At 40.3% G+C, this 72,089-nt stretch overlaps 2 protein-coding genes, 1 long non-coding RNA gene and 1 pseudogene across 3 annotated transcripts in view; 1 reads left to right on the forward strand and 3 right to left on the reverse strand.

The window, feature by feature from the left end:
- Nucleotides 1-9,322: 9,322 nt before the first annotated feature.
- Nucleotides 9,323-10,538, reverse strand: LOC116810492 (uncharacterized). The gene is given in 4 exon segments (XM_032755057.2): nt 9,323-9,497; nt 9,832-9,953; nt 10,264-10,457; nt 10,460-10,538. Coding segments are annotated over 4 exon segments (570 nt in total).
- An 8,581-nt stretch (nt 10,539-19,119) lies between these two features.
- On the reverse strand, nt 19,120-60,605 carry LOC116463898 (zinc finger protein 273). Its single transcript, XM_032757717.2, has 5 exons — nt 60,480-60,605; nt 46,156-46,282; nt 45,569-45,667; nt 28,764-30,134; nt 19,120-20,572 (listed from the first exon to the last, which is right to left on the reverse strand). The coding sequence occupies exons 1-5, from the start codon at nt 60,480-60,482 to the stop codon at nt 20,490-20,492; spliced, it is 1,683 nt and encodes a 560-aa protein (XP_032613608.1). The 5' UTR covers nt 60,483-60,605; the 3' UTR covers nt 19,120-20,489.
- On the forward strand, nt 32,085-32,215 carry LOC116810006 (U2 spliceosomal RNA; annotated as a pseudogene).
- A 5,042-nt stretch (nt 60,606-65,647) lies between the features above and the next one.
- LOC131384314 (uncharacterized) overlaps nt 65,648-72,089 on the reverse strand; it is a 6,616-nt gene continuing 174 nt past the window's right edge. The window contains exon 2 of the long non-coding RNA XR_009215037.1: nt 65,648-66,514. This is a non-coding gene — a long non-coding RNA (uncharacterized LOC131384314). The remainder of the gene's footprint in view (nt 66,515-72,089) is intronic.

Raw genomic sequence — 72,089 nt, forward strand, 5'->3', positions numbered from 1 at the left:
AAAGGTGCCCAAAGTTTGCCCAGCACATAACAAATGTACGGGAAATTTATCAACTCTTATTTGTTGATTCTGTTAGATCATGATCAATATTAAGCCTGAAAACAAGGTGGCCACATCAGTGATTTGTAACTCATGTTTATTCTAGTCAGTCTGGGGCTGTAATAGTAGTCGAATGTTTATGATACTATCTTTTTTTAAAAAAACTATTAATATTTTTATTGGCAAATAAGAGTTGTATACATTATGAGGTACAATGTGATGTTTGAATATATGTACATAATATGAAATGATTATGTTGAGTGAAATAACACATCAACTCACCTATCATTTTTTGCGGTGAGACACTTGAAATTTACTCTTAGTTATTTTTAAATATACAGTAATTATTGTTTACTGTAGTCACCCTGCTTTGCAATAGATATCAAAACGTATTTACCCTGTCTATGTGAAACTTTGTATTCTTTGATCAACAACTCTCTGTTTTCTTCCCACCACACCCAGCCTCTGGTAAAGATTATTCCACTTTCTACTTTTTTGAGTTAAACTTTATTCTTGCAGTATTTGTCTTTCTGTGCCACGGTAATTCCATCTAGCATAATGTCTTCTAAATTCATCTATATTGTTTAAAATGATGGGATTTACCCCTTTTTAAAGGCTGAACAATATTCCATTGTGTATCCAATATTTTTTTTAAAAAATTAATGTAAAAGGCCAGGCGTGGTGGCTCACATCTGTAATCCCAGCACTTTGGGAGGCCAAGGGGGGTGCATCACATGAAGTCAGGAGTTCGAGACCAGTATGGCCAACAGGCAAAACCCTATCTCTACTAAAAATAACAAAAATTAGCTGGGTGTGGTGGTGGGTGCCCATAACCCCAGCGACTTGGGAGTCTGAGGCAGAAGAATCACTTGAACCCAGGAGGTGGAGGTTGCAGTGAGCCGAGATGGTGCCATTGCACTCCAGCCTGGGCAACAAGAGTGAAACTCCATCTCAAAAAAAAAAAAAAATTAAATATATTTATTGATTGAAAAACTCATGTTATGGAAGGATATTTCTGTGTTAAAGAACATATTAATGTAATTCAGCATATACATATCTTAATAGCTAATTTGTACAGAGCACTAACCATAATACTACTTATGTGTTAATAAATTTAATTCTCACAGTAACTGAATAACATAGGTATTACACTTATCCTCATTTTGCAGAGAAAGAACCAGAGCCACGGATAGAAATGACTTGCTCATAATAGTAGAATATTAAAACACAGGCAAATATGTCTCCAGAGATAACACTCCTGAGTACAACAATAAAAACCCTCTTTAACCAAAAAAGAAACAATTAACACTCACTTTTAATAAAAATTAACAAAAATTGAATAATTAGATACATTTTCATTGTTCTGCGTGTTTGTGAATGTATCAAATGGTACATAAGATATAAGCCAGAAAAAATGTTAGTTAATATTTTAATGAATAAAATTGGAAAGTAGTTAATTATTATTTGCAGATGATATCTTTGTTTGCTTTGCTAACAAAAGCAACTAAAAGACGATTTTAAAGGTCTATTCAGGTGGGTAGGCAAAATTTTAAGATATTCCCCAGGATTGCCAGTCTGTTGCACACCTGCTGTGGAATCCTTTTTCCTTGATTGTAAAAGAACGTGTGACTATGTTGGAAAATCATTCATAAAATTAGGTTGTTAATGTGTTGCTTTTGGGTTCATCAAAAGAGAGATTATCCTGATTGGGCTAAACTGAATCAGAGATGCTTTTAAGAGAAAGGGACACATGATAGTAAAACATCCCAGGTGGCCTGGAAATAAGTGACTTCTACGTGGGCCATGCTGTAAGTTGCTTATGGAGGCCACATGGCAGGAAACATATTTGTATATTGTCATCATTTCTGCCTCCCACATGTTGTTTCCAGTAGGGAGGACAGGAGAATCCCATTGCAGAGGAAAAAAAGGGGGGTCTTAGTCATGCAATAATCACCTTATCTGAGATAGCTTAAGATAAACAGAGGAGACCACAACACAACCACATCAATTAGAAGAAAAAGGCAGTCTGGTTGAAAGAGCCCACTGGCATTGAAACGGGAAAGGTTCCCATGTCCCCCTCACAGAGTGTGTGATGCGGGTGTGGTTCACTTCTTCGGTGCTCCACTGCTCTAGGGAAGCATACAGACAGGCAGACCGACCCCACGGCAGTGTCTAGGGGTAAATGTTTACAGTTCCTGAAGCCCCAGTGGGCATGTGTTAGAGGGCGCTCTCTTAGTTTGCCGTCTATAGGCAGCTTATATTAACCAGCTCAATTAGACCCCCTTCCTTATCACCAGGACAGGGTGATTTCTGTATCCTGGGGTTTCTTGCCTTGCTGTACCAGAATAATCGGATCACACGTGGGCTTGGAGAATGAGTGTAAAGTTTTATTGAGTGGCAGTAGCTCTCAGCCAATGGGGGAGGCAGAAGGGAGATGTTCTTTCCCTGGAGTTGGGCCGCTTGGTGGCCCTGGCTCTCCTCCGACTGCCTGGACCAAACTCAGCCTAGTCCTACCAGTTGATGGCCTGCTGGTGTGCTGGAGCCTGCGGGTGTGCTCTTCTGCCAGCGTGCTCCTCTCGACGTTGTCGTGATGACCAGCCACTTGCATCTTCTTCTACCGATGTGCTCCTCTCCAAGTCTGGTCACTTGTGTCTCTGCCTTGCTAGAGTCCCGGGTTTTTATAGACCCAGGATGGGGGCATGGTGGGCCAGGGTGGTCCTGGAAAATACATTTGGGCACAAGGGCAGAAGTGCCTGTCCTCACTTAGGTACGTGGGGGTGGAGTACTGGCCAGTGACTGCGCCCTCCTCTACCCAGCAGTTCCCTTCCCCACTTCCATATTATTTAAAGGGACCATGCTCTTCCCTTCCCAGCACTCCTGTATCAGCCTTATGAGGCAACATTTAGTAAGCTGTAGTGAATGGTCAGCCTCTTGGATACCAATAGTCTACCAAAAAGGCTGAACTCATTCTAATTAAATCAGCATGTCTGCATCATTCTGGTGACCCTGTTTTATATTATCCTAGGTACCCTCCTAGAATTAAAATTATCATGAAAAAGCATACCTAACTTTTCATTTTCACAATTGAAAAATTTTGAAAACAATAAATTTAATAATGAACTTCTGCTGATTTTAGAGGGTTCTACTATACTGTAATCCAACATATATATTTCTCTTTTTTTTGGAGACAGAGTCTCACTCCGTCACCCAGACTGAAGTGCAGTGGTGTGATCTCAGCTCACTGCAACCTCAACTTCCCAGATTCAAGCCCTTCTCCTCCCTCAGCCTCCAGAGTAGCTGGGACTACAGGCATGCACCACCACACCTGGTTAATTTTTGTATTTTTACTAGAGATGAGGTTTCAGCATGTTTGCCAGGCTGGTCTCGAACTCCTGACCTCAAGTAATCCACCCACCTTAGTCTCCCAAGGCTGGTCTCGAACTCCTGACCTCAAGTAATCCACCCACCTCAGCCTCCCAAAGTGCTGGGATTACAGATATAAGCCACTGCATCTGTCCATAATGTTAGTATTTCTTGAAAGCATGAACAGTTATGTGGATATTTGCTCTTAGATTAACATAATAAAAGTAACAAAACATTTAAAATTGGATAAAATTAGTCGAAACCACATCTTTTCAATGGCTTAGCATAATTGCCCTGCTTTTTGAAATGGCCAGATTACTAACAAGAAGCAAAGACCAGATTTAGGATTTGCTCCCTTATTAAGTTCTTCATATTTCAGGGCAGTACAAGAATTTCGATAGGTAGGAAAATGCATACAATACACACACATGGCTTTTCTCTGATTTGCTTTAACATTAAAAAATTGAAGATTGCAAATCTAATCTCTTAATTTACAGTAAATTTAAAAAGGATTTATTTTTCCACCAAGAAAATAATTATATAAAATTAATGGGTAACAGATGCCTTTAGCTGCCAGAAAATAGCATGACTAGATTCAGTAAGTATGTAGCCATGCAAATAACAGTCCATTAAATTAAGACCCTAATAGGTGCATGTGGAAAACATTTGTGTGCAATGTTGTGCACCTTCACTCTGCACTTTGTTCTGCCTGTTTACAGAGATACCAGTTTCCTCTGAGTGACTCAGGGTGAATACTGGGAATTGAGAATGCTGTATTCAGAGGGATTACTAGAAACATCGTTAACACATTTTTCCATATTATAAAGACATTTTGTAAATCTTACTCTGCCTCACAAAGGCTTTTAGTAAAAAAAAGTTTCTTTACAGTGCTCAAATTGAATTCATGAAAAATTTCAATATTCTAGGTAAGTCAGAGACACTTGTGTCAACAAAATTTCATAATACATACTTGAATGAGATAAACTCTTCTTAACTAAGAATTTTATTTTATTTTATCACTACATTTAGAGAAGTATAAAAAACCAGTACTTTGAGCCAAATAACAGTGTTTGGCACGTGAGTACCACCCAAATAAGTGCTCTTCATCATCATCATTAAAATGGCAATCCACGTGCTTTCCTGGCACCAGGTGGCCTGTTTTCCACTGATATAAAGTGGAGAAGGCATTGAAATAAGGAGGGTGATATAAATTGAATACCTGTGTGAAATACAACTTATAATAAAAAGTAGAAAGAAATCTTACCACTAATGCATCTCCTATAAAATATCACCAGAAATTAACTGGTTATTATCCTCAGTTTTCCTTCCATGAAAAATGGCAGGGATGCATTGTAAGGAACATCAAAAGAGAATAGATGAAGTAGCCAAAGGAAACAGGTTATCTGATCAGACAGCTAAGTCAAAGGTGAGGAAGCCTCAAAGAATTAACACACTTCAAGCCCTTCGAATATAGGAAGGGTCTATAAGAGAAATTAAACCTCAGTATTTCTCTGCGGAAATAGAATGGGCCGCTTCTTGAGGGTATATTTTCATCTCTCAGGATGGCTACAGTCAGAGGACAGAGGATGGCAAACTCCATTTGCCAGCCTCAAACCAATGGAAAGTCCTTAAAATCCTTCAACAAGCTTTTCACTTAGGAAAGGATAAATCTTATCATTGTGTTCAGAGATTCTTTTCAGGAAGAAAACCTCTAAGTTGGTTAAGTATGTAACCTCTCTAGCTCACTTCCAACAGGAATTGACACAACTGGCAGAAGCCCAACCCCAGGAAATAGGAACACCTCTGTTTAACTCAAGAGATTTGGTATTAGTGAAAACTCTCTCCTTCCCTAAACTCCAACTGGGAAGGGCCCTACACTGATTTTCTTTCAAGTCCCTTGGCAGTAAAAGTTACAGGTATCAAATTCTGAATGCATCCCACTCAAGTCAAAGCCTGAAGAGCTGAGGGAGCAACCTCTGACAGCCCAGAGGAATGTCCTGAATATCAATGTGGAGAAATAGGAGATCTTAACCTGAAAATCATAAAAGATAAGAAGTAACTGAGTGAGAGCTACTCATCTTAATCCCATCTACCTCACCAGATACTTTAAAAAAATATACATTTCCTCTCAAAATTCACCGCCAAATATTAGAACTTCTTTTTAATGCATATTTGCCGGAAATTTCAATTATACATAGAATTGCATTTGTAACTTCATAAATTCCCAAAGGAAAATGTTATAGCTCGGCAAGTAAAGTTTTAAACAGAAACCATTTACCACATCAATTTTGCAGGAATTGTTATATTCACGCTATTACTTGCAATAGAACTGTACAGTGTGGCACCCACAATGTGGAATTCCGGTTGTAAAATTCGAATTGCTGAAATAATTTGCCTAATTATTATCTTTGTAAAAGGATTAGCAGTTGCAGGAAATATTTGGTCAAGGTTGTTTTGCTTATAGCAGGAGTAATAGTTATGGATAGGAAGTAAGCATGAAAGTTTTACTATTGTTAAGTTTGATAGGACTTTGTATTAAAGATTAGTAATATGGTGCACTCTAAGCTATGGAAAGAAGGTTATAAAAAGATTTTATATAAGAAAATATCTTGTATGGTAAATTCTTGTCCTGAAAGGAAATGACTGGTTGTTTAAAGGAAGGATGTTTAGGACAAGTCAGAAATTTTAAGAATCTTGTAAGAGGGCCTGTCATGAAAGAATTTAATAATTAAAGGAAAGAAATTGCTAAGATTAACACTAAAGTTATCTTAGCCACCCAATAACGTATTCTCCCAATGATATCGTAAGTTATAAAAGATGGCCTAAACCTAATATTATTCCCTAATGTCAAGTCATGGGGGAAATGTATGTTTTCTCAAAAGAAATGTTACTTTTATATTAACATTTCTGGCAATATACAGCAACATCTAGTGGAGGCAAACTGGTATTACACTCCATTGGTGTAGCTAACAGCTAACAAACTCTGCTGTCACAGTTATGGTCTATAGGACCTCTACTAACAATGGTAAGCTAAATACTCATATTTTAACCCTATATTTCAAGCCTTCTTGAAAAATTTATCTCTTTTCACCTAGAAACAATTAAACTTCAAATGGTGCTATGAACAGAGCCACACATGGACACACCATTCTTTTGAGAACACTTAGATCAACTTCAGAAGGAGCCCCAACTGCTGTCCCCCTGCCACAGCACTCCTTTTCTTTCTTTTCCTTTTTTCTCTTCTTTTTTTTTTTTTTTTGAGATGTAGTCTCGCTCTGTCACACAGGCTGGAGTGCAATGGCGTGATCTCAGCTCACTGCAACCTCTGCCTCCCAGGTTCAAGCGAGTCTCCTGCCTCAGCTTCTTGAGTAGCTGGGAATACAGGCGGATGCCACCACGCCTGGCTAATTTTTGTATTTTTAGTAGAGATTGGGTTTCACCATGTTGGCTGGTCTTGAACTCCAGACCTCATTATCCACCCACCTTAGCCTCCTAAAGTGCTGAAATTACAGTTGTGAGCCACTGCGCCTGGCCCACAGCACTCCTTTCCAACAGGAAGTACCCAGAGTTATGTTTGCCAAGACCAGCTCAGTCATGGTGACCCTAACCCAGCAGCACTAGAGGAATTAAAGACACACACACAGAAATATAGCATGTGGAGTGGGAAATCAGGGGACTCACAGCCTTCAGAGCTGAGAGCCAAGAGCAGAGATTTACCCACGTATTTATTGACAGCAAGCCAGTGACAAGTATTGTTTCTATAGATTATAGATTAACTAAAAGCACTCCTTACAGGAAACAAAAGCATGGGCCAAAACAAAGGGATGGGCTCTGGCTAGTTATCTGCAGCAGGAACTTGTCCTTAAGGCACAGGTTGCTCATACTATTGTTTGTGGTTTAGAAATGCCTGTAAGTGGTTTTCCACCCTGGATGGGCCAGGTGTTCCTTGCCCTCATTCCAGTAAGCCAATAATCTTCAGTGTGGGCATCATGGCCATCATGAACATGTCACAGTGCTGCAGAGATTTTGTTTATGGCCAGTTTTGGGGCCAGTTTATGTCCAGATTTGGGGGCCTATTCCCTAGCATGTCCCCCTTATTGTTTTTGCAGGGCAATAAAAGAAAAGGCAGCTTTATCACGGTGAGCTACTTCTCGCAAGAGTCAGGATCTGCATCTGCAGACTACACAAAGACAAACAACACAGATTAATAACACAATCATCATTGAAATCACAGAGCTTCCAAGCGTTTTCATCCATTTTAATGGGTCACTGGCTGCTAATCCATCTGCAGCTCCTTCAAGCACTCCAGTTCCTGGTATTAAGGCCAGGGTGCCTGGGATGCTTTAAATATTTGTTCTTTTAACTTTGCAATATCCAAAGACCAGTTTGTAGAGTGTCCTTCTAGATGCTTTTTTATTCATTCCCAAATTATGATCTTATTAAGAGCCATTAATAGTTTCCACAAATCCTTATGTTAAGCTCCTACAGCGGGCCACATCATTTGAGGTTGAGGTGCCACTATACTGCCAAGTTTCCAGATAATAGGAACTCTTGCCATACTTCTTACCATTTCTACCATCTGACTGTTTTGTTCAGACCAGCTGAACATAGTGTGGCCGTGGCACACAGACTCAGAGGTGCAATTCAAGCTCAACATCCCCTTAGGAGACCAATCAATAATGATTCCATAGGAATCATTGTGCAGCACCTCTGCCTGTTCTACAATGCAGTCTTCCCAAACAAGTACATTGATTTTTTCTGGCCAGGTCCAATTCTGTTTACAAATAGGTTTTTGAGGGTGGTATGCCTTAATTATAGGAGCAGATTCATTATGGTAAATACTGAGATCAGAAAGCATGTGTAGCTGTGTCATAGAGTGATTACATCCAGGCATTATTGCCAGCCAAGATTGATAGATACACCCAATAAGTATAATTGTTCTCTGTGTCAGCCCTTGCTGAAGGATGAGTATTCACAGCAATGGTGATCACCGCTGTCATAGCTATCATTAAATTACTCATTGTGACTGGTTGTCCCGCTTTCCTCAGGTTTTCTTCCACCATCTGTGACAGCTTCTTGATCTTTCCCCAAGTAGGTGGCTGTGTTGGACAGGTGTTGCTCGTGACAGTTGGGGTCCTCCTCAGCGTCAGTCTTGACATGGCTGCAGCCGGGGGGTCCTCAGGATTCTCCCAGAATCTCTTCCTCAGTATCTGGCTCATGATAAGGTTTTAGGTGTCTTGATGGTATCCGAATCGGCTGCTGGTTCTGGCCTGAAGAAACACAAGCATAACCTCTACCCCAAGTTATTATTTTACCTATTTCCCAACTTTTTGTTATCAGATCTCTCCACCAAGCAAGTTGTTCTGCTTCTGTCTTTGCAGCTGGTTTCTGTAGACGCTGTTCAGCTGCTGATAGCATCTGGCCTTTAGGCAGGCTCAAAAAATTTAAAGTCAATAATGCTAGATTCAAATGTATATGCAGTGTCCCATAGTCCCTGTTTCCCCCCGCCCCCTCTGTTTTTGCAACTGCTGTTTCAGGGAGAGATTCATTCTTTCCACTATGGCTTGTCCTTGAGAATTATATGGGATAGCAGCAATGTGTTTAATATTCCACATAGAGAAAAATGTAGCTAGAGCTTGGCTAGTATAGCCTGGGGCGTTATCTGTTTTAATTGAAGCTGGAATGCCCATCACCTCAAAACATTGCAAAAGGTGACATTTAATACAGGCAGAAGACTCTCCTGTTTGGCATGTAGCCCAGACAAAGTGAGAAAAGGTGTCCACACATACATGTACATAAGCTAGTCTCCCAAACGAGGGAACATGTGTGACATCCATTTGCTAAAGAGAATTAGGTTCAATCCTCGAGGATTAACTCCTCTTGTAAAAGATGAAGAATGCACCATTTGTCAAGTTGGGCATCACTGGATAATAGCTTTAGCTTCTTTCCAGGTAATGCTGTATCTGCGTTTCAGACCAGAGGCATTAACATGGGTTAAATTGTGAAAGTGTCTAGCATTCGATATTGCAGTAGCAACTAGGCGATCAGCCATTTGATTCCCTTCAGTCAAAGGTCCTGGAAGAGGTGTATGCACCCTAATGTGAGTGATGTAAAAAGGGTGCATTCTACTTCTAACTGCTGTTTGCAATTGGGTAAAGTCATCAGCCGTTCATCTGTATGAAATCATAACTGAGCATTTTCAATTAATTGTGTGGAATGAACCACGTATGAAGAATCAGGAATCACATTAATAGGCATATTAAAAGCAGTCAACACCTCAATTACAGCTATGAGCTCTGCTTTTTGAGCTGAAGTATAGGGCATCTGAAAAACTTTACCTTTCCAGCCAGAATAAGAAGCTTTACCATTACTAGACCCTACAAGGAGCCCAGAAACCCCAAAGCAGGGAGCAAAGGATGTTTCTCCCACCTGGAGCGCAGCCCTGTTGCAGAAGGCACAGTCCCAGCTCGGGGAGCCGGGCAGGGATCCAGGCCTGGTGGCGGAGGGGACGCCCGGGCTGAGCTCACCTGCCGCAGTGGGTCCCAGGGTCCCTGGCTTGTGGAGAGAGGCTGGCGCTGTTCCTTGGCTCCGCTCCCCAACCGACAAAGCGCCAGGAAGTCGGGCTCCCGGCGTCTCCAGGCTCTAGCCCACCCGCGCCCAGGATGCACCCACCGCGTCCCCTCTGCCCCCCCACACGGTGCGGAGTGTCCCGACCCCGCGTCAGCCAGCGGGCCCTGCAGCTCCTGCGGACGCCCAGAAGCGCGGAGCCCCTTCCCACTCCGGCCTGGAGACCACTCCAAACTGGCTCAGCGGCCCTGGGACTCGGGCTCCGGCTCGCATGGTCTAACCCCTCCTGGAGACTGTGTCCTCGCGGGACGCCAGGTCGCTGGAGACCTCTGGGTCGCCCTGGCTCCTGGCGGCTCCTGCTGCCACGCGGTCCGGAACTGGCTTGTCTGACCTGAGAGCGACAGAGCGATGCGGCTGGCGGGGCTGGGGGTCCCCGCTCGGTGGGAGAGCGGCGGGGCTGCTGCTGACTGGAGCAGCCTGGGTCTGTTCGGAACCGTCGCCCTGAGGCCCCTCCGCCCCGCAAACCCTCTAGGTGCGGTTTGGGAGTGAAGCCGGACACCAAACACCATCCACGCTCAGCCCCACGGGGGTCCAGGAGTCCCGAGCCCAAGCCCCTGCACCTGTATTTTAATTTTTTTAAAAAAACCTGAGGGTTAAAGTCAGGCAAGTCAGCTGACTCAGTGTTTGCCTCCTGCTGCCTAGATGTGACCAGCGTCTTTTGCTGGCAGTCAGAGACCAAGCCCCCCCGGGCCCTCCAAGACCCCCTGATTGGTGAGGACATCCTCTGCAATTATGAGCAGCACTGAGGTGCTCCCTACCCAGGGTTACTGCCTAAGCCGGCTAGAGGCCCAGCAGGGGGCACTGGAGCTGTGAGACCCAACCTCCCAGAACCTGCCTCCTCCTGCCCAACGAGGCTGCGCATCCTCACTCAGGGCTGTGAGGGGGAATCAGGGCAGCTCACAGGCTAAGGGACCACTGAAGGCAGTTTTTGTGGACAGGTGACTTTGGAGCCTGGAGGAAGAGTTAGGGGGTGTGTGTGTGTGTGTGTGTGTGTGTGTGTGTGTGTGTGTGAATTATTTCACTTGAAGACATCTACGTGTCTCAGTAGAGTAGGAGTGAACAGCAGCATCCCTGCAGAGGAGCAGCATGTGGACAGAGTCACAGGCTGGTTGGATCACAACAAATCCTTGTGGGTCAAGGAGAGCGGGTTCCTTGGTCAGCTGCGGTCTGGGTTTTGTGTTTGCCTTTTCCTGCTGTTCCAATAAGCCAGGGCACTGGGGCCAGATTGCCCTCAGCCATGGCCAAGTATTCCCTGACAAGCTGGGGAGGACGAATTCCCTTCCCGGCCCAGGGGCACAGGTCACAGCAGCCTCTTCAGTGTGGATCTGAGCTCAGAGAGGGGAAGCAACTGCCTCAGAGTCACAGAGCAGGTCAGTGGCAGGGCCCGTGTCCCTGACCCCCAAGCTCTCTGTCTGAGGAAATATTCCACCCAAGATTATGAGAGTTCTCTGAGCATGGACTCCCTGGGAGGTGAGATCATTTTACCCGTTATCTCTTGTCATCCTCATTGTGTGTGTGGTTTGTATCAATGTCCCCATTGTATGGCAGGAAACTTAGGCACAGTGAGGAGCAAAAGCTTGTGCAAAGCTACAGAGCTCAGAAGTGGCTGAGCTGATCAGACAGGCTTCCTTCACCATTGCTCTGCTCCATTTGGAGGTTGGACAATATGCCTTGGGACCAACAGCCACAGCTTGTGTGGGCTCAGGGGAGATATTCATAAAAAACTAGAATCCATGAAGCTTCCAGCCCCACTCATCTCTGCAGGGACAGGTGGCTGTGCTTGGCACGGGCTCCTTCTTGCTCAAAATAGAGCCTCCTCTTCCAGATAGAGCCTGTTGTCCCGAAGGTGAATGAGGTTGCAGCCCAACCTGGGCAGGGCGATATCTTCCGGGCTAGACTGGAAACTCAAGCCTTGCAGCTGGACAAGTTATGACTTCTGTCCTGCCTCAGTCACTCCTAGGCTGAACGACTCTGGCCACATCGCTCTCTAAGCTGCTGTTTCCTTATCTTTAAGATGGTGACGATGACATCTCTTTCCCACCGTAGCTATTGGTGTTTAATAAGACGTCAGCCTTAGGAGTTGCCCTGCATACTCTCTGGCATTACCCAATGGCTGTATTTGTGAGTCTTCCCTGGTCTATGGGGACCTTCCTGAGGGCAGAGGGCAGGGACCAGGTGTCACTTGACTCAGGACCCAGGCAGACACAGCACAGCCAGAACCAGAGCGGGCAGGGCCTGAGTACGGTTTGGAATCCAGGCATCTGGCCCAGTTTTTCTGGCTCTGTCTTCTTCCCCACCTTTTCCAAACTGATCTGAGGATCAGATCTGCCATGCTGCCCAGACATCATGGTGGCCCCGTCTGAAGAAGCAACCTCAGAATTTCTCTGGTGCCAGCTGGACGACTCAGAGGGAAAAACTGGTCACCAATTTCTGCTTCAAGTGGGTAGGGAAGAAAGCTACCACTTGCAGCTACTTATTATGTATCACCAGCCGGCACTTTTCCTATTTAGTGGTCACCTCAGCTAAGTCATAAAGACACAGAAAGGAGTGCCTCGCCCCAGGTTCACAGCTGATAAGTGGGGTGTGGGAGAGGAGGTGCTGAAATCCACATTTATCTAAACCTTTCAGACTCATGTGCATTTCTCCATTTTTACCACATTGTCCCCTCCTTGGTGACAGCCTGGGCTGCTGCTCCTGCCTCTCACTGGCCTCTCTGCCTCCAAGCTGCCTGTGCCTTAGGAAGCTCCATGTTGTGCTTTCAAACCAGCAGCCCAATCCATCCCTCACCTACTTGTGCCTTTCGATGACTCTCATTGTCCTCAGAAAATGACCCTGGCTCCTAGGTGTCCACACCTTAGTGGCCCTGGGCACAGTGGCTCACACCTGTAATCCCAACACTTTAGGAGGCCGAGGTGGGTGGATCACCTGAGGTCAGGAGTTCAAGGCCAACCTGACTAACATGGCAAAGCCCAGTCTCTACTAAATATACAAAAATCAGCCAGGCATAGTGGCGAGCACCTGTAATCCCAGTTACTCGGGAGGCTGAGACATGAGAATAGCTTGAACCCGGGAGGCAGAGGTTGCAGTGAGCAGAGGTCACGCCATTGCACTCCAGTCTGGGCGACAGGGCAAGAGTCCATCTCAAAAAAAGAAAAAGCATAGAAAAATGAAAAAATGAAATAAGGTGATCTAAACCCCTTCTTTCAGAATCCTGAACCTGATAATCCTGTTGCTATTTGGTGTTAAAAAATGTGCTTCGAGATGTTTCTTTTTCGGGGAGGGGCGGGGGGATGGAGTCTCACTCTGTCACCCAGGCTGGAGTGCAGTGTCACAATTCAGAGATTTTTCTTTAGTGATAATCTCAGCCTCTTTAATGATAATTCACCGGCCTTTGCTGCACTGCCAGGAAACCTTGAGATGTCCCCCTTCCCTCTTTATGAAAATGTGTTATATTTCTAGACAACATGGAAAAATAGAAAAGTACAATTATAAATAAAAAAGCAAGTCACAGATGAAAACTTATGGTAGACTTTAAACCCCCAAAATAGGCAACACTCAAATGTGTATTGTTTATAGATAAAATTGCATAAAGTAAATGATAATACAAAATTCAGATAGTGGTTACATTGGAATAGGAGGTTAATAGGAGACTTCGGAGGTATCCACTTCTCAGGAGTGTGTGAGGGTTTTATGTAGCCAGACTGAAAGTTTCATGAGAGTAGAGACCAATATTTTCTTTTCTTCATTTTATTTCCTAAGCCTAGCAAAAAGGATGGCACATCGTGTCTGCTAACACACACTTTTCAGTTAAATGAATAAATACACGCCCTTGTAAACGGTCAAGCTATGCAGATCAAGACTTTATTATTATTAGTTACTATAGCTAATTAATAGATTCAAATAGAAGGTAATAAACCATAGGATTCAGAAAGTAAATTAAAACTCTTAGTTTCTAAATTTGTGACCATTATAATTACATTTAAATTGCCACGAGTATGAAACATGAAATCTGACTGAAGGCAAGCATAATTTAGAGGAAAAGGCAAAAAAAAAGAAAAAAAAATGAAAACTGACCAGGTCAGATCTGCAAGTTCTACTCTGTGCTGTTTTTTTGTTTTTTTTTTTTTTTTAAAGACAGAGTCTTGCTCTGTCATCCAGGCTGGAGTGCAGTGGTGCGATCTCGGCTTTGCCTCCTGGGTTTAAGCAATTCTCTGCCTGAGCCTCCCGAGCAGCAGGGATTACAGGCGCCCACCATGTCCGGCTAACTTTTGTATTATTAGTAGAGACGGGATTTCACCATCTTGGCCAGACTGGTCTCGAACTCCTGACCTCGTGATCCACCCGCCTCAGCCTCCCAGAGTGCTGGGATTATAGGCATGAGCCACCGCGCGGCCTCCGTGCTATTTATTTTATTTATTTATTTTTGTATTTTTAGTAGAGACAGGGTTTCACCATGTTAGTCAGGCTGGTCTCGAACTCCTGACCTCGTGATCCGCCCGCCTCGGCCTCCCAAAGTGCTGGGATTACAGGCGTGAGCCACCGCGCCCGGCCCTCTGTGCTTCTTTTAAGGAAATAGTTCTCTCTTCTCCTGGTGGAGAGGGAGGCTGGCTGGAGGACCCTGGGCCCCTCTGTCCTCCTAGAGGTGGCAGTCGCTGATGTGTGAGGGGCGCCGCGATGCCCTGGGCCTGAGGCTGCCAGGCCCCGCTCCTCCTCACTCCCCTGGACTCTTCCACGGTGGATGTCTCTGTGCCCCTGCGTCTTCCCGTGCGTCCCTCTGATGAAAGGGGCGGTGGCAGCATGAAGCTGGTGGGAGGAACTGGCCGCAGGCTGAGGAGGGCTCGCCCAGCTGCGGGAAATGCTCTGATTGACCTTGGCTTTCTGTGCACGGAGCTGGGTCTCGCCCCAAGGTTGGAGCCGAGGCGTCCCGGGGCTGAGCGACCCTGGGCGCGGGTGATCGGGCTGCTGCTGCGGTTCCTGCTGTGCTCGGCTGGGCGGCGGCTGATACCAGCGCCCACCAGAAGTGCAGGAGCCATCCCGCAGGCGGGAGGAGGTGCTAGCTAGCCATGGTCCCTGAAAACCAGGCTGTGCTGACAAATCTCACACGCCAGGAACAGAAGAACCCAGAGAAACTGCCCGAGAAACTTGAGCCAAACGGATGGACTGTTGGAGGAGCTGAGGGTGAAGCTGCGGTAACTCCTCAAAGTGGAACAGCAAAGCCAGCACCAGAGATGGACAAGAAAAATAAAATTTCAAAGAAAATTAGAAGAAATCAAAGGCAGATGCTAAAGCAGCGAAAAACCCTCCACACCACAATAGAAACGGAGTTGATGATGGAGTCTGAGAAACGAATCTTAGTCACGAAGGACAGCAGTGAACATGGTCAGGTGCTGAGGATTCTGGTCCACTGGATCCCACCATCCCTGGGACAGTAAATACCATCCCAGTCATCACCCAGCAAGTTACCACCACAGCATTTCCTGTGTGTTCCAAAATGAATAAAGGTGATTCACATCACAAGTGCAAATAAAAAGTCATTTATCATGTTTTTAATCTAAACTGTCACAGTTTACTATTTTGTTCTTTTTGTGCTAAAACATTTGTTTTTCATTATTTGAGACAGTCTCGCTCTGTCACCCAGGCAGGAGTACGGTGATGCAATCTCAGCTCACTGCAACCTCTGCCTCCCGGGTTCAATTAATTCTCCTACCTCAGCCTGTCCAGTAGCTGAAAACTACAGGCGTGTGCTACCACACCTGGCAAATTTTTGTATTTTTAGTGGAGACGGTTTTTCACCGTGTTTGCCAGGCTGGTCACAAACTTCTGACCTCAGGTGATGCACCTACCTCGGACTCCCAAAGTGTTGGGATTACAGGCGTGGGCCATCCCATCCGGCCAAACATTTGTTTTTCATATATTTTTATTTTTTTAAGGCAGAGTCTCACTCCTGCCCAGGCTGGAGTGCAGTGGCATGATCTCAGGTCACTGCAGCCTCTGCCTTGTAGGTTTGAGCAATTCTCCTGCATCAGCCTCCCAAGTAACTGGGATTACAGGTACCTGCCACCACGTCCAGCTAATTTTTGTATTTTTAGTAGAGACAGAGTTTCACCATGTTGGCCAGGCTGGTCTTGAACTCCTGACCTCAGGTGATATACTTGCTTTGGCCTCCCAAAGTGCTGGGATAACAGGCATGAGCCACCACGCCCAGCCACATTTGTTTTTTAAAAGTGGCAGCCACAGTTCCTGTCTAGATATATTTTGAACTTTTGTATGTTACGTGTAACATAAAAAACTGTTATGTTTTAGATAATGTAAGATTGGTGTACACAAACTTTACAGATTACTGTAGGGTTCAGCAAATGATGTATATAATGACATTTATATCTCTAGTTTTTGATGTATAAATCTTCCTTGAGAAAAGATTGGCTTCTTTAAAAAATGACTCCACAAATTCAGGTTTATTTTATAAAATGGCACAGTAGTAAAAAAAAAAAAAAAAAATTATTTATTTATTTTTTTGAGACAAGGTTTCACTCTTTTTGCCCAGGCTGGAGTGCAATGGCATGATCTCAGCTCACTGTAACCTCCACCTCCCGGATTCAAGTGATTCTCCTGCCTCCTCTTCCTGAGTAGCTGGGATTACAGGCACGCACCACCGTGCCCAGGTAATTTTTGTATAATTAGTAGAGACAGGATGGTTAAGCTGGTCTTGAACGCCTGATCTCAGGTGATCCGCCTGCCTCAGCCTCCCAAAGTGTTGGGATTACCGGCGTGAGCCACTGCGCCTGGCCTAAAAATGGATATTTTTAATTAATAATTTGTGTTTTCAAACATGCTGAAGTCTTGTTTTAGTAAGTCTGGGGATAGCTGACTAATTTTTTGTTTTTTTATGGGGTGTTCAAAAATTTTGATTGATGAGTAAACAAATAATTTTTTTTTCAAATTTCATAGATCTATGAAAGTGTCAAATATATTTTTAATTAAAAAATGTCTTTCAGTATTGTTTCAGGGATTTAGGTCTAGTTGAATCTGCTCAACCTGTTAATCATTGTCTCCTGCCAGATTCCAAATCACTGTCAGTGTGCCTGTATGACTCTTCTTTCCATAGTCTTTGAATTAAATTTGTGTTACTTCTTTGAATGTTATATAATACAGCTCATACGTTTCAAAAGAAACCACAAGGTAAAATAAAATGAGTTATGACTTAGTATAGAGAAGCTGTTAGCAATTCAGTATTACGTATACAGATGGATGTGGCTCAACAAGAATTTAGACAAAAATATTGAACTATAACAGGTTGCCATGACTTAGTCTCTAATGAGTTTATAGATAAATATATATTTCAGCACATATATCCAGTTGTGTTCAGTACCTCTGAAGGTGGTGTATCAAGAATTCCTATGTTACTGGCTGAGAAAACAGACTCTGCTGTTACCTAAGAAGTCAACTGGAAGGCGGGCCGGGCGCTGTGGCTCATGCCTGTAATCCCAGCACTTTGGGAGGCCAGGGCAGGTGGATCACCTGAGGTCAGGAGTTCGAGAACAGCCTGGCCAACATGGTGAAACTCTGTCCCTACTAAAAATACAAAAATTAGCCGGGTGTGGTGGCACACGCCTGTAATCCCAGCTACTCAGGAGGCCGAGGCAGGAGAATCGCCTGAACCTGGGAGGTGGAGGTTGCAGTAAGCAGAGATTGCACCATTGCACTCCAGCCTGGGCAACAAGAGCAAAACTCTGTCTTGGGGGAAAAAAAAATACATCAACTGGAAGGCATTTTTATAACCTTGCACCACATAGCTAAAAGCTGAAAGGTAGTACTAACAAATGCAAACTACATCACCTGGAAAACGGTAATCCAGAATGTCACTTTCGATATTTAAGTATTTGAATTTTTGATACAAAAATTTTGGTAAAATAAAGCTTTTGGTAAGCTTTGTGTAGCTTGACATCAGCATAAAGTAGGAAAATATCTTAAAAACAAAAACCTACACCAAAAAAAACTAACCAATGCTTATATATTGATCTTTGTGCTGTGGGAGTCCAAAGCAAAACATTTGGTGAACTTGATATTTATTTTGAGCATATTGGCATACTGATAAAATTATTTGAGTGATACATGTCCACATCTCAAAAATACAGCCTTGTACTATGAATAATAAATGCAAAGTCTTTTTCCTGAAGAGGATCCTGATTCTCAACCCAATATACATGGTAATGCTTTCTATTGGTTCCTCCAAACTGAGGCCTCATTAAGGCTCAAATACGGAGTGAGAGGGACCCAGCAACAGACAATGTGAAACAAGAAGGATGAGGTAACATAGTCAGCTCTTAATGCTCAGGAATTGCCTGGGGAATCCCAATGTAATGATGTCAACTATAAAGCTTACTGGGTTAAAAAAAAAAAAAAAAAAAAAAAAAGCTGAAAATTCCATGAGTTGACTTTGGTGGGAAGGAGACTCTAGAATTTTAAGCAGTTGTGCCAAAAGGATTGAGTCAGAATGACATTTATCTAAGGATTATTAAGGCAAAGGTTTACAAACACATAAGTATTTGTTGCAAATCTTATTACCGTAGCAATATTCTTTTCTGTAATGTCAGCTTCCCCAAGCTAGGGATGCCATAGACAAACTAAGACAAGTGCCTAATATGTTGTAGGTAATTAGTTTCTAATTTCAACAAACTTTCAATAAACTCTGTTTCATGTATAAATCTCACTGAAAAGCACTATGCAGTAGCTATTTCTCTCAGTGATTTCTGGGATTTTCTGTTGCTTGATTCAAAACCAACCTTATTTGAACTCAATCATTTCTAAAGTTCCAAATGTAATAACAAAGGAGAGTAGAAATGAAACCAAGTCACCCCACGCACTTCATGTCCAATATATTTGGTTCTGCAAATGAACCAAAAACCACACAAGCTAAATAGTGAGTTTAAAATTCAACCTAATTTCAATTGTAGCAGTCAAAACCATATGCTAAAATTAGCAAAGCCACAATGCAGAATCCCTTAGGCTGTTATTCCAGGAAAAATAATAAAATTCTTATTTTGGCATTTTTCAGAAAGAATACACTAAATATGACAAAATATACCCAGTTATTAAAAATCTTTGAAATATAAACTCTTATTCTTAAATATTTGCTATATTTAGAAGAGCCTTTCAGTGAAAAATGCTTATAGCTACTATGTATAAATTAAAACAGCCCTTGGAAAAATAGTATCTTTTATTAATAATGTAGATTGAAGCTCCAAGGATGTAAAATAATTTCTTTTGGGCACATAGCTCATGTCCCAAATCAAGCTCAAATGAAGATAGGTAACAGTCATAAGTTATATTATTAAATTAAAATACTTCTAGAAATAAAAATAAAAGCAGAGTTATAAAAACAAAAACAAATTTAAAAAAGGAAGTGGATTCCTCACAATTACTCCTAAGGTATGAACTAAACCTAAGTGTTAATCAACTGGTGAATGAATATAGAAAATATGGCATATTTACACAATGAAATGCTATTCTGCCCTTCAAAACAAGCAACTCTTGTTATTTGCAACATCAATGAACCTGGAGGACATTATGCTAAGTAAAATAAGTCAGTAGAGAAATGAACCCACTTAATATTATTTCTTTTCTTTTCCTTTTTTTTTTTTTTGAGACGGAGTTTTTCTCTTGTTGCCTAGGCTGGAGTACAATGGCGTGATCTTGGCTCACTGCAAACTCCACCTCCCGGATTCAAGCAATTCTCCTGCCTCAGCCTCCAGAGTAGCTGGGATTACAAGCATGCGCCACCATATCTGGCTAATTCTTCATTTTCACTAGACAGGGTTTCTCCATGTTGGTCAGGCTGGTCTCGAACTCCTGACCTCAGGTGATCTGCCCGCCTGGGTTTCCCAAAGTGTTGGGATTCCAGGTGAGAGCCACCTGCCCGGCCACATAATATTATTTTCTATGTCGAGTGTACAAAAAATTTAAAAGATAGAAGCAGAGAGTAGAATGATGATTGCCTGGAATTGGGGGTGGAGGAGATGTTGGTCCGAAGTAATGGGTCTTCCTTATGTCTCTTACCTTAACATATAAGCTATTCTTCTCTGTTTTGATTCACTAGGGAATGGAATTATATCCTGAAAATCCAAACTGAAGGAATTATATATTTGTTAAAGCAATGCAGGCTGTATACTGAAATTTCAGAGGCTTAGAAAAATAACATATCTTCTGCTCACATCACCATCCCCTGTGGTTTTCTTTTTTCCTTTCTTTTTCTTTTCTTGCTTTTTTCTTTCTTTCTTTCTTTCTTTCTTTCTTTCTTTCTTTCTTTTCTTTCTTTCTTTCTTTCTGGTTAAGAGGACTTCTTCGTGATCTTTCAGGAATCACATTATATTTTATTTACTATCTGCATTCTTTTTCTTCAGTGACTACATTTAAAAAGAGATGCAGAGAAGACACATTTGCTTCTTATCCACACGTCACTTTCACTCACTATTAGTCAATGTTGGTAGAGCTGAGAATAGCAGTTTCCTGGCAGGACAGCCACTTCTTAGCAATATAGAAATCACTGAAAGAAAAGTATAAGTCTTTCATAAAAAGCTAATGTATTTTAGGCAAAATAAGCATATGAATCATAGTAAAATGCTTCTGGTAAAATAAAGACTCATTTTGTTGATTTCTATTGCGCCAGGTAATATTTCACCAAAGGCTAGCAAATGTATAGCCAAAAAAGTAATATTGTTTAAAATAAGAATATTGTGAATAAAGTTATTCTGTCAATAGAACAACATTACGACTTCATACAATAGTCTTACCTGTAGCTGTACAACATCAAATGCTTTTTATTAAAAATTGTATTTTATACGAGTATTCAATTTCTATCACCTTTCTTCTCTATTTCAATGCCTTCTTCACTTTACACCAATAAAAAACAAGCCAGCTGGTGCCAGGAAAGCACATGGTGCTATTGCCATTTTAATGATGACAATGAAGAGCACTCATTTGAGTAGCACTTGTGTGCAAAACACTGTTATTTAACACAAAGTACTGGTTTTCTATTTTTCCCTAAATTTACTGATAAAATTTTTAGCTAAGAAGACTTTATCGGCCAGGCGCGGTGGCTCACGCTTGTAATCCCAGCACTTTGGGAGGCTGAGGCAGGCGGATCACGAGGTCAGATCGAGACCACGGTGAAACCCCATCTCTACTAAAAATACAAAAAATTAGCCGGGCGTGGTGGCGGGCTCCTGTAGTCCCAGCTACTCGGAGAGGCTGAGGCAGGAGAATGGCGTGAACCTGGGAGGCGGAGCTTGCAGTGAGCCGAGATTGCGCCACTGCACTTCAGCCTGGGTGACAGAGCGAGACTCTGTCTCAAAAAAAAAAAAAAAAAAAAAGAAGACTTTATCTCATTCAAGTGTGTTTTATAAAATTTGGTTGACATTTAAGTGTCTCTGACTTACCTGGAATATTATAATTTTTCATGAATCCAGGTTGAGTATATAAATAAACAATCTTTTACTAAAAGCCTTTCTGAGGTAGAGTAGGATACATCAAATTTTATTATAATATGGTAAAAGTGTGTTAACCACGTTCCCAGTAATCCCTCTGAACACAGAATTCTCAGTTCCCAGTACTCACATAGAGTCACTTAGGGGAAATTGGTATCTCTGTAAGCAGGCAGAAGAAGGTGCCCAGTGGAGGTGCACCACATTACATGGAAATGCTGTCCACATGCACCTATGGGGTCTTAATTTAATTGGGCTGTCATTTGCATGGCTACTTACCGAATCTGGTCATACTGTTTTGGCAGCTAATGGCATTTGTTCCCCATCAGTTTTCTACAATTATTTGCTTTGCTGAAAAATAAATCTTTTGCTAATTGAAAGACCAGATTTGCAATTTTCAATTTTTACATGTGAAAGCAAATCAGAGAATAATAATATGTGTATGTAGCATGCATTTTCCTGCCTATCAAAATTCTTCTTGTATTGCCTTGGAAACCCTAGGAAGCTACCTGAAGAATTCTCCCTTCAAGTTGTTTAGCCAGGATTTTAGATTTCAAAAGATCCAGAACTTAATAATTGAGCAAAGCAAAAATCTTGTCTTTGCTTCTTTTTAGTAATCTGGTCACTTCAAAAAGCATGGAAATTATGCAAAGCTATTGATTTTTTATCAATTTTTGATTAATTTTATCCCATTTCAAATGTTTTCTTTAACTGTTACTTTTATCTTGTTAAACTAAGAGAAACTATCTACATAGCTGTTTATGCATTCACCCCTGTAATCCCAACACTTTGGGAGGCTGAGGTGAGTGGATCACTTGAGGTCAGGAGTTCCAGACCAGCCTTGCCAATATGGCGAAACCCTATTTCTACTAAAATGTAAAAATTAGCTGGGCATAGTGGTGTGCACCTGTAATCCCAGTTACTTGGGAGGCTGAGGCAGGAGAATAGCTTGCGCCCGGGAGGCAGAAGTTGCAGTGAGCTGAGATCACCACTGCACTCCAGCATAGGTGACAGAGCGAGACTCCGTTTCAATAAATAAATAAAAAATAGGTGCAGAATAAGCGTTTGGCAAAATTCAACATATGCTCATGATAAATCTCTGAATAAAATAGGTATAGGACAAATGCACCTCAAGCCAATATATGCCAGATATACCAAAAAAAATGCACGGCTAACAACATATTAAGCAAGGAAATGTAAGCTTTTACTCTAAAAGCTAGAACAAGACAAGAATGCCCAATTCGGTCAGTCTTATTAAACATAGTATTAAATGTCCAAGTCAGAAAATTTAGAGAATAAAATCAAAGGCATCCAGCTTGGAAAAAAAGCTAAATTATCCCTGTTTACAGATGACATACTCTTAGGTATAGAAAAGCCTAAGACTTCACTTAGAACTAATAAACAAATTTATTAAACTTGCAAAATACAAAATCAACACACACGAGTCAGTAAGTGATTAAAGAAATTGTCTTTCTACACAAGAACAATTAACTATCTCAAAATGAAATTAAAAGCAATCTCATCTACAATAAATGTAATATCTACACTTTGAAATCAGTTTAACCAAAAAGTTAAAACACCTTACATTATAATCTAAAGAACATTAAAGGAAGAAATTAAATACTACACCAATAAAGAAATAGTACTAATTCATGAAATGGCATTAATATTATTAAATATCCATATTACAGAAAATAATCTGCAGATATAACACAATGTTTATCAAAATACCAGTGACATACTTAATAAAAATTAAAAATATATATATCTAAAATTTATATGGTATCCCACAAAAGATCCTGTATAGCCAAAGCAATCAAAAAAAAAAAAAAAAACTAAAGTTATTACCCTACCTGACTTTGAAATATACTACCAAGCTATAGTACTCAAAACAGTATGGTACTTGAATAAAAATAGACACATATGCCAGTGGAGCAGTAAAGACAAACCACAAAAATATCCATGTATTTACAGCTAACTCAATTTAAATATAGCTAACGCTTTCTTAGGGAAAGGGTAGTATCTTCAATAAATGGTGCTGAGAAAATTATAGCAACATGCAGAGCAATATAATAAGACCCTCATTTCACACCATATATAAAAATCTACTCAAATAGTTTAATTATTTAAATGTAAGCCCTGAATCTCTGAAACTACTACAAAAAATATAGAGTAAAAGCCCCATTACATTGGTCTAGGCAGTAATTCTTTTGATTTAACCTCAAAATCCCAGAGAATCAAAGGTAAAATTGATGTCAGATTACTTCAAATTATTAATAAAAAGCTGCTGAAAAAAGTCCAATACAACAAACAGGACAAGAAAAGTAAAAAATGGGACAAAATATTTGCAAACCATACATGTGACAAGACGTTAATATAAAAAAATATGTAAGAAACTTGGCCAGGCTGCAGGCTCATGCCTGTAATTCCAGCACTTTGGGAGAACAAGGCGGGCAGATCACCTGAAGTCAGGAGTTAGAGACCGGCCTGGCCAACATGGTGAAACCCCGTCTTTACTAATAATACAAAAATTAGCCAGGCATGGTTGTGGGGGCCTGTAATCCCAGGTACTTGGGAGGCTGAGGCAGGAGAATCACTTGAACCCAGGAGGCAGAGGTTGCAGTGAGCCAAGATTGCACCACCGCACTCCAGTCTGGGCAACAGAGTGAGACTCTGTCTCAAAATATGTGTGTGTGTGTGTGTGTGTGTATGTTATGTATATATGTATCTGTGTACATATATATGTATATACATATATACATATATGTATGTATGTATGTGTGTATATATATGAAACTCAAATGACTACACAATAAAAAACAAATAACTATTAAAAATGAGTAAAAGGCCTAAGTAAATATTTTTCAAGAAAAGGCATACATATGGCCAACAGATACATTTAAAAATGCTAAATGTCAATTATTATTAGAGAAAAGCAAGCCAAAAAACCAAAAAAAACCTATGAGATATCAACTCACTCCTGTTACAATTACTCCTATTAAAAAGAAAAAAAGCATTGGTAAACATAAGAAGAAAATGAAATGTTTGCACACTGTTGGCTTAAATGTAAATGAGGACAGCCATTATGAAAAACAAAACAGAGATTCCTTAAAAAATTAAAAATCAAACTACTGTATAATATAGCAATTCCACTATGGTATATATATCCCAAACAAAATCAGAATGAAGAAACATCTGCACTTCTATGTTGTTTGCAACACTCTTCACAATGGCCAAAACATGGAATCAACAGTTCAACATCTAATGAGTAAATAAAGAGAATGTAGTGTATGTACACAATGGAATACTATTCACCTTTTAAAAAGAAAATTGTATTATTTTCAATCACATGGATTAACCTGAAGGACTCTATATTAGTTGAAATAAACTAGGCAGAGAAAGATTAATATCTCATAATTTCACTTACACATGCTTTTTTTTTTTTTTTTTTTTTGAGACGGAGTTTCACTCTTGCCCAGGCTGGAGTGCAGTGGCGAGATCTCGGCTCACTGCAAGCTCCGCCTCCCAGGTTCACGCCATTCTCCTGCCTCAGCCTCCTGAGTAGCTGGGACTACAGGCGCCCGCCACCACGCCTGGCTAACTTTTTGTATTTTTAGTAGAAACGGGGTTTCACCGTGTTAGCCAGGATGATCTTGATCTCCTGACCTCGTGATCCGTCCGCCTCGGCCTCCCAAAGATTACAGGCGTGAGCCACTGCATCCAGCCTACACATGCATTCTAAAAAAATTAATCTCACGGAAGTACAGAGCAAAATGGTGATGACCAGATGCCAAGGTATTTAGAAGAAAGTGAGGTTTGGAAAGATGTCTGTCAAAGAATACATAATTATAGTTAAATAAGAGGAATAAGTTCAAAAGATTTTTCTGTACAGCATGGTGACTATAGTTCATAATAATGTATTTGTATATGCTAAGACAATACTGAAAAAATGAAAAGTGCTAAGAAAATGTGAAGTGCTCTCACCACAAAATGTTAACTATGTGAGGTAAAGCACTAACCTGGAATTAAGCATTTGACATTGTATACATACTTCAAAACATCATGTTTTACAGAAAAAAATGCACATTTTATGTCACATCAAAAAATTCATTTTTAAAACATTATAGAAAGATAACAATGTTTCAAATACTGTGTCTTTTTCATAAACTTGGCTGAATAATATCAAAAATACTTAGTTCTTGTGTGGTTTTTGTCATCTGTCGTAATCACAGAAACTCTGATATTTAACAGCATGTTCTGGACCCAGTACAGCCCATGGGAAAAGCCAATGTACTTTATGGTTTTTACTTCAAGCTTGGGGTACCTGGAGATTCTGGTACAGATGGTAATGGTATGAAAGACATTAAAAGGGCAGGTGTTGCTTATGGTCCCATGACACCACCATATTTTTGCAAATATGCTTGCAAAAAAATAGAAAACATTTTAATCCAAAAGTTGCCCTGATCTCCAAAAGTTTTTCAGAGAAAATGAACAAGGAGTTGGCTACAGATAGATGACTAAGAATAAAAACTGTAGACTGAACTTCACCAACCAAAAAAAATATGTATATTAAGAAAGTGAGACCGGGCGCAGTGGCTCACGCCTGTAATCCCGACACTTCGGGAGGCTGAGGTGGGTGGATCATCTGAGGTCAGGAGTTCGAGACTAGCCTGGCCAACATGGCAAAACGCTGTCTCTACTAAAAAGTACAAAAATTAGCCAGGCGTGGTGGCAGGTGCCTGTAATCCTAGCTACTCAGGAGGCTGAGGCAGGAGAACAGCTTGAACCTGGGAGGCGAAGGTTGCAGTGAGCCGAGATTGCGCCACTGCACTCCAGCTTGGGTGACAAGAGTGAAACTCCATCTAAAAAAGAAATTCCTCCAAATTGTATTATCAATATGGAAAAGAAATACTATTCCAAATTTCAAGTCAACAGAAGTCATTTTATTTTGCAATGTTTTACAGTCACACTTAAAAATAGATTCTGTGTGAAAACGTTACTCCCGCGTTCAAATCATTCTCCTGCCTCAGCCTTCAAAGTAGCTGGGACTACAGGTGCACACGACCACAGCTGGCTAATTTTTGTATTTTTAGTAGAGACAGGGTTTCACCATGTTGGCCAGGCTGGTTTCACACTCCTGGCCTTAAGTAATTCACCCAGCTCAGGCTCCCAAAGTGCTGGGATTACAGGCATGAGCCACCGTGCCCAGATTTACCATTAGCTCTCTTAAAAATTTAATTTCTGGCCAGGCGCAGTGGCTTGCGCCTGTAATCCCAGCACTTTGGGAGGCAGAGGTGGGCGGATCACCTAAGGTCGGGAGTTCACGACCAGCCTGACCAACATGGAGAAACCCTGTCTGTACTAAAAATACAAAATTAGCCGGGTGTGGTGGCACATGCCTGTAATCCAAGCTACTCAGGAGGCTGAGACAGGAGAATCAAACCCGGGAGGTGGAGGTTGTGGTGAGCCAAGATCGCGCCATTGCACTCCAGCCTGGGCAACAAGAGTGAAACCTCATCTCTAAATAAATAAATAAATTTCTAACATATTTTCTAGCAAATTTTATATTTGCCACACTTTGTTAAGAATCTAGTAAGATTTTTTTTTTTTTTTTTTTTACAAACAGTTAAAAACAATGCTAAGTGATTTAATCCTCTCACCTGTGGACAGTGTATGCCTTTTATCTTAATTAACAATCTGAGAGTTATATTGATAAACAAACTCACCAATTAAAACCAATTTTTCAGTGCACTAAAAATACCAAATTTCTCATCAAAACTTACTAAATTACCATGTGAAATGACATGGCATAAAGACAACAGCGAGAAAACTGTAACCATAACACAGAAAAAGATGAGCTGTGATGCATACATTGTTGGAATACACATAAGACAAACAAAACTGAATATAATTAGAAAATAACCAGAATTTCTCTTTATATTCAGCAGAATTCAGCTTTGCAGCCCGGAAAAAAAAATGTCCTCTCCACAAGAAGAATCAATGTTACTGTTTCACCATTGATATATTCCATTTCTGACTTGAAGTTACAAACTAACTTCAACAGGAATATTTATGTCTTACTATGGAGCATCCGTTATAGAGCAAGCACTGTCATGTTTGTCTGCTATGTTTATATATAACAGCATCCTCATGACTCAGGAAGCCTCCCTAGTACTTACTTGAACAAATTCAATAGATAAATAATTTTACTTATGTAAATTATGAAAAGTGAAAGAAAGAATAACTTTAAAAAAGTAGGCTTACATAGGGTTCTCCAATTAAAAGAACAAAGGGCAATATTTTAACTAAATAAATAAAATATAACTTAATAGACTAATAGTAAAATTACATCTAAAAATTACTTTTTGTGCACTACTAAATTTTATAAAAAACCCAAAACCAAAACCAAAAAAACATGAATTTGAGAGTTGAATTACATTATTATTCACTTTTCAAAAAACCTGTAATTTTTTTCCCAAGAAACGTGTACTCTGAATGTAAATATACCTCTGCAAAAAACTTGTTCACTATTGGTTATCTACCAACTTCTGTTTTGGATAACTTTCTGTACTCAGCACTCTGATTTTATGTAATGTCTGAAGTGTCAGTATCTTAGATATCTGTACTGTGAATTCTCTGATATTTATATAAACCTAATTTTGGATCATTTCTTTCATATTTACTGCTGCATTTGCAAAAATATATTTTAGTGTAATTCCTCTCATGTTTTCTAAGCTGTTGTTGAAAAAAATATTTTTCCAAATTCATTACACTCATAGGGTTTTTCTCCAATATAAATTTCCTGGTATTGAACAAAATTTGAACAACTGCTTCGGGGTTTTTCTCTAGTACAAAATGTGTACAATAAGATCTATGATACAAACAAAGGTACTACAAACCTCTTTGTACTTTTCATGTTTCTCTTCAAAATAAATACTCTGCTGCACTTCGCAGGCTTATATTGTCTGAAAGATCTTTTGACAGTAATTTCATTGATAATGCTTTTTTTATTAAGTACCAACTCATTGATGCTAAGATATGAGCAGATAGATATTAATGACTTTTCCATTCTTTATACAATTTTTCTCAAGTATAAATGCTTTCCTGTGCAATAAGGTATGAGAATTAATTAAATGTTTTGTCACATTTGTCACACTTCTGGGAGTTTTCTCCAGTATGAATTATCTTATCTACAATCAAGTGCGACAACCACTTAAAGGCTGTCACATTTTTCACATTTCTAGGATTTCTCACCCGTATGATTTCTTTTATGTCTAGAAAAGTTTGAGATGTTGTCAAAAGCACTGTCACGTCTTTTAGGTTTGTATGGTTTCTGTCCAGTATGAATTTTCTTATGTCGAGTAAGGTTTGAGGACCGGTTAAAAGCTTTGCCACATTCTTCACATTTGTAGGGTTTCTCTCCAGTATGAATTCTCTTATGTTTAGTAAGAGTTGAGGACCAGTTAAAGGCTCTGCCACATTCATTACATTTGTAAGGTTTCTCTCCAGTATGAACTCTCTTATGTTCAGTAAGGGTTGAGAATGCCCTAAAGGCACTGCCACATTCTTCACATTTGTAAGGTTTTGCTCCAGTATGAATTGTCTTATGTTTAGTAAGAGTTGAGAATACACTAAAGGCTTTTCCACATTCTTCACATTTGTATGGTTTCTCTTTAGTATAAATTCTCTTATGTTTAGTAAGAGTTGTGGACCGTTTAAAGGCTTTACCACATTCTTCACATTTGTACGGTTTCTCTCCAGTATGAACTATCTTATGTCTAGTAAGGGTTGAGGACTGGTTAAAGGCTCTGCCACATTCTTCACATTTGTAGGGTTTCTCTCCAGTATGAATTCTCTTATGTTTAGTAAGAGTTGAGGACCAGTTAAAGGCTTTACCACATTCATTGCATTTGTAGGGTTTCTCTCCAGTATGAATTATCTTATGTTTAGTAAGGGTTGAGAATATACTAAAGCCTTTGCCACATTCTTCACAATTGTAGGGTTTTGTTCCTGTATGAATTATCTTATGTTTAGTAAGGACTGAAAATACACTAAAGACTTTGCCACAATCTTCACATTTGTAAGGTTTCTCTTCAGTATGAGTTTTTTTATGTTTAGTAAGAGTTAAGGACTGGTTAAAGGCTTTGTCACATTCTTCACATTTGTAGGGATTCACTTCAGTATGAATTCTCTTATGTTTAGTAAGATTTGAGAACTGGTTAAAGGCTTTTCCACATGTCTTACATTTGTAGAAATTTACTCTAGTAGCAGTTTTCTTATGCTGAGTTAGTTGTGAAAGTATGCAACATGATTTGCCACATTCTTTACATTTGAAAGGTTTCTTTCCAGTCTGTCTTTTCTTATGTATATTTGAATTTGAGAATTTATGAAGGACTTTAACATATTTATCACATTGAAATATTTTGCTCTGGGTAGTTGTCAAACATTGGTTAAGTCCATTACAACCTGTTTTGTGCACCTTATGCTCATCCACACTTTTACAGCCTTTTCTTAATTGTAAATTCTCATGTCCATATTTTCCATATCTTCTCAGTATCACTTTTTGAAAAGAATCTTTTAAGCCCTGCTTTGGCCAAAGGTCTTGGGCAAAATGAGAACACACAACTGAAAGAAATAAAAGTAACAATTACTCCACTTACTAGACTCAGATGAATATACTTTACAAATCTAACCTATAAAAATATACAAACTACATAAGCAAGATGGTATAGCAAAATACCACAGGCCCTAATTCCTTCACAGACATATCAATGTAACAAAAACATACTGACCAAGATACATTTGTGGAAAATTTATAAATAAGTGTGTGCAGTGCCCCAGGTGAGCACAATGCAAAGAGCCATATAGAACAAAAAGAAAAGTCTACTGCAGGTCCGGTGCAGTGGCTCATGCCTGTAATCCCAGCATTTTGGGAGGCCGAGGCAGGCAGATCACAAGGTCAGGAGTTCAAGACCAGCCTGACCAACATGGTGAAACCCTGTCTCTGGTAAAACCACAAAAATTAGCTGGACATGGTGGCACATGCCTGTAACCCCAGCTACTCAGGAGGCTGAGGCAGGAAAATCCCTTGAACCCAGAAGGTGGAGGTTGCAGTGAGTTGAGATTGCACCACTGAACTTCAGCCTGGGTGATAAGAGCAAGACCCTGTCTCAAAAAAAAAAAAGGAGTAAATTGCCAACTCTTGGTTTCTTTTTGAACAGAGAAGAAAAATAGTGGCACACACATATTCATTTCAGACTTCTAGGGGCCTTTCCAGACACTGGTTTCTGTCTCTCCTGACAAATGCAAAAGAAATGGTGATATACTATGGAATAACATTTTGAGTCAGCTGAGACCCAAGGTGAATGTTGCAGCAGCAGAGAAACTGCAGTACCACAGGCAAGGAACAGGTGTAGCAAGTGATTACTGACTATTAAGAAGAAACATGGCCGGGCGCGGTGGCTCACGTTTGTAATCCCAGCACTTTGGGAGGCCGAGGCGGGCGGATCACAAGGTCAGGAGATCGAGACCACGGTGAAACCCCGTCTCTACTAAAAATACAAAAAATTAGCCGGGCGTGGTGGCAGGCGCCTATAGTCCCAGCTACTCGGAGAGGCTGAGGCAGGAGAATGGCGTGAACCCGGGAGGCGGAGCTTGCAGTGAGCCGAGATTGCGCCACTGCACTCCAGCCTGGGCGACAGAGCGAGACTCCATCTCAAAAAAAAAAAAAAAAAAAAAAGAAGAAACATGAACAAACTCCTTTAACTAAAAAACCCAAAAAATTTCAGAAAAGACACATTTTAAGAACATGTTTGAGAGACTACCAAAATCTCTAGCCAAGACAGTTGGTTTCAGACTATGCCAAGACAAAGATACGTTATAAAGATTGTGATGGGTAGCTTGTTTTTAATGTCCAAATCTCAATAAAAAATTATAACGCATACAAAATATGAAGGCAACATGGCCTCATCAAAAACATTATAAAATTTTCTGAAAGCAACTATTAAAGAATGAAGCTGTAAAAATTAATTTTAAAAATTTAAAATAAATTGAATAATAATGAATTAAATAGGAACACAGACAACTATTGAAAATCAGAAATATGAGGATAAAAACAAGTGTTAAAATTATCAAAAACAAATTGTTAAGGTAAAATGACAAAAAAACTAAAAAATTTTAAAAGTAGGAAAAACTGATGTAAAAATGAAGATACTCAACAAACTAGGATATACACAAAGATATTTATAACACACACATATATAAGCACGATTTCAACAGTCACAGGCAAGACAATCTTGGGAGCTGTAAGATGAAAGTGATGTGTCATTTACAAGGATAGTCTTATGAGAAAACCAGTGAATTTGTCCAGAAAATTTTGCAGGCCAGAAAAAAACTGTGTGATATAGTCAAAGTCCTTAAAAACCAAATCCTGAAAAAGTATATTGGCACTCCATTTGCCCTACATATCAAAGATGGTGAAAAGGAGTTATTTCCACTGAAAATAACATGATGCAAGAAAACAACACATAATCATATGAAAATACATAACTTTCTGGGAGATATATGCACATACACATCGCTTCTCGGCCTTTTGGCTAAGATCAAGTGTAGTATATGCACATACACAAAAATACTATTCCTTAGCATTATCATAATGGTGCAGTACACATTTTTAATTATTCTCTAGAACTTGAAAGATAAAAGCATAGAAATTATTATAAACAACTGTTAATGGACATATAACATAAAAAGATATAATTAGCACCATCAATAACAATGTTGTGGGCAGATAAAATGAGGAAAAAACTTTGTATGCAGCCAGGCGTGGTAGCTCATGCCTGTAATTCCAGCACTTTGGGAGGCCAAGGCGGGTGAATCGCAAGGTCAAGATTTCGAGACCAACCTGGCCAACATAGTGAAACCCTGTCTCTACTAAAAAAATACAAAAATTAGCCAGGCATGGTGGCGCGTGCCTGTAGTCCCAGCTACTCAGGAGGCTGAGGCAGGAGAATTGTTTGAACCTGGGAAACAGAGGTTGTGGTGAGCCGAGATTGTGTCACTGCACTCCAGCCTTGGCAACAGAGCGAGACTCTGTCTCAAAAAAAACAAAAACAAACAAACAAAAAAAACTTTGTATGCAACTGAAGTTAATTTTTTTTAACAGGTTAAACTATATTGTTATATCTTTTAGAGGTTTTATGTAATCCCCAAGGTACTCCCAAAAATATCTGCATGGATACACAAATAAGAAAGAAATGAAAGCATATCACTACAAAAATCGCAAAGACACAAAGGAAGATAAAGAAAATGAGAGACAAAGATACAAGAATCAAATAAAACAACTAATAAAACGACATCAGTAAGACTTTCTCCTTCAGAAAATTATTTGAATATATATAATTAACTTTCCAATCAAGAGACATACATTCAATAAAGCAATTTATTTAAAAAATTGAAAAATCGGCCAGGCGCAGGCTCATGCCTGTAATCCCAGCACTTTGGGAGGCCGAGGCGGTGGATCACCTTAGGTCAGGAGTTTGAAACCAGCCTGACAAACACGGCGAAACCCCATCTCTTCTAAAAATACAAAAATTAGCCAGGCATGGTGGCGGGCGCCTGTAATCCCAGCTACTTAGGAGGCTGAGGCAGGAGAAGCGCTTGAACCTGGGAGGCAGAAGTTGCAGTGAGCTGAGATGGTGTCACTGCACTACTCTAGCCTGGGTGACAGAACAAGACCCCCCCCCCCAAAAAAAAAAAAAATTGAAAAATCAAGATCCAAGTTGCCTTTCTACAAGAGTCAGCAAAGATCTAATAATAAAAAGACTGAAAGTGGCAAGATGGAAGTAACATTCCATGCAAATATTAACAAAACGAGAGCAGCAGACATCAAAATAGTATTACACAAGCTACATCTTAAGTAACTGTCATATTTTATAAAATGTACTTTAAGTCAAAACTCCAAAGAGACAAGTAAGGACATTAAACAATAATAGATTCATGAGAACCTATGACAAATTTGCACACACGCACGTGTGTGTGTGTGTATGTGTGAGTGTGTGTCTCACATTAGGGTTCCAAATATATAAAGCAAATATCAACAGAATTGAAGAAACACATAGAGAACAATATAATTATAGACTATTTTAATATCCCATTTTCTATAGTAAGAATAAAACAAGACAGAATATTAGTAAGAGAACAGAGGACCTGAAGGCAGTATAAAACAAATATTCCTAACATAGGTATACAAAACTCAACATTAAGGTACACACCCTTATCGATAGCTCATACAACTTTCTTCTTGATAGACCACCAAATAAGTCAAGAGTCTTAAAAAGTATTTTAGAACTGAAATTTTATGGATTACTTTCCATAACAAAAATGGAATGACAATATAAAACAATAATATTAAAAGCTAACAAGTTTACAAATATATAGTAAATTAAACCACATTCTTTAGCATGCTTTTGTTCAAAAGTCGAAATTAATATTGTGAAGATGTCTATACTGCTCAATGTAATCTACAAGATTTAATGCAATGTTTTCTCAAGTTCTCATTGCATTTTTGAAGACATAAAAACAGCAACCCCTAAAGTATATGGAATCTCAAGAGACAATAAAGTACCTAACAATCTTAAAAAAAAGGAACAATGTTGGAAGCATTATAGTTTCTGATTTAAAAACATATTACAAAGTTACAGAATTAAAACCATTTGCTACAAGTATAAAGGTAAAAAAAAAAGGAGACTAATAAAATAGAATGCAGCACATATATATACTTTCACATATATGGTCATATGAAGAGTCATTTTCATACCCATAATTATTATACCATTGCTACTGAAAGCCAATAGGTAAAAGCAATGCAAATTTCTGTCACCAAATCATTATTCAGTACATATGATCTGAAATATAAAAATACTTGGCCAGGCACTATGGCTCATGCCTGTAATCCCAGCACTTTGGGAGGCTGAGGAGGGCAGATCACACAAGGTCAGGAGTTCGAGACCAGCCTAGCCAACATGGTGAAACCCTGACTCAACTAAAAATACAAAAATTAGCCGGGCATGATGGCATTCGCCTATAATCCCAGTTACTTGGGAGGCTGAGGCAGTAGAATCACTCGAATCCCAAGGGGCAGAGGTTGCAGTGACCCAAGATCATGCCACTGCACTCCAACCTGGGTGAAAGAATGAGAATCTGTATAAAAAATAAAAATAAATAAACACACACACACACAAAACAAACAACAACAACAACAACAAAACTGGACTGTCACTCAGTTTTCAAAAAGCAGAAGATATTCTAACAACTATAACGATAAATCTTGATGACATTATGCAAAATAAAATGAGCCGCCACAAAAATACAGAGTTTGTATGAGATATATGATGCAGTTACACTCCTAGAAAAAAAAGAGTAGTGTTTGAAAAGTGCCATGAAAATGGGAAAAGTTGGTAGTTGTTTAATATGTGTTGAGACTTAGCTTTGTAAGATAAAAACACTTAGTAAAATGTTGCATAATATAATTAGTATGACTAAACTGAATATTTAAGAATATTTATTGTAAATTTTGCGATTTTCTTTTTTTCTTTTTTTTTTAAATTTTGAGACACAGTCTTGCTCTTTCACCTAGGCTGGAGTGCAGCAGCACCATCTCGACTCACTGCAGCCTCCACATCCTCAGCTCAAGCAATTCTCATGCCTCAGCCTCCAGTAAAGCTGGGATTACAGGCATGCACCACCACACCTGGCTAATGTTTTTTATTTTTAGTAGAGACAGGGTTTCACCATGTTGGCCAGGCTGGCCTCGAACTCCTGACCTCATGTAATCCACTTGGCTCAGCCTCCCAAAGTGCTGGGATTACAGGTGTGACATGGACTAATCACTTGATCCCAGGGGTTTGAGACCAGCCTGGGTAACATGGCAGAAGCTCTGTCTCTACAAAAAATACAAAGAAACTAGCCAGGCACAGTGGCTCACACCTGTAATCCCAGCACTTTGGGAGGCGGAGGCAGGAGGATCACTTGAGGTCAGGAGTTCAAGACCAGCCCGGCCAACATGATGAAACCCCATCTCTACTAAAAATGCAAAAATTAGTCGCTGTAATCCCAGCTACTCAGGAGGCTGAGGAAGGAGAATCACTTGAACCTGAGAGGCAGAGGTTGCAGTGAGCTAAGACCATGCCACTGCACTCCAGCCTGGGTGACAGAGGGAGACTCTGTCTCGGGGAAAAAAAAACAAAAAAACAAAAACAAAGAAACTAACTGGGTATAATGGTACATACTTGTAACCCAGATACTTGAGGGACTGAAATGATAGAATCATCTGAGTTTGGAAGGTTGAGACTGCAGTGAGCCATGATCACACCACTGCAAACCAGCGTGGTTGACAGAATGAGACCTTATCTCGAAAATAAATAAATAAATACAATTAAAAAAAAAAAAAAAAAAGGAAATAGAATGCCAGAGTGGCTTAAGAAAAAAGCATAAAATATGCTGCCCATAAGAGACTCATTTTAGCATTGAGTCAAATAGGCTGAAAGTAACCGATTGGAAATATCTATGTTCTGTGAAAATAGTAACCACAATTGGGTGAGGTGGTCATAATCATATCTGACACAATATGCTTTAAGTATTAGTGGCTGGGCATGGTGGCTCACACCTGTAATCCCAGCACTTTGGGAGGCTGAGGTGGGTGGGTCACCTGAGGTCAAGAGTTCGAGACCAGCCTGGCCAACATGGTGAAACCTCATCTCTACAAAAACACAAAAATTAGCCAGGCATGTTGGTGGGGGAGTGCCTGTAATCCCAGTTACTTGGGAGGCTGAGGCGGAAGAATCACTTGAACCTGGGAGGTGGAGATTGCAGTGAGCCGAGATCGTGCCATTGCACTCCAGCCTGGGCAAGAGAGCAAGACTCTGTCTCACAAAAAAAAAAAAAAAGAAAGAAAGAAAAGAAAGCATTAGCATGAGGCAAAGACTGATATTATATAATGGTAAAATAGGTCAATTTACCAGGAATCCATAACTATTATATGTATCTATCTGTGTATGTATGCATAACATCAGGGCTCCGATACATACATAGCAATTACTGACAAAAGTGAAGCAAGAAATACATACCAACATAATAATAGTAGACATCAAGACCCCATTTTCAAAAATAGAAAATTCAAATAAATTAATAAAACAAAGAAAACTTGAGGCTAGGTGTGGTGGCTCACACCTGTAATCCCAGCACTTTGTGAGGCTGAGGCGGGCAGATCACCTGAGGTCAGGAGTTCGAGACCAGCCTGACCAACATGGCAAAACCCCATCTCTAACAAAAATACAAAAATTAGCCAGGTGTGGTGGTGGGCACCTGTAATCCCAACTACTCGGGAGGCTGAGGCAGGAGAATTGCTTGAACCCGGGAGGCAGAGGTTACAGTGAGCCAAGATCGCAGCATTGCACTCCAGCCTGGGTAACAGAGCAAGACTCCGTCTCAAAAGAAGAAAAAGAAAGAAACCTTAGACATTATAGACCATATTAATTATTTTGCATATAGAGGAATACCTGAGAGGGGATAATTTATAAAGAAAATAAAGTTTACTTGGCTCACCCTTTAGCAGACTGTACAAGAAGTGTGTGCCAGCATCTGCTTCTGGTGAGGGTCTCAGGAAGCTTACAATCACGATGAAAGGCAAAGACTGGACATATCACATGGTAAGAGAGAGCAAGTGTGAGGTGAAGGAGCCAGGTTCTTTTAATGAACCAGCTTTCATTTGAATTAGTAAAGTGTAAGCTTTCTGATTATCAAGAGGATGGTGCCAAGCCATTCATGAGGAATTTTGCCTCAGACCCAAATACCTCCCATCAGCTCCCATATCCAACATTAAGGATTACATTGTAGCATGAGGTTTGGAGAACATGGACATTCACACCATATTATAGATCAACTAGGCTTAACAAACACGTAGAAAACTTACCAGTCAAATGCAAGAGATTACACAATATTTTTATTTACACCTAGTGTATTCTGTTAGGATACATATCAACTCATTTAATTTAAGAATACTATGGCCGGGCACGGTGGCTCACGCCTGTAATCCCAGCATTTTGGGAGGCCAAGGGGGGCGGATCACAAGGTCAGGAGATGGAGATCATCCTGGCTAATACGGTGAAACCCCATCTCTACCAAAAATATAAAAAAACAATAGCTGGACGTGATGGCTGGCTCCTGTAGTCCCAGCTACTTGGGAGGCTGAGGCAGGAGAATGGCGTGAACCTGGGAAGCAGAGCTTACAGTGAGCCGAGATCGAGCCAGAGCACTCCAGACTGGGCGACAGAGCGAGATTCTGTCTCAAAAAAAAAAAAAAAAAAAGAATACCAGCTAGGTACAGTGGCTCATCCCTATAATCTCAACACTTTGGGAGATAAAGGTGAAAGAATCACGTGGGGCCAAAAGTTTTGAGACCAGCATGTACAACCTAGAGAGACCTTGTCCCTACAAATAACCAAAAAAATTAACCAGACATGGTAGTGCATGACTGTAGTCCCCAACTACTGAAAAGCCTGAGGTAAAAGGATCACTTGAGCCAAGGAGGCTGAGGCTGTAGCCAGTGAAAACCATGCCACTGCACTCCAGCCAGGATGACAGATTAAGATCCTGTCTCAAAACAACGAGTGTAGAGGACCAAAATTATACACTGTGTGTTTTCTGACCAAAAATGAATGATACTAGCAATTAAAAGCAAAAGTAAAACTGGCAAATCTTAAAATATATGAAAATAAAATACTCTTCAACATATTTTTGCTCAGGGGTCAAAACATTAAATTTTTTTAAAATGTCGGCCAGGCATGGTGGCTCACAGCTGTAATCCTAGCACTTTAGGAGGTCGAGGTGGGTGGATCATCTGAGGTCAGGAGTTTGAGACCAGCCTGGCCAACATGGTGAAACCCAGACTCTACTAAAAAAAAATACAAAAATTCAGCCGGGCGCAGTGGCTCACGCTTGTAATCCCAGCACTTTGGGAGGCCGAGGCGGGCGGATCATGAGGTCAGGAGATCGAGACCACGGTGAAACCCCATCTCTACTAAAAATACAAAAAAATTAGCCAGGCATGGTGGCAGGCGCCTGTAGTCCCAGCTACTCGGAGAGGCTGAGGCAGGAGAATGGCGTGAACCCGGGAGGCGGAGCTTGCAGTGAGCCGAGATTGCACCACTGCACTCCAGCCTGGGCGACAGAGCGAGACTCCGTCTCAAAAAAAAAAAAAAAAATACAAAAATTAGCTGGGTGTGGTGGTGTGAACCTGTAATCCCAGCTAATCAGGAGGCTGAGGCAGGAGAATCGCTTGAACCTGAGAGGCAGAGGTTGCAGTGAGCCAAAACTGTGCCACGGCACTCCAGCCTGAACATATAAATTCAATATAATTTCTATAAAAAATCCCAATAGCACAGATTTTACAGAAATATTGTTAAATTTTGATTATGAACTGTAGTCAAATATCCATGAAAAAAAAACAAACAGGCATTACACTTTCTGATTTCAAAACATATTAAAAGATACAATAACCAAAACAGCATGGTACTGACACAAAAACAGATAAACAGATGAAAGAACAGAACAGGGAACTCAAAAATGAACCCTTCTGTATATGATCAAATGATCTTCCACAAAGTTGTCATGAGCACAATAGAGAAAAGATATTCTCTTCAAAAAATAATGTTGAAAACTGGATCTCAACACCAATAACAGAAGATTGGATTATTTCCTTGAACCATATATGAAAAATATTTTAAATAAGATATTTAGAAAATTGATCAGGTGCGGTGGCTCACGCCTGTAATCCCAGCACTTTGGGAGGCCTAGGCAGGAGGATCACACAGTCAGGAGTTCGAGACCAGCCTGGCCAACATGGTGAAACCACATCTCTACTAAAAATAGAAAAATTAGCCAGGCGTGGTGGCGCACGCCTGTCTACCTACTCAAGAGGCTGACGCAGGAGAATTGCTTGAACCTGGGAGGCGGAGGTTGCAGTGAGCCAAGACCAGGCCACTGCACTCCAGCCTAGGTGACAAAGCAAGAATCCATCTCAAACAACAACAAATCTCTTAGAAAAAAATATAGGGCAAAGACATGACATTGGTCTTGGCACCATTTTCTTAGATACGACATTAAATGCATAAGCAACAAAGGTAAAGAATAAAAAAATTTAACTACACTATATTTCAAAATTTTTGCACATCAAAGAAAACATTGAATAATGTGACAATGCCTCTTACTAAATGGGTGAAAACATTTGCAAATCACATGTGATGGGAGTTAATATTCAGAATATACAAACAACTCTTAAAGCAGAAAAATAAAGTTGAATAACTTGATTTAGAAATGGATGAATAATTGAATGATATTTTCATCAAAGAAGATACACAGGCCAGGCACAGTGACTTGTGCTTGTAATCCCGGTACTTTGGGAGTTCGAGGCAGGAGGATTATTTAAGGTCAGTAGCTCGAGACCAGCCTGGCCAACATGGTGAAACTCCATCTTTACCAAAAATACAAAAATTAGCCAGGTGTGGTGGTGCACACCTGTAATTCCGGCTACTTGGAAGGCTGAAGCAGGAGAATCTCTTGAACCCGGGAAGGCTGGAGGTTGCAATAAGCTGAGATCATGCCACTGCACTTCAGCCTGGGCAACAGAGTCCATTTCAAAACACACACATACACACACACACACCTACACACACACACACACACAAATGGGAAAAAGCATTTGAAAGGACACACAAAATCACTAATTTATAGAGAAATGCATAAAAATCACAATAAAAAACAAAATCATGTCACATCCAACAGAATGGCCACTACTAATTTTTAAAAACATCAAATCTGTTTATCATTTTTATTGGAAAATAAAACCCATGTTGATGGTTGGTGAAAAACCAGATGCAGCCATTATTTAAAAATGTTATAAATGTTCCTCAGAAAATTAAAAATGAAATAATCATCAAATACAACAATCCCATCTATGAATCTGTATCCAAAACATGCAACACAGGACCTGAAAGACATATTTGAACATTCACATTTATTGTACCACTATTCACAAAACCCAAAAGGCCGAAGCAACCCAGATGTTCCTTGAAGACATCAAAAAATGTAACATATACATACAATGGAGTATTATTCAGCCTTAAAAAGGAAATCTTGTCACATTTTAAGATAAACTTTGAGAATATTATGTCTCCTGAAATAAGCCAGTGACAAAATGATGGATACTATATGATTCCACTTATATGAGATATCTTAAGTATCACACTGTATTTTTAGTAGAGACGGTCACACTGATCAAAACAAAAAGTGGAATGGTGCTTGTCAAGGGCTAAAGAGAGAGTAAAATGGACAGTTGTTAATGGGTATTGAGTTTCAGTCTTACAAAATATAAAATTTCTAGAAGTTTTCAGCATAACAATGTGAATATACTTTACATGTCTGAAATGTACAGCTTTTTTTTTTTCTGAGACAGGGTCTCACTCTGTCATCCAAGCTGGAGTACACAATTTTGGCTCAATGCGACATCAAACTCTAAGGCTCAAGTTATCCTCCCTTCTCAATCTCTCTAGCAGCTGGGACCACACGTGCACACCACCATGCCTTGCTATTATTAAAAATTACTTGTAGAAAGGGTGTCTTCATATGTTGCCCAGGGTGGTCTCAAACATGTGGGCTCAAGTGATCTTTCTGCTTTGGCCTTTCCAAAACCTGGGATTACAGATGTGAGCCCCCACCATACCTGCCCCTGAAATGTACACTTAAATAGATTTAAGATGGCAAATTTTATGTTATGTGTTTTTTGTTTTTTCTTTTTTTCTTTTTTTTGAGACAGAGTCTTGCTCTTTTGCCCAGGTGGGACTGCAGTGGCGTGATCTCGGCTCACTGCAAGCTCCGCCACCCGGGTTCACGCCATTCTCCTGCCTCAGCCTCCCGAGTGGCTGGGTCTACAGGCGCCCGCCACCGTGCCCGACTAATTTTTTGTATTTTTAGTAGAGAACGGGGTTTCACCATGTTAGCCAGGATGGTCTTGATCTCCTGACCTCGTGATCCACCCGCCTCGGACTCCCAAAGTGCTGGGATTACAGGCGTGAGGCACCGCACCCGGCCTGTTATGTGTTTTTACAAGAATTATTTTTTTAAAAGAAAAACTGAAAAAATACACAATTATAAATCTTTCCAAAAATCACCTTCAAACAACAAGTGTTTCTCTTACATAAAGAAAACATATATTCAGGCCAGGTGCGGTGGCTCACACCTGTAATCCTAGCACTTTGGGAGGCCAAGGCGGGCGGATCACGAGGTCAGGAGATCCAGGCCACCCTGGCTAACACAGTGAAACCCCGTCTCTACTAAAAATACAAAAAAATTAGCCGGGTGTGGTGGTGGGCACCTGTAGTCCCAGCTACTCGGGAGACCGAGGCAGGAGAATGGCATGAACTCGGGAGGCAGAGCTTGCAGTGAGCCGAGATCTCGCCACTGCACTCCAGCCTAGGCGACAAAGCGAAAAAAATAAAAAAAAAAAAAAAAGAAAACATATATTCATTGTTAAAAACACATGGTGAAAAGAAGACTATTTCTATGACTACTCACCTAGATAAAACAACTATTAAAAATCATCTAAGAAAGAATATATACAAGATAAGCCATAACCAAAATTGAGGTCATATTTATAGGCAATAACACATATATATAATCTGATTGTGATAGACATGACTGATTTATCTCTTAATTAAACCTCACATTGTCTTAAAGTATACAAACAGAATTGTAAATTGTCTAAAATTATATGTAAGTAAAAACAAAAAACACAATAAACTGATGTTAAGAAACCAACAGTAAAATAACACTAATCTGGAATGGCAAAACAGTAAGAGAAAATGTTTACTCATAAACTCTGGTATGCAACATTGATGTACAATTACAAAAGAATTTGTCAGCTGGGCGTGGTGGCTCACACCTGTAATCCCAGCACTTTGGGAAGCCAAGGCAGGCGGATCACGAAGTCAAGAGTTCGAGACCAGCCTGACCAACATGGTGAAACCTCGTCTCTACTAAAAATACAAAAATTAGCTGGGAATGGTGGCAGATGCCTGAATCTTAGCTACGCGGGAGACTGAGGCAGGAGAATCGCTTAAACCCAGGAAGCGGAGGTTGCAGTGAGCTGAGATCATGCCATTGCACTCCAGCCTAGGACACAAGAGCTAAAAATTCTATCTCAAAGAAAAAAAAAAAAAGAAAAAGAAATATAAAATAACAGAAAAATTTGAACTAGCAAATAGAAAGTAAAACTATGTAGGGAGAGTGACATCAGTAAGATGCAAAAATAAAAGGTGCCTTATTCGTTTATCCCCTCACAACAAGAAAATTTGTCAGCCATCCCTGACAAAAATGCCTCTATGAGAGAATCAGGCATCATGGCTCACACCTGTAAGGACAGCCTCATGGTACATTAAGGTTGGAGAATCGCATCAGGCAGGAATTTTAAGACCAGCCTGGTTTATGCAGCAACACCCTGTCTTCAAAATAAGTGCCTTTAAAGAATCTTTCAGATCCAGGGAGGGAATTATGAAACTCTGCTAAAGCCCAAGATTGAGGAGTGTTCTTTCCAGGAGGCAGGCCCTCATTCAGGAGGCAAACTACAGGACCCCTGTTCTTTGCTGCAGACCATGAAATGGCCCACCCAACTTGGTCTCACTGAGAATTCCGAACTTACTCTGTAACCATCCCAAACTCCTCCCAGCCACAGTCTGGGAGAGGTCCTGCCCTTCCAGAGGCTTGGAGAAAGACATGCATTTATAGCCATGCGGACAGGCCTGCAGACCTTGGGCTTTACTATGGTCCCGGAAGCAGTTCAATGACTCAGTTCCAGCTCCCTGAGCTACAGTTCATGGCCAGTTCTGCCTACATAGAAATCCACACAGTGACCTGGGAAAATCCTCTCTGGTACTCTGTGAAATCCATACTCATCCATATCCTAATAAAAGGCCTACCATATATAGACCCAACTGTAAAAACCTGCTCTGGTGTCTGCCCTACAAAGCAAAGTCCTGAAAGATTCAGTCTGTCCAAAAATATAATGGGAATTACAACTACCCAAGCTCCTTGTAACAAGGCAACTAAAGGTGGACCCTAGTGCAGACCCAGCATCCTTGTGAGCAAGCTACAACCCCTCTCCACTACAAACCCAGAGGGCAAACCATCACTCTGGCGGCCCAACATAAAAAGATCTTTACCCACTGAAACCAGGTTATAAAAACTTGAAGAGGTGTTTGTTTCTTCAAATTCACAGACACCAGTGCAAAACTATATTGTGACATTGTCAATTGCTTCTATTTTAACATAGCACTGGAAGTACGTATTAGAAGAATTAGTTTAAAAAAAAAAGAAAGAAAAATAGCCATTGAAATTGAGGACAAATAAGTAAAAAGTTGCTGTTGTAGATCATATGATCTTATCTTTTAAAAACCACAACTAGTACATGAAAACCTGTTTAATAAATACACTGAGTATATCAGCAAAATATAAAATTAACATACGAGTGTATGTTATGGTTTCATACACTTACACTATCTGGTAAAATAGAGAAAGAAAACAATCTTATTTACATTAGCATTAAATCATAAATTTCTGAGAAGAAATTTAACCAAGCAGGTAAAAAATCTTTTTTGACCATTTTGCTCTGTTGCCCAGGATGAAGTGCAGTGGTGTGATCTCAGCTCACTGCAACCTCCGCCTCCCAGGTTCAGGTGATTGTCCTGCCCCAGCCTCCCAAGTAGCTGGCGCACACCACCACGTCCAGCTTATTTTTTGTATTTTTAGTAAATACAGGATTTCGCCATGTTGGCAAGACCGGTCTCGAACTCCTGACCTCAAGTGATCCACCTGCCTCAGCCTCCCAACATGCTGAGATTACAGACGTGAGCAGCCATACCCAGCCTAAAAAATCTTTACAATGAAAGATGTATCAATGAAAAAAATTAAGGAAGACGCAAATAAACTTAAAAATATTTTATGTACATGGATTCAAAGAATAAATATTGTTAAAGTGCCATTTATCCAAAGTGACCTACAGATTCAATAAACGCCCTATCAAAATTGCAATGGTATTTTATTCACAGTAATGGAAAATATAATCCTAAAATTTACATGAAACTACAATAAATTTTGAATAGCCAAAGCAATCTTGAGGAAAAAGAACAAAGTAGAAAGCCATCATATTTTATAATTTCAAACTATATTTCAAGACTATAGTAACAAAAACAGGATTGAATGTACAGAAAAATGAACAAAACCCAATGTAATAGAAACTACTCTCACATATTTCAGACGTGATGCAAAAAGAGAACTTGAAAAATAGTTTAACACAGAGTTTCTCAAAATTATGCAGGTATCTGTGTGTCCCCCAAAACAATGGAAAAGCAGTAAGATTGTGCAGTTTCCTATATGCCAGGAATAGGACTTTAGCTTTCACCATAAACTTGAAGGAAAATCACTGAAGGGAAAGTAGAATCCTTACAGAATTTAAAAGCATAAGACAGAATATGCTCCTATGACAGAGTAAAGGATAAAAAAAAAACCCCAGCTCCCCAGAAACTACTTTTTTTGAACGCAGCTTCCCAAATCACATTTTTTTCTTTTTCTTTTTTTTTTTTTTTGAGACAGAGTCTCACTCTGTCGCCAGGATGGAGTGCAGTGGCACGATCTTGGCTCACTGCAACCTCTGCCTCCCTGGTTCAAGTGATTTTCCTGCCTCAGCCTTCCGAGTAGCTGGGACTACAGGCGTGTGCCACCACGCCCAGCTAATCTTTGTATTTTCAGTAGAGACAGGGTTTCACCATGTTGGTCAGGATGCTCTGGATCTCTTGACCTCATGATCCGCCCACCTCAGCTTCCCAAAGTGCTGGGATTACAGACGTGAGCCACCGCGCCTGGCCCAAATCACATTTTAAGAACTGGCTTTCTCCTTGACCTTTAGACCTTCATCTATGTCATCTGTTATATTCACTATCACTCTCACCTACCTGCGGGTTTGGCTACCACCATCGCATGTCTCTTCATATTGCAGGGCTCTTTTCCTTGCTCTAGACAAGTGATCAGGTCTGGCTTAGAGACAGCAATACCTGTTTTATTAAAAATGAGTAACATGAATCTTGCTCATATTCTCCAATTATCAACCAGTAACGTGCTCAGTAAAGAGGATGTAATTAAGTATTCTAGTAAATTAATCCCAAAATATCTAATTAGTAACATAAATTTCTAAATATTTTGAAAATATTTTAAATTTGTATGTTCTTAATTTCACTACTCAGTACTACTGAATGAAAAATTGGTGGTGGCAATTAGATTTTAAGGTGTGGGTAACTTTTATGCCACTAAATTTTTGGAATTACCATTAATCTAGAGTAAAGGATACAGAGTAGCTCAGGAATGTGGAAAGTTCAGGTCAAGGTGAAACATCTTGAAGAAATTCATTTCTAAATGAACAAATCCCCAGGATTTTGTTGAAAACAGGGATTAAAACTTATTTATGCAAAGCAGAAATTTCCAAAAAACATTCTACAGAAAGGAGAAGTGAAACCTTTAAATTATGTATTAAAATTATCCTCACCCAGGAAAACCAGGTTTCTGTAGTTATCTAACATCACATTCCTATACAAATTCTGCTGTGAAGTGTCCAGGCACTGCCACTCCTCCAGAGAGAATTCTATGGCCACATCCCTAAATGTCAGTGGTCCCTGAAAAACACACACACACAAAAACTATTTACCAACTTGCCCTGGACAGAATTTTTAATTTGACTCAAGGTGGAATGTGAAAGTAAAGAGAACTGGTTTTTACTTATAGGAGTGACTAAAATTATCCAATAAAATAATTTTCAAAACAGAAATATTCTCAAATGTGTTCTCTAACTCTGAGAAAAGAGTAAAATAAGATCCAAATAGCAGTTTATATATGATACTTTTCTAGATAATAAAGTATAAAATTAGTAACACAAACATAAACATGTACATTTGTGAGTGCTATATTTACATCATACAGAATGAGCTGTGTATATTTTTCAGATAGAAAAGAAATGCTGTGTTACAAGCTAGCTGTAAAATTTTAATGTGTACAGTAATAAACTGGAGATCTTGTTATGCAGATTTTCTTTCCAGAAGATCTGGAATAAAGTCTGAGTTTCCAAATTTTTAACAAGCTCACCAGTAATGCCAATGTTTTTGGCCCAAGAAGAATATTTTGTCAAACATCCAGTAAGTGGAAGAGCCTGTGTTTTTCCCAGTTTTTCTGGCCTGTAAACAAAGATGAGAGCCTTTATTTTCCAAAGACAAATATATACGAAGGAAACCTAAGAAAGAAGGGCAGCTTCCAGATTAAATGTGATGGTTTCTGCACATCAGCTGTATAAAGATACTTAATAAAGAAGAGAAAAATAATTAACTCTACAGTAAGAAAAATAAATCTGTCAGAGAGCTCTTTTATTTTATTATACTTTAAGTTCTGGGTTACATGTGCAAAACATGTAACATAGGTTACATGTTCTGTTACATAGGTATACCAAGTGAATCATGAACATCAACTGAACTAGGACAGATTTGTATGATGTGCTGAGGCACACAGAAAAACACAGCATCACTGCTTCAATATTGCCCCTTGCAAAAGTAAATTATGGTCTGAATTTAACCATACAGAAACATCAGTTTTATGCCCTCTTCAAGATACGGATAACTCTTATGTTGTTGTTTTGTGTGTATGGTTTTTTGTTTTTTTTTTTTTTTGAGACAGTTTTGCTCCCTTGCCCAGGCTAGAGTGCAATGGTGTGATCTCGGCTCAATGCAACCTTCACCTCCCCAATTCAAGCGATTCTCCTGCTTCAGTCTCCCAAGTAGGTGGGATTACACGCACCTGCTGCCATGCCCAGCTAATTTTTTTTTTTTTTTTTTTTTGCATTTTTAGTAGAGATGGGGTTTCACCATGTTGGCCAGCCTGGTCTCCAACTCCTGTCTGCCACAACCTCCCTAAGTGTATGGGATTACAAGCGTGAGCCACGCACCTAGCTTATGTTGTTATTTTTAATAGTAATTTTAAGTAGTCTTTAACACTGTAGAGAGCAGTTCTCTCCTAATAATTTTTTTTTTGTTGCCCAGGCTGGAGTGCAGTGATGCAATCTCTGATCACTACAACCTCTGCCTCTCAGGCTCAAGCGATTCTCCTGACTCAGTCTCCCTAGTAGCTGGGACTACAAGCATGTGCCACCACACCCAGCTAATTTTTGTATTTTTAGTATAGACGAGGTTTCACCATGTTGGCCAGGCTGGTCTTGAACTCCTAGCATCAGGTGATTTGCCCACCTCAACCTCCCAAAGTGCTGGGATTACAGGCATGAACCATCATGCCTGGCCATCTCTGAGTAATTATTTTTTAGAACTTTTTGGGTAATAAATGTTATCCTGTTTAAATAAGCATTTTGTTAATTCTGTTCTGCATAGAGCTAATGAAGAACACAAATGAAACCCCGACATTACATGTTCTCCATATTTACAAAGGACTCCAGCTTGTTGGAAACAGGCCCCCCAAAATCTGGCCATAAACTGGCCCCAAAACTGGCCATAAACAAAATCTCTGCAGCACTGTGACATGTTCATGATGGCCATGACGCTCATGCTGGAAGGTGGTGGGTTTACCGGAATGAACACCTGGCCCACCCAGGGTGGAAAATCGCTTAAAGGCGTTCTTAAACCACAAACAACAGCATGGGCGATCTGTGCCTTCAGGACGTGCTCCTGCTGCAAATAAGTAGCCCAACCCATCCCTTTATTTCCCATAAGGAATACTTTTAATCTATAATCTATAGAAACAATGCTTATCACTGGCTTGCTGTCAATAAATACGTGGGTAAATCTCTGTTCTGTTCGAGGCTGTAAGCTCTGAAGGCTGTGAGACCCCTGATTTCCCACTTCACACCTCTATATTTCTGTGTGTGCATCTTTAATTCCTCTAGCGCTGCTGGGTTAGGTTCTCCCAGACCGAGCTGGTCTCAGCACCAGCTTTTCCCCAATAGGAATTTTGAGTATCCACAGCCACAAAGGAAACATTTTTAATGTTGCACGTCACAAATTCATGGCGAGAATTCTGCATGGAATATAAGAAGCCACGATGTAGAGAAAGTAGAGTAGGCTCTGGTATATAGGAAAGAAGTATTTTTCAGAGACGCTTGACTATCATAAGAATTTTTTAAAGTAGTTAAAATAAACTTATTAGGGAAGAAAAATGCAAGTAGAGAAGCAAAGGTTTACAAGTACTAAACGCATGGTATTCCAGGAGGCAGAGTGGACAAAGCTCTTGATCTGAGACATGTTTAGCTAAAAAAAAAAAAAAAAAGGCCATTTTTTTCCCCTTTTCTCCTCCTTCTCTGGGATTCCTTCTCAGATGAGTCTTCGGACAAATTACACCTGCATCTTGAGAATATGCCTTTGAAGTGTCAGCACCACCTGTTTATCTGCTAGCACCACACCCACAGGCAGATGACAAGAAAAAGCCCAAAACAGATAAAGTCCACCCATTTCTGTTCTTTATAACAGCAAAGATTCAGGAACAATGAGCTGCTCCACAGAGATGAAAATAAAGTTTCTCTTTATCTGTCCTCAGGTGCCCTCCCTTGCCACAGACACCAGCAATTTCTGCTACAGTAATGGCAATATGGGCTGCACTGTCCTGTTCCTACCAAACTCAAACAGAACTGGCCCTGTGACCACCCTTTAGTACAAAGGCAGAAATTAACTCTCATGAATGTATTTTGAACCCCTCATAGCTGATTCTGTTCTCACTCTAGAATCACATGAGGCACTTATTAGGGTGGTGTGAAAGTAACTGTGGTTGTTGCCAATTTTTTTTTTAATGGCAAGGTAAAGGAAATAAAAATAATAAGTAATAATAATAGTGTTTTGTGTTGTTTTTTTTAAATAGCAGAAACAGGCCAGGTGCGGTGGCTCATACCTATAATCCCAGCACTTTGGGAGGCCAAGGTGGGTGGATGACCTGAAGTCAGGAGTTCAAGACCAGCCTGACCAACATGGCCAAACCCCATCTCTACTAAAAAAAAAAAAATTACCAGGATGTAGTGGTGCATGCCTGTAATCCCAGCTACTGGGGAGGCTGAGGCAGGAGAATCGCTTGAACCCAGGAGGCGGAGGCTGAAGTAGCCGAGATCGAGCCATTGCACTCCAGCCTGGGTGACAGAGCAAAAATCTGTCTCAAAACCAAAAAAAGGCAAAAACGACAATTACTTTTTCAACAATCTAATAATTAAAACAACATGTATGCTTCCATCAAGAACATTAAACAGAACTTGTGGAAAGGGCACAAGTAAAAAGATTTCTGCAAATTGGCCAGGTAATCCTCATGAGAAGCCTGAGCTGATAACCACTTAGTTAAGCATTGCCTCTCAGACTTTAACAAGCTTATAAATCACTTGGTAATTTTGACCCGACTCTATGTAATGTGATTCTGCAGGTTTGGAAAGGGTCCATGAATGGGTGTTTTAAACAAGTCCTTGTCAATGCTGATGTTCCTCCCCTTAGGATCATTATTAGCACTAGTTAGAGGAAGCAGGCACAGCAAAGTGTACCTTACACTCAGCACTCTTGTCACAACACAAGTGAAGACAATCCATCTCCACCCTAAAGTATCTTCTTCACTGTCTCTTTAAAGTTTACAGATTAAACAGAAGGCAGCAATGTCTGAATAAGTCTGCATTTGAAAAACAGTACGTACACATATACTATTGCAATGTTTATTAAGCAGACACTGTGTTCACCGTGTTCTCACTCTCAAGAGTATGTTACACAGCGCTTCGCTGGGAATCACACATTATGTGATTGAATCCTCGTAACACCCTGGGAGCTAGTACTAAACGTTCAATAATTCCCAGGATTTAGATGAAGGGCCCAGCATTTTTATTTCTTCTTCTGTTTCTCTGTCATTGATTTTTTTAAAAATGCATAGAATAAAAACAAAATATAGACAGATGAGAGAGACACAGAAAGGAAAATTTCAATGTAGTGTAAAGGAATTTTTATTGTGTTTATATTTACTTTTTTGTGACTTGTGAAACAACCACTGAATCTGCAGGAATGGAAAATAAGTTGCTGGCCGGGTGCGGTGGCTCAGGCCTGTAATCCCAGCACTTTGGGAGGTCAAGGCAGGAGGATGGATCTCCTGAGGTCAGGAGTTCGAGACCAGCCTGGCCAACATGGCGAAACCTCATCTCTACTAAAAATACAAATATTAGCTGGGCATGGTGGTATACACCTGTAGTCCTAGCTACTCGGGAGGCTAAAACAAGAGAATCGCTTGAACCCAAGAGGCGGAGGTTGCAGTGAGCCAAGATCGCACCACTGCGCTCCAGCCTGGGTGACAGTGCGAGATTCAATCTCAAAAAAAAAAAAAAAAAATCCTGAGTCAAAAAGAAAAACAAAGGGTTTATTTAGCTGTTCATATGATTTACATATATTTAAAAAAGCAGAAAAATATCTACAGATAATCTAAATGCTTTAAGAAAACAGAGAAGAGCAAAATATTTTCCCTTATTTTCAGGAAACAGAATCATAAAGCCTCTTATTTCTAATTTATATTTTCTTCTACAACAGCCAGGCCTCAGGACATGCTCTTGAACTCTTGGAAATCTGAACTCAGTACATAACTGGATTCAGGCATCTAAGGAGTAGACTTGGGCACACTGTGTGCACTTTAAAGAATGTTTATGGGGGGGGAACAGAAGAAAAGAGGTGTTATTCATGAGTGCACATGAATAAAGCAAGTTCTTAGAAACCTATGAAGAGAGTTCAATTCTAGCACAGTAATAGTGGGAGACAACACCACCCCACAGACACTATTAGACAGATTATTGAGGCAGGAAATTAACAAAGATATTAGGACCTAAACTCAATACTTGATCAAATAATCCTAATAGAAATCTATAGAACTCTCCATCTAAAAACAACATAAGTGGCCGGGCATGGTGGCTCACGCCTGTAATCCCCATACTTTGGGAGGCTGAGGTGGGCAAATCACCTCAGATCTGTTCAAGACCAGACATGGTGTCTGTTCACCAAGACATGGTGAAACCACGTCGACTCTACTAAAATTACAAAAATTAGCTGAGTATGCTGGCGGGCACCTGTGATCCCAGCTACTAGGTAGGCTGAGGCACAAAAATCGCTTGAACACAGAAGGCGGAGTTTACAGTGAGCCATACAATTATATGGAACTTAACCTGCTTGAATGATATTTGGGTAAATAATGGAATTGAGACAGGAATCAAGAAGTTTTTTGAAACAAATGAGAGCAAAAATACAACATACCAGTATCCCTGCAACATAGCTGAGGCAGTGTTAAGAGGGAAATTTATGCCATTAAATGCTCACATCAAAAAGTTAGAAAGTTCTCGATTTAACAACCTAATATCACAAATAAAAGAATAAGAGAAGAGCAAATTCCTAAACTAGCAGAAGACAAGAAAAAACTAAAATCAGATGTGAACTGAAGGAGATTTAGACATAAAAAAACTATACAAAATATTAAGAAATTCAGAAGTTAAATCTTTGAAAAAATTAATAAAATAAACCCATAGCGAGATTAATGAAAAAGATTCAAATAAATACAATTAGAAATGACAAAATGAACATTACCACTGAACATACAAAAATACAAATAACTTGGCCAGGCACGGTGGCTCACACCTGTAATCCCAGCACTTTGGGAGGCTGAGGCAGGTGGATCACCTCAGGTTGGGAGTTCGAGACCAGCCTGACCAACATGGAGAAACCCTGTCTCCACCAAAAATACAAAATTAGCCAGCATGGTGGCACATGCCTGTAATCCCAGCTATTTGGGAGGCTGGCACAGGAGAATCACTTGAACCCAGGAGGCAGAGGCTGCAGTGAGCTGAGATCATGCCATTGCAACCAGAGTGAAATTCCATCTCAAAAAAAAAAAAAAAAAGCTAGTTCACTATAATTAAGTAGGCTTTGTCTTTAAAATGCAAAGTTGGTTCACCATACACAAATCAATAAATGCTATTTATCACATAAACAAAACTAAAGACAAAACCCACAAGATTATCTCAATAGATGCAGAGAAAGCTCTTGATAAAATTTAACATACTTAATGTAAAAAACCTTCAACAAACTAGGCATTAAAGGTACATACTTTAGCCCAGCACAGTGGCTCTCTCACACCTGTAATCCCAGCACTTTGGGAAGCCGAGGTGGGTGGATCACCTGGGGTCAGGAGTTTGAGACCAACCTGGCCAACACAGCGAAACCCTATCTCTACTAAAAATACAAAAATTAGCCAGGCATGGTGGTGCACGCTTGTAATCCCAGCTACTTAGGAGGCTGAGGCTGGAGAATTGTTTGAACCTAGGAGGCGGTGGTTGCAGTGAGTCGAGATTGCGCCATTGCACTCCAGCCTGGGCAACAAGAGCAAAACTTCGTCTCAAAAAAAAAAAAAAAAAAAAAAAAAAAAAAAAAAAAAAAAAAAAAAATTTACAGATTTAATGCTATTTTATCAAATTACCAAAAAGATTCTTAACAGGAAAAAAAACTATTTTAAAATTCATATGAAACAAAAACAAACAAAACAAACAAACAAAACTCAAATAGCCAAGGCAATCTTAAGCAAAAAGAACAAAGCTGGAGTCATTACATTACCCAACTTCAAACTATACTACCAGGCTACAGTTACCAAAGCAGCATGGTACTGGTACAAAAAACAAAACAAAACAAAAAACAGGCTCATAGACCAATGCAACAGGATAGAGAGCCCAGAAATAATGCCACACACCTACAACCATCTGATCTTCTTCTACAAAGCTGACAAGAGGAATGTGGGAAGAATTCCCTGTTTAATGGTGCTGGAATAACTGGCTAGCACTACGTATAAGATTGAAACTGGACCCCTTCCTTATACTACATACAAAAATCAACTCAAGATAAATTAAAGACTTAAATTTGAAACTTAAAATTATACAAAAGCCCTGGAAGATAACCTAGGAAAGACCATTCTAGACATAGGAACTGGCAAATATTTCATGATGAAGATACCAAAAGCAATCGCAACAAAAGCAGAAATGGACAAATAAGACCTAATTAAACTAAAGAGCTTCTTCACACCAAACGAAACTATCAACAGAGTAAAAAGACAACCTATAGAACAATAGAAAATATCTGCAAACTATGCTTCTGCCAAATGTCTAATATCCAAAATTGATAAAGAACTTAAGCAAGTTTACAAAAAAAAAAAAAACTAGGAAAAAAGCATGAACAGATGTTCTTCAAGAGAAGACATACATGTGGCTAACAAGCATATTAAAAAAATGCTCATTATTAATCATTAGAGAAATGTAAAGAAAAACCACAGTGAGATACAATTTCACACCAGTCAGAATGGCTATTAATAAAAAGTCAAAAAAAAAAAACAAACAAAAAAAACAGATGCTTGCGAGGCTGCAAAAAAAAAAAAGAATACTTATACACTGTTAGCGGGAGCATAAATTAGTTCAACCATTGTGAAAGCAGTGTGATGATTTCTCAAAGAACTAAAATCAAAATTACCATTTGATTCAGCAACCTGAATACCCAAAAAATACTCCATATACCTCCCAAAATATAAATTATTCTATTGTAAAGACACATGCACATGCATGTTTATTGCAGCACTATTCACAATAGTACTTGTGAGCAAAGACATGGAAACAACCTAAATGTCTATCAATAGTAGAACTGGAAGCAACCTAAATGTCTACCAATAGTAGACCGGATAAAGAAAACATTATGGCTGGGCGCGGTGGCTCACACCTATAACCCCAGGACTTTGGGAGGCCAAGGTGGGCAGATCACTTGAGGTCAGGAGTTCGAGACCAGCCTGGACAACATGTTGAAACCCTGTCTCTACTAAAAAATACAAAAAAAATTAGTCAGGCATGGTGGTGCATGCCTGTAATCCCAGCTGCTTGGGAGGCTGAGGCAGGAGAGTTGCTCGAACCTCAGTGGTGGAGGCTGCAGTGAGCCAGTATCGCGCCACTGCACTCCAGTCTGGGCGACAGAGGGAGACTGTCTCAGAAAAAAAAAAAAAAGAAGAAAACATATTGTTGGGTGCAGTGGCTCACACCTGTAATCCCAGCACATTGGGAGGCCAAGGCAGTTGGATTGCCTGAGCTCAGCAGTTTGACACTAGCCTGGGACAACATGGCAAAACCCCGTACGTACAAAAAATACAAAAAGAAAAACTAGCTAGGTGTGGTGGCATATGCCTGTAGTCCCAGCTACTTTGGGGACTGAGGTAGGAGGATTGCTTAAGCCCAGGATGTTGAGGCTGCAGTCAGCCAAGATCACGCCACTGTACTCCAGCCTGGGCAATAGAATATCCTGTCTCCAACATAAAAGAAAGTATTTAATAAAAACAAAATATGATATATAAACATCATGAAATACTGTGTGGCCCTAAAAAAATAATAAGGTTATGTCCTCTGCAGCAACATGGTTGGAGCTGGAGACCATCATCTCTAGCGAACTAATGCAGAAATGGAAAACGAAATACATGTTCTCATTTATAAGTAAGTGCTAAATAATAACACATGGCACCTTGGGAGGCAGAGTCCAGCAGATCAGTTGAGGTCAGGAGTTTGAGACCAGCCTGGTTAACGTGGTGAAACCCTGTCACTATTTTTAAAAATAAATAAATTAGCCAAGCGTGGTGGCAGGTGCCTGTAATTTTAGCTACACAGGAGGCTGAGGCAGGAGAATCAACTGAACCTGGCAGGCAGAGGTTGCAGTGAGATCATGCCACTGCACTGTAGCCTGAGTAACGGAGCAAGACTGAAAACAAACAAACAAAAACACATGGACACAAAGCGGGGAACAACAAACACAGAGGCCAAGTTGAGGGTGGAGGGTGAGAGGACAAAGAGGATCAGAAAAAGTACCTATCTGGTGCTATGCTCACTACCTCAGTGACAAAATAATCTGCACACCAAAGCCTCACAAAACAATTTTACCTATATAACAAATCAGCACGTGTACCACGAACCAAATATAAAAGTTAAAAGGAAAAAAATCCATGAGTGGAGAATAGTGCAATGTAAGTGGATGGATTTGTTTGTGCTATCAGATAGTGGCCAGGGGGCGGGGCTGTACTCTGATTTGTGTCCATGCAGGCAGACGAGATTATGAACAGGTGGTGCGAACCGTTTTGGTAGAGGAAGCAGGTTGCTACTGCAGATTCAGTGTCTAGGGGTAGGGATATGCCCAGAGACATGCAGACACTTTTGTGGATTTTTGGCAAAAAATACCAGGATCAAAAATGTTGTGGTGAAATTCCTGAGGGTGATGCCTAGTCCTGGGAGGGGTGTGGACACATCAATGTCTAGTGTGATGTTTGAGAGTGGGTGGGAATCCTGTGGTGGCAGCTGTGGAAAAAAGGGGTCTGTTATCACAGCTCATTTCCTCTAAGTTCTCAGGGTTCTCGCTCACCCTAGGAGGAGACCTGGAATCACAGGACAACGGGCAGTGTGACAGCCTGTGTACAGGAGAGCAGAGCCTCCCATTCCCAGACACCCAGAGTTCCATTCCAGGCCAGGCTTCTGTGATATCTTTCCTCTGGTACCAAATCTCTAGAGTTTGTAGAATACCCAGCAACTCTCTAACACCAACTAATTGTCTAACATTTGAATTCTGACACCACCCAGGGTCAGCAAAGACCCTGATTGAGGGCTCAGTCCCACAACACTATCCTCACTGCAGATGCCAGTCACAAATTCCATAGGCCCATCTATACACTGGGGTTACTGTTTAAAAATTTGGGACTCCCATAACCTCCCTCAAGTTCCATAATTTGATAGAGCTACTCACAGAACTCAGCAAACACTGTAGTTATGCTGACCAGTTTATTATAAAAGACACAACGCAGGAAAACTCAAATGGAAGAAATGTATAGGACCAAGAAAAGAGGTGGGGAAAGATGAAGCACATAAATAATCCTGGTAAATAGCTGTGATTAATAAAATTATCCATCCTTTGTGTTCTCCAGGAACAGTTGATGGAAAGAAACACCCTCCCATTATGACTTAGATGGTGCTCTCTTTTCTTACCTATCACATAACCAAACACAGACTCCACATTTCCTTTTCTCATTAAAAACAAACAACAAACAAAAAACAGCTGAATTGGTCTCAGTGGCTAAGAGAAAATATTTCTTAATCAAACGTTACTTAAGTTTCTCTTCTTCCCACAGGCTCAGAACTTTGAGCTACCCTCAGTCTGAACCAACATACACCATTTTATGTCCCAGCTAAGAACACGCTGACTTCAGGGTGAAACATTCTCTGATATAAAATCTAATTTTCCCACCTTCTATTTGCCATCCCCTCCCACCTTCTTTCTAATCTTGTCTGCCTAAACTTTGCAATCCTTCAAGATCTTATAGTTGGTACTTTGCCTATTGCAATACTCTTTTGGAATTCAAATTTTTTTACATAACTTTGTTTTATTTTATAAGTCTAGAAACTGCCTTAAAACAGTAACAACTTCATCTCCAGTAAGACCTTCCTAATCCCCTTCCATGTTAACCTTAACTGCATCTGCCTGTGGGTCCCCAGCTTTCCTGGGCTCTGTAGCTTCTCTCAGTATAAAGGCTTCTTCCATGGCTGATGTGAGCAGGCTGGGACATCTGCAGGGGCGGCTCTCCAGAAAGAACCTAACTGGGCCTTTAATAACCTCCTTTTGCAGGCTCCATATTAGCCTTAGCTTAGAGTCACTGGGCTGAAGCTTTAATTTCCATGTCAGAGGTATTAACTCGGTTTTTGAAAGTAAGTGTTTAAAAAATCCAGTAAAATTACTCAAACACAGTGATCATATAAGGGGAAGACATTTTAAGGTGTTTACATTTTATACCTCAACAAGAAAAGCAAAAGTATCCATTCCTTTTAGATGATAAATGTATTATTTTACAATTTTTATTAAAAATCATGTAGTAAACAATCAGTCATATGGGAACACTTCGGGGAGGTACCAAGTTTTACCATATAATTCAGCATTAAACTCAGAAATCAAGATAACAGGACATAGACTAGAGATATTCACTGTCACAAATGTACTCTGCATAAAGAGGAACTGATGTTTTCACAAATCTAAGTAACTCACCAAGTATCTACTACATATTCTTGTGGAAAAGTATTTATTTTCTACAGCCAAAATTAAAAAGAGATTCTCCCTATTTTTTTCCTTGGTTAGCATTCTAAAAGCCAAGACTTGGAATTCTGTTTGATCTCACCCATAAAAGACACACCCGAGAAAATTCTTAAACTCATTCTGGGAAAGAAAAAGATAAATGAGAATTTTTAACAAATGGACTATATAATTAGATACGATTTCTCTCCCTGAAACCCACCTTTTTGTAAATTTTTTACCTTTCAAGTTTTACTAATAAAATGCAATTTACGGTAAAAAACTGAAGTCAAAAAAAGTGAACAAATCTTTTCAAGATGATAAACCCCCAGAGAGTGGCAGTGCTGATTAGAAAACTGATGTGTTTGACTCATGTCAAGTCAGGCCACAATCCCTTGATTCTCCCACCCCATCCTGCTCACTTAAGTGCTCAATGACCACCCTCTTCAGAGACACTGTACCTCAGTTACTGCTCTAGATGCATTTTAGTTTGCAAGTTCTTGCACCATCTCACTGGAGTAAGTTTTTTTTAGTTTTTTTGGTACACTATTTTTTCTTTCACAAATGTTAGAGAATTCAGGGGGAAGAAATTATTTCTGTTTTCCCCTTAATACCAGCATCTGATTGGCTGACCAGCAATCTGTCTCCAAGAAATGAAAGCTGGGTTGGGTGAAGACAATCTTAATGTCTCAACGGGTTAGCTTTTCAAAAAAAAAAAAAAAAGTGTGGCCAGCGTGGGGTGCCTGTAATCTCAGCACTTTGGGACGCCAAGGTGGGCAGATCACTTGAAGCCAGGAGTTCAACGCCAGTACGGCCAACATGGTGAAACCTCGTCTCTACAAAAAACACAAAAATTAGCCAGGTGTGTCGGCGTGCACTTGTAATCCCAGCTACTTGGTAGGCTGAGACTAGAGAATCGCTTGAACCTGGGAGGCGGAGGTTGCGGTGAGCCGCGATTGCCCCACTGCACTCCAGCCTGGGCGACAGAGTGAGAATGCCTCAAAAAAAAAAAAAAAAAAGTGCACCAGGAGATGCCTCTCAGCCCCACGACATCCACCTGCTCTTTTGAGAAGCTACACTCCATACCTGAGACTGTCCTATGGGAGAAAATGACTCAGGAGCTGATACTCACTAAACATTGTAGCAGACATAGCGATTGTGGGTATCCTGGTTTATCCCCAGACAGTACACTAAAACTCAAAACCAGGAAAACACTGAGGAGTGGCTGAGGAAACATCACTCCATAAAGTTTCCAAAGGGAAACCTTGACCCAAAAACATTTTGGTAAGATCCCTGTGCCTAGGGAAGATGTTTTTAAAAAGAGGCACAGAGATTTTTTACAATACAGTGTCAGGGGATGATTCTTTGCTTTCTTCTCCTGGGAAATATTTTCAAACAGAAAAAAAATTTTCTACAGTGCTATCCAATGCTTTGTCAAAAAATGATTAATTAAAATACAGTATCTAAAATGTACACTAAAATAATGTGAATTAGGATGAGGAAGTTGGCATTGCGGAATGTCAGAAAAAACTGGAAATTTGGTATTTTACTGCAAGCCAGAGTTACACTGGAGGAATTGGGGGTGGGGAGTAGTCTTGAGACTCTGCTTGGGCCACATGTGAAAATTTCAGGGGAAAATCTATCCCCTGTAGAGTGTGTACATAATTAAGTAGCAGGCAATTAGACTGAGGTAGCTCCAGTCCCAGGGTCCCCATTTTTTAAAAAAATCTAACTCAAACTGGCCAGGCGCAGTGGCTCATGCCTGTAATCCTAGCACTTTGGGAGGCGGAGGCGGGTGGATTCCCTGAGCTCAGGAGTTCGAGACCAGGTTGGGCAACACGGTGAAACCCAGACTCTACTAAGATACAAAAAAGTTAGCTGGGCGTGGCGGCGTGCGCCTGTAATCCCAGTTACTTGGGAGGCTGAGGCAGGAGAATTGCATGAACCCGGGAGGCGTTGGTTGCAGTGAGCCGAGATCCCTGCCATTGCACTCCAGCCTGAGCGACAGTGTGAGACTCCATCTCAGAAAGAAAGAAAAAAAAATCTAACTCAAACTTTTTGTAAATTACAACATTGAGGGAAACAAAATTCAGGCTTAACCAACCATAAACTGCCAATTAACCTCTGATGACATAACCAGGAAATGTCCACCCTGAATTTACAAATTAAGAAACTACATAACGGTACCTAACCAATTATTGGTTTTCTTCATCATACACCTTATAAAAGTCTTTCCTTCAAGCCCCTCCCATGGACCACAAACTACAAACCACAGCTGGGTGCTCTATAATTTGTGAATGACTGTCTGATTAAATTCTTTAATATTTTCGCGGTGACTTCCATACATTTTTAATAGAAAAAAGGAGGGTCTGGGAACCCCATGGACCAAAGCTCTTCCTATTCATGAACCCTGCACCCCGAGTCATCGGGGAGAGATGCGGCGCTGCGGGAGCAGAGCTGCCCCAGGAGGGCTCCAGGCCAGGGAACAGTCACTGCGCAGGGAGGAGACAGGACGCCCGGGATCCCAGCTGCCAGCCCAGCAGCCATCTTATGACTGAAGGGGACTGAGGGCCGAGCTGCGCCCAGGAGAACTCCCGGCCGCGGATTTTGGAGTCTACTGCAAGGAGGCCGGAGTCTCGCCACATCCACTTCCCACCAGTTCCAACCAGCCCCTCCCCCTCTCTCGGGATCTGGGACCCGGCACTCTCACCATTTCTAGGCTTCCAGGGAGTCCTGGCGTCTTAGCTGTGGATCCCCCAATACCTGCAGGTAACGGGGCTACAGAAGGTGGACCTCTAGGAGCAGAGGACACAGAGCAGTGAAGACGACACCTGGAGCTCCGGCTGCAGCGAGAGACAAAGGCCCCGCCAAATCCCGGAAGCCGTCCTGTCCGCTCCAGCTGCGTGCCTGATTGGACGGATCCCAGCCCAGCGTCCCTGATTGGAGGATGTTTAAGGACCCGCCCCCTCAGTCCCTGAATGACAGAAGATGTGCTCAGTTGCTGGGCTGAAAGAAGATAGAATGAAACCTAAACTGCAGGCTTTTCAGTCAGGGGGCTTTCTCCCTGAACTGAGCCAGGCCCACCCACAGGGTATTTGCATTTAACCTTGTGTATAAGGTCATATGCATTTATATTAATAAATAGTATAGTGTGTGAAAGGAAAATAAATTTTGGGGCCCCAAAATCACTAAACTATAGGGAAAAGTCAAGCTTGGAACTGCTTAGGGAAAACCTGCCTTCCATTCTATTCAAAGTCACCCCTCTGCTCACTGAGATGATTGCATATCTGATTGCCTCCTTCTCCCAGGCTAATCAGGAACTCAGAAGAATGCAACCATTTGTCTTTTATCTCCTAGGACCTGGAAGCCCCCTCCCCACTTCCAGTTTTCTTTCTTTCTTTTTCTTTCTCTCTCTCTCTCTTTTGGAGTCTCGCTCTGTCTTCCAGGCTGGAGTGCAGTGGCACGATCCGATCTCTGCTACTGCAACTTCCACCTCCGAGGTTCAAGCGATTCTCCTGCCTCAGCCTCCAGAGTAGCTGGCTAATTTTTCTATTTTTAGTAAAGAACGGGGTTTCACCATGTTGGCCAGGGTGGTCTTGAACTCCTGACCTCAGGTGATCCACCCGCCTCGGCTTCCCAAAGTGCTGGGATTACAGGCGTGAGCCACCGCGCCTGGCCTCAAAATAAACTTTCTAAATTAACTGAGATCTGTCTCAGATATTTCAGGTTCACAATTATATGGCTATTAACAAATGGAGAAAATATAATAACATTATTTAATTTCCGATTTTACGACCTTCCTAGCTTCTGGTCCTTTAAGCAGGCAGCCTGAGATTTTAAAACGGAAGCAATCCTCTGAAATAAAATGTAAGCCACATGTGAATTTTAAATATTCTAGTAGCCAAACTTAAAAAAAAAAAAGGAAGAAACAGGTGGACTTTATTGTAACAATTTCATCGTTATATATTCTAATTCTAGAATTCAAATATTCTAATATTCAAAATATTATTTTAATATGTGAGTAGTATGTAATTTTTCATGTAATAATATTATTGTATATAATAATATAAAATATGTATAATAATATATAATATTATGTATAATATTATACATGACCTCAAGTGATCTGCCCACCTTGGCCTCCCCAAGTAGTGCTAGGATTACAGGCGTGAGCCACCGTGCGCGAAGCAGCAGTGCTTTTTTTTTGAGAAGGAGTTTCACTCGCACGATCTGGGCTCACTGCAACCTCCACCTCCAGGTTCAAGCGATTCTCCCACCTCAGCCTCCCAACTAGCTGAGATTACCAGCATGTGCCATCATGCCTGGCTAATTTTGTATTTTTAGTAGAGACGGCGTTTCTCCACGTTGGTCAGGCTGGTCTCGAACTCCCAACCTCATGTGATCCGCCTGCCTCAGCCTCCCAAAGTGCTGGGATTACAAGTGCTTTTAAGAGAAAGAGACACGTCATAGGAGGATCCCATGGCAGAGAAAAGAAAAGAGGGTCTCACGGAAGAAATAATCACCTATCATCTGGAATAGCATAAAAAGACAAGCAAAAGAGATCACGACATGACTACATCAATGAGAAGAAAAAGGCAACCTGGCTGAAAGGACTCATTGGCATCATGAAGCTACATTTAATAAGCTGCAGTGAATGGTCAGCCTCTGGGATACCAATAGTCTACCATGAAGGCTGAACTCATTCTAATAAAATCAGCATGTCTGCACATTCTGGTGGCATAGGGTTACAGTATCCGTTACAGAAACTCCATAAAGACCAGTGAGTACCCTTCTAGAATTGAAGTTATTATGAAAAAGCATACCAGCGCCAGGCACGGTAGCTCATGCCTGTAATCCCAGCACTTTGGGAGGCTGAGGCAGGTAGATCACCTGAGGTCAGGAGTTCGAGACCAACCTGGCCAACATGGTGAAACCTCGTCTCTACCAAAAATACAAAAATTAGCCGGGTGTGGTGGTGTGCGCTTGTAGTCCCAGCAACTCGGGAGGCTAAGGTATGAGAATCGCTTGAACTCAGGAGGCGGAGGCTGCAATGAGCCAAGACGGAGCCACTGCACTCCAGCCTGGGAGATAGAGCAAGATTCTGTCTCCAAAAAAAAAAAGCATACTAGCTTGGTGCCTTGGCTCATGCCTATAATCCTCACGGCATGGAAAACTAGAACATGGACACACACAGAGTTAGGTTCAGAGCAGAAGTTTATAGGCAAAAGAGAGAAAAGAACTCTCTGTGACAGAGAGGGTCCTTGGAGAAGTGGGTTGCTGGTTTCATGGTGAAATGCAAGGTGTTTTATAGATGATCTTGAGAAGGTAATGTCTGATGTACATAGGGTATGAAAGATTGATTGGATTAGGTGTGCCATTTGTATACGGTGCAAAAAACTGGTTAGGACTAGTTGTGCCATTTGCATAGGTGCGAAAATCTGGCCGCCCCCACCCTAATTTTTTATTATGCACATGGGTTCTCTGCCTGGCCAGCAGCCATGTTGCCTATTTCTTTAACGTTCACATGGTGAGGAAAGGGAGGATGGAGGCTCCATGTTGAACATAGCTGGCTAGCTGCTGGCATTCACTAGTGCAAGCTTCCGGTTTTCTTATCCATGTTCGCTGCTCGATTTTTCAGGCTGCTTTTGGTTAAAAGGGAAACTTTGCCAGGGACTCTTTTACCCTCGATATCTGCCTAAACAATTTCTTTCTATCTCCTGTACCACTAGCATTTTGGGAGTTCAAAGTGGATGGATCACTTGAGCCCAGGAGTTTGAAACCAGCCTGGGCAACATGACAAAACACCATCTCTACTAAAAGTACAAAAATTGCCCGGCATGGTGGCACAAGTCTGAGGTGGGAGGATCACTTGAGCCTTGAAAATGGAGGTGGCAGTGAGCCGGGATTACACAACTGCACTCCAGCCTGGGTGACAGAGCGAGACTCAGTCTCAAAACAAACAAACAAACAAACAAAAAAGAGAAAAGAAAAAGCATAAAGCACACCTAATCGTTTGTTTTCACAGTTAAAAACCCTTGAAACCAGGCCGGGTTGTGGTGGCTCATCCCAGCACTTTGGGAGGCCGAGGCAGGCGGATCACATGAGGTTGGGAGTTTGAGACCAGCCTGACCAACACGGAGAAACCCCATCTCTACTAAAAATACAAAATTAGCCAGGCTTGGTGGCGCATGCCTGTAATCCCTGCTACTTAAGAGGCTGAGGCAGGAGAATCACTTGAAACCGGGGGGCAGAGGTTGCTGTGAGCCAAGATCACGCCATTGCACTCCAGCCTGGGCAACAAGAGCAAAACTCTGTCTCAAAAAAAAGAAAAACCTTGAAATTACAATGAACTTCTGCTAATTTTAGAGAATTCCGCTATACTGTACTACAATACTGAACTTTAAACACCCTAATAGAAGTATTTTTTCTTTTTTTTTTTTGAGATGGAGTCTCATTTTATCTCCCAGTCTGGAGTGCAGTGGCAAGATCTTGGCTCCACTTCAACATTTGTCTCCCAGTTTCAAGCAATTCTCTTGCCTCAGCCTTCCAAATAGCTGGGATTACAGATATACACCACCACACCTGGCTAATTCTTGTGTTTTTAGTAGAAATGGGGTTTCACCATGTTGGCAAGGCCGGTCTGGGACTCCTGACCTCAAGTGATCCACTCACCTTGGCCTCTCAAAGTGTCGGGGATTACAGGCGTGAGCCACCTCGCCTGGCATAATATTTCCTGAAGGCATAAATAGTTATGTAGATAGTTTCTCTCAGATTAACATGATAAAAGTAAAAATTAAAGACAACATTTTAAATGGGATAAAATTAACCAAAACCACATTTTTTTTCCAATGGCTTGGCATAATTGCCATGTTTTCTGAAATGACAGATTACTAACAAGAAGCAAAGACAAGATTTTTGCTTTGCTCAATTGTTAAGTTTGGGATCTTCTGAAATTTAAAATTCTGGCTAAACAATTTGAAGGGAGAATTCTTTAGGTGGCTTCCTAGGGTTTCCAAGGCAATACAAGAAGAATATTGATAGGCAGGAAAATGCATGCTATATACACATATTGTTCTTCTCTGCTTTGCTTTCATCTTTAAAAATTGAAAATTGCAAATCTAGTCTCTCAATTTAGAGTAAGTTAACAAAAGATTTATTTTTCAGCAAAGCAAATAATTGTAGAAAACTGATGGGGAACAAATGCCATTAGCTGCCAAAAACAATATGACCAGATTCAGTAAGTATCTAGCCATGCAAATGACAGCCCAGTTAAATTAGGACCCCATAGGTGCATGTGGACAGCATTTCCACGCAATATGGTGCACCTCCACTGGGCAGCTTCTTCTGCTTGTTTACAGAGATACCAATTTCCCCTAAGTGACTCAATGTGAATACTGGAAACTGAGAATGCTGTGTTCAGAGGGATTACTGGGAACATGGTTAACACACTTTTACCATATTATAATAAAATTTGATGTATCCTACTCTACCTCAGAAAGGCTTTTAGTAAAAGATTGTTTATTTATAGTACTCAATGTGGATTTATGAAAAATTATAATATATTCCAGGAAAGTCAGAGACACTTAAATGTCAACCAAATTCCATAAAACACACCTGAATGAGACAAAGTCTTCTTAGCTAAAAATGTTATCAGTAAATTTAGCATAAAATAGAAAACCAACCAGTACTTTGTGTTAAATGAACAGTGTTTGGCACGCGAGTACTACTCAAACGAAGAACACTCAAACGAGTGTTCTTCATTGTCATCATTAAAATGGCACTAACAACAAGTGCTTTCCTGTCACCAGCTGGCTTGCTTTCCATTGGTGTGAAGTGAAGAAGGTGTTGAAATAGAGAAGAAAGGTGATAGAAATTGAATACTTATATAAAATACAATTTTTAATAAAAGTGGCATTTGATGTACAACTACAGGTAAGACTTGTATGAAGTCATAATGTTATTCTATTGACAGAATAAGTTTATTCACAATATTCTTATTTCAAACAATATCCCTTTTTTAGCTAAATATATGCCAGCCTTTTGGTGAAATATTGCCTGAGCTCAATAGAAATCAACAAAATGAGGCCAGGCGCGGTGGCTCACGCCTGTAATCCCAGCACTTTGGGAGGCCGAGGCGGGAGGATTACGAGGTCAGGAGATCGAGACCATCCTGGCTAACACGGTGAAACCCTGTCTCTACTAAAAAATTCAAAAAATTAGCCGGGCATGGTGGCAGGTGCCTGTAGTCCCAGCTACTCAGGAGGCTGAGACGGGAGACTGAGACAGGAGTCTGGCGTGAACCCAGGAGGCAGAGCTTGCAGTGAGCAGAGACCGTGCCACTGCACTCCAGACTGAACTCTGTCTCAAAAAAAAAAAAAAAAGAAATCAACAAAATGAACCTTTATTTTACCAGAAGCATTTTACTATTGATGCATATGCTTATTGTGCTTAAAACACATTAGCTTTTTGGCTGGGCGCGGTGGCTTATGCCTGTAATCCCAGCACTTTGGGAGGCCGAGGCAGGTGGATCATGAGCTCAGGAGATCGAGACCATGCTGGCCAGCACAGTGAAACCCCGTCTCTACTAAAAATACAAAAAATTAGCTGGGTGTGGTGGCGGGCGCCTGTAGTCCCAGCTACTCGGGAGGCTGAGGCAGGAGAATGGCGTGAAATGGGAGGCAGAGCTTGCAGTGAGTTGAGATTGCGCCACTGCACTCCAGTCTGGGCGACAGAACAAGACTCTGTCTGAAAACAAACAAACAAACAAACAAAAACATTAGCTTTTTATGAGAGACACACTTTTCTTTCAGTGATTTCTATACTGCTGAGAAGTGGTTGTTCTACCAGGAAACTGCTATTCTCAGCTCTACCAACATTGACTAATAGTGAGTGAAAGTGATATGTGGATAAGAAGCAAATGTGTCTTCTCTGCATCTCTTTTTAAATTTATTCATTGAAGAAAAAGAAGAATGCAGATAGTAGATGAAAAATAATATGATTCCTGTAAGATCATGAAGTCCTCTTAACCTGAACAAAACAAAAAACAAAACAAAACAAAACAAAAAAAGAAAAAAAACGAAAAAAAACACAGGGGATAGTGATGTGAGCAGAAAATGTATTATTTTTCTAAGCCTCTGAAATTTCAATATACCACCTGCATTGCTTTAACAAATATATAATTCCTTCAGTTTTGACTCCTCAGCATATAATTCCATTCCCTGGTGAATCAAAACTGAGAGAAGAATAAATTTTATGTTAAGGTAAGAGACACGGGGAAGACCCATTACTTTTGACCCACATCTCCTCCACCCCCAGCCTCAGGCAATCATCATTCTACTCTCTGCTTCTATAGTTTTTGTGCTGACTTATTTTACTTAGCATAATGTCCTCCAGGTTCATTAATGTTGTTGCAAATAACAAGAGTTGCTTCTTTTGAAGGGCTCAATAGCATTCTGTTGTGTAAATATACCACATTTTCTATATTTATTCACCTGTTAATTAACACTTAGTTTGATTCCATACCTTAGGAGTAATTGTGAGGAATCCACTTCCCCTTTTTTTCATTTGCTTTTAACTCTTTTTATTTTTATTTCTAGAAGCATTTTAATTTAATACTATAACTTATGATTGTTACATGTCTTCATCTGAGATTGATTTGGGTCATGAGCTATAAGCCCAGATTTACATCCTTGGAGCTGCAATCTACATTATTAATAAAAGATACTATTTTTCCAAGGGCTGTTTTAATTTATACATAGTAGCTATAAGCATTTTTCACTGAAAAGCTCTTCTAAATATATTATAGTAAATATTTAAGAATAAGAATAAGAATAAAATCATTTATATTTCAAAGATTTTCTTATACTTGACTGGGTATATTTTGTCATATTTAATGTATTTATTATTTCTGAAAAATGCCAAAATAAGAATTTTAATATTTTTCCAGGAATAACAGACTGGGTTTCTGTATTGTGTCTTTGCTAATTTTTGCATATAGATTTGACTGCTACCATTGAATTTAGGCTGAGTTTTAAACCCACTGTTTTTTAGTTTGTGTGGTTTTTAGTTCATTTGCGAAACCAAATATATTAGACATTTAGTGTTTGGGGTAAGTTGGCTTCTTTTCTACTCTCTTTTTGTTATTACCTTTGGAGCTTTAGAAATTGCTAGGATTCAAATAAGGTTGGTTTTGAATCAACTGATAGAAAATTCCAGAAAAGACTGAGGGAAATAGCTACTGGATAGTGCCTTTCAGTGAGATTTATACATGAAACGAGTTTATTGCAACTTTGTTGAATTTAGAAAATAATTGCCTACAACATATGTAAGCAATTATTGGTGACAGAGTGAGACTCCATCTCAAAAAAAAAAAAGAAAAAAGAAAAGAAAAGCTTTATTTTACCAAATTTTTCATACTGAAAGTTCAAATTCTTAAATATTGACAGTGACATTCTTTATTTATTTTTTTTTTTTGAGACAGAGTCTCGCTGTTGCCCAGGCTGGAGCGCAGTGGCACGATCTCGGCTCACTGCAGGCTCCACCCCCCGGGGTTCACGCCATTCTCCTGCCTCAGCCTCCCGAGTAGCTGGGACTACAGGCGCCCGCCACCACGCCCGGCTAAATTTTTTTGTATTTTTAGTAGAGACAGGGTTTCACTGTGTTAGCCAGGATGGTCTCAATCTCCTGACCTCGTGATCCGCCCGCCTCGGCCTCCCAAAGTGCTGGGATTACAGGCGTGAGCCACCGCGCCCGGCCGACAGTGACATTCTTGATTACCATTTTCTAGGTGATGTAGTTTGCATTTATTAATACTGCCTTTCAACTTTTCCTTTTGTGGTGTAAGGTTATAAAAATGCCTTCCAGTTGATTTCTTGGGTAATAGCAGAATCTGTTTTCTCAGTAGCCTAAGAATTCTTAATATACCACTCTTAGAGGTACTGAATACTTAGGCACTTGTCTGAGTTTGTTTATGACATCCCTTGCTTGGGGTAGCTGACATTACAGAAAAGAATATTGCTACTGTAGTAAGAGTTGGAACAAATACTTATGTGCTTGTAAACCTTTGCCTTAATCCTTAGATAAATGTCATTCTGACTCAGTCCTTTTGGTACAACTGTTTATGATTCTAGAGTCTCCTTCCCACCAAAGTCAACCCATGGAGTTTTCAGCTTTTGATGTTTATTTTTACCCAGTAAGCTTCATAGTTGACGTCATTACATTGGCCTTCCCCAGGCAATTCCTGAGCCTTAGAGCTGACCATCCTACCTCTTCCTTCTTGTCTTACATTGTCTGTTGCTGGGTCCCTCTCACTCCGTATTTGAGCCTTCATGAGGCCTCAGTTTGGAGGAACCAGAGGAAAGCATTGCCATATATGTTTGGTTGAGAATCAGGATCCTCTTGAGGATAAAGACTTTACATTTATTATTCATAATACAAAACTGCATTTTTGAGATGTGGACATGTTTCACTCAAATTAAATAAAAATGATTTTATCAGTATGCCAACATGTTCAAAATAATTGTATAAAGTTCACCAAATGTTTTGCTTTAGACGCTCCCACATAAAGATTGATATGTATGCATTGGATACATTTTTTTTTTGGTGTAGGATTTGTTTTCATTTTTAAGATATTTTCCCCCTTTATGCTGATTTTAAGCTCCACAAAACTTATGAAAAGCTTTATTTTGGCCGGGCGCTGTGGCTCACACCTGTGATCTCAGCACTGTGGGAGGCCGAGGCAGGCAGATCACCTGAGGTCAGTAGTTCCAGACAGGCCTGACCAACATGATGAGACCCTGTGTCTACTAAAAATACAAAAATTAGCCAGGCATGGTGGCATGCGCCTGTAATCCCAGCTAGTCAGGAGGCTATGACTGGAGAATCACTTGAACTGGGGAGGCGGAGGTTGCAGTGAGCCAAGATTGCGCCATTGCACTCCAGCCTGGGCAACAAGAACGAAACTCTGTCTCAAAAAAAAAAGAGGCCGGGTGCAGTGTCTCATTCCTGTAATCCCAGCACTTTGGGAGGCTGAGGCGGGTGGGTCACAAGGTCAGGAGTTTGAGACCAACCTGACCAACATGGTGAAACCCCATTTCTACTAAAAATACAAAAATTAGCTGGGCATGGTGGTGTGCACCTGTATATCCCAGCTACTTAGGAGGCTGAGGCAGGAGAATTGCTTGAATCTGGGAGGCGGAGGTTGCAGTGAGCCGAGATCATGCCATTGCACTCCGGCCTGGGTGATAGAGCAAGACTCCATCTAAAAAAAAAAAAAAAAAGAAAAAAGAAAATAAAAGCTTTATTTTACCAAATTTTTCATACTAAAATTTCAAATTCTTAAATATTGACAGTGACATTCTAGATTACCATTTTCTAGGTGATGTAGTTTGCATTTATTAGTACTACCTTTCAATTTTTCCTTATGTGGTGTAAGGTTATAAAAATGCCTTCCAGTTGATTTCTTGGGTAATAGCAGAATCTGTTTTCTCAGTAGCCTAAGAATTCTTGATATACCAATTTTAGAGGTATTTGAACACAACTGGATATATGTGCTGAAATATGGATTTATTTATAACCTTATTAGAGACTAAATCATGGCAACACATTATAGTTCAATATTTTTGTCTAAATTCTTGTTGAGCCACATCCATCCGTATATGTAATACTGAGTTGCCAACAGCTTTTTTATACTAAGCCAGAACTCATTTTACCTTGTGGTTTCGTTTGAAATGTATGAGCTGTCTTATGTAACATTCAAATAAGTAATAAAAATTTAATTCAAAGACTATGGAAAGAAAAGTCATACAGGCACACTGTTAGTGAATTGGAATCTGGCACATGACACTGATTAACAGGTTGAGCGGATTCAACTAGATCTAAATCCCTGAAACAATATTGAAAGACAATTTTTTGATTAAAAATATCTTTGACAATTTAATAGACCTATGAAATTTGAAAAAACTCAATGTGTTTACTCATCATCAATCAATATTAGGTTAAACTAAACATTTTTGAACACATCATAAAAAAATAAAATTAATTCACTATCCCCAGACTTACTGTGATTAACACAAGACTTTGGTGTATTTGAAAGCACCAAATTATTAATTAAAAATCTCCATTTTGAAAAGGTCTTCGAATTTTTTTTTTTCTTGAGATGGAGTCTCGCTCTGTCACCCAGGCTGGAGTGCAGTGGCACGATTTGGGCTCACTGCAACCTCTGCCTCCTGGGTTCAAGTGATTCTCCTGCCTCAGCCTCCTGAGTAGCTGAGATTACAGGTATATGCTGCCACACCCAGCTAATTTTTTTTTTTGTATTTTTAGTAGAGATGGGGTTTTACTATGTTGGCCAGGCTGGTCTTGAACTCCTGACCTCGTGATCCATCCGCCTCAGCCTCCCAAAATGCTGGGATTAAACAAGCGTGAGCCACTGTGCCCGGCCCAGTCTTTCATGTATAACTACTACATAAAACCTAATACTAATATGCTTGATTTATGAAAGATTTGTGAATGCCTATCACTGTAGTCAAAAATCATAAAATTATATAAATAGACTGTCTAAATAATTTTGATTAAAATAGTTGGTATTTGATTTGAGTACTAGTATTTATATAGTATGACAAATTCAGGCTTGTTTTATGAAATGGCAAAAGAGTATTTTACTTTTTTAGAAAGGTAAAAATTATTTTTTTTTTTTACTGTTGTGCCATTTTATAAAATAAGCCTAAATTTTTGGAGACATTTTTTAAAGAAGCCAATCTTTTCTAAAGGAAGATTTATACATAAGAAACTAAAGATATAAATGTCATATTATATACATCATTTCCTGAACCCTACAGTAATCTGTAACTTTGTTTGTGTACACCAATCTTAGATTACCTAAAACATAATAAAGTTTTTTAGTGTTATATTTAACATACAAAAGTTCAAAATATATCCAGACGGACAGGACCTATGGCTGCCACTTTAAAAAAACAAATGATTGGCCGGACATGGAGGCTCATGCCTGTAATCCCGGCACTTTGGGAGGCCGAGGCTGGTGCACCACTTGAGGTCAGAAGTGTGAGACCAGCCTGGCAAACACGGTGAAACCCTGTCTCTTCTAAAAATACAAAAAGTAGCCAAGTGTAGTGGCACGCGCCTGTAGTTTCAGCTACTCTAGAGGCTGAGGCAGGAGAATTAATTGAACCCGGGAGATGGAGGTTGCAGTGAGCCCAGATTGCACCACTGCACTCCAGCCTGGGCGACAGAGCAAGGCTACGTCTCAAATAAATAAATAAACAAAAACAAATGTTTTAGCACGAAAAGAACTTAAAATAGT

The sequence above is a fragment of the Hylobates moloch genome, unplaced genomic scaffold (assembly GCF_009828535.3).
Source record: "Hylobates moloch isolate HMO894 unplaced genomic scaffold, HMol_V3 SCAFFOLD_1, whole genome shotgun sequence".
Classification (NCBI taxonomy): domain Eukaryota; kingdom Metazoa; phylum Chordata; class Mammalia; order Primates; family Hylobatidae; genus Hylobates; species Hylobates moloch.

Bases quoted from the DNA above. Each gene is read 5' to 3' on its own strand.
- LOC116463898 (XM_032757717.2), bottom strand. The intron at 30,135-45,568 runs GTAGGTGAGAGT...TATTTCTTTCAG, and splicing joins GGTGGTAGCCAAACCCGCAG to TTGTGTGTTCTCATTTTGCC. The intron at 20,573-28,763 runs GTGAGAAATCCT...CTTTTCTTTCAG, and splicing joins ACATAAAAGAAATCATACGG to TGATTTCTATATTGCTAAGA.